Genomic DNA, 64,482 nt, shown 5'->3' with positions numbered 1-64,482 from the left:
ACAGTATGCTAGCAATCTTTCATAATCATGATCTGACTTAGCTGTCTCCACCTTTCAGTTATTCTTTACTCTCCACGGCAAATCTAAGGATTATTAGTGTCACTATTTTTGAAGTGGTCCAGAATTAGCACTTGGATGACTTTTTAGAGGTAGGGTCCATACCAGTTCATACCTGGGCTGAAGGGAACCTACCAAGTCTACCTGAGTTTGGATTGCATCCTTGGTGGTTGCCCATCCACCTCCACATCAAACAAAAACTCCTTACCATCAACTTTAAAGCACTCAATCACCTTGCCTACTCCTACCTCACCTCACTACTCTCTACTACAACCTAGCCCACACACTTCACTCCAATGCTCACTGTACCTCGATCTCAACTATATCACCACTGACCACTCTCCCATTCCTGCCTCTAGCCTGGATCACCCTCCCTCTTCATATCCTACTGACATATACTCTTCCCACTTTCAAAGACTTTTTGAAGGCACATCTCCTCCAAGAGGCCTTCCCTGACTAAGCCTTCTTTTCGTCTTCTCTCACCAGATTCTGCATTCCCCTGACTTACTCCCTTTATTCCCTCTCCCAGGCCTACAGTAGTTACCTACATATCTGTAATTTTATTTATTTGTATTAATGTCTGCTCCCCCACTAGACTGTAAGCTCACTGTGGGCAGGATTGTGTCTGTTGTAGTCTTATATTTTGCTCTCCCAAGTGCTTAGTACAGTGCTCTGCACACAGTAAGCACTCAATAAATATGACTGACAAAAAAACCCCAAAATACTTAGCTCTGCAGATTCCACCTTAAGGCTTTGTTTTTCTGTAAAAATGAAGGTACTAAAAGGTACTAGTAGCAATTTTCATAAGGTTTAGCTAAGAAGTCAGATATTTTGTGACATTAAGATTCTGCATGCACTTTATCTTACAACTATTCAGTGGGGTGTTGAATTCACTCCTGAATAATGAGAACCCAGAACTGACCCATTTCAGCTCTGGGTCAGAGCTTCTGCTTCCTTCAGTAGGAGTCGAAGCAAACAGCTAATATCAAACACTTTCAGTATTGGTTAGTATCCTTATGATGGCAGGTTAAAATGAAGGGCTATGACCCAAAATCCCCAAGTCCCAAAATGGTTTGGCCTTTTTAATTTGAACAATAGGGAAAGGCGCTCAGTGAGGGTGCACTCAGCAGTGCAGTCTCAAGGGGAACCTAGTTGTTCATTTTTCCTATCAATCAATCATGTTGAGAGCTTACTGTATGCAGAGCACTATACTATTCAATCGTATTTATTGAGCACTTACTGTGGGCAGAGCACTGTACTAAGCCCTTGGAAAGTACAGTTTGGCAACAGATAGAGACAATCCCTACCCAACAACGGGCTCGCAGTCTAGAAGACGGAGACAGACAACAAAACAAAACAAGTAGACAGGCCTCACTACCATCAAAAAAGATGAATAGAACCATAGATAAATGTACATCATTAATAAAATAGAGTAATATGTACAAATATATACAAGTGCTGTGGGGAGGGGAAGGGGGTAGAGCAGAGGGAGGGAGTAGGGGCAATGGGGAGGGGAGAAGGAGCAGAGGGAAAGGGAGGGCTCAGTCTGGGAAGGCCTCCTGGAGGAGGGGAGCTCTCAGTAGGGCTTTGAAGAAGGGAAGAGAGTTTGGCGGATGTGAGGAGGGAGGGCATTCCATGTCAGAGGTTAGAGGTGAGCCAGGGGTTTTCAGCAGGACAGGCGGGAACAAGGCACACTGAAGAGGTTAGTGGCAGAGGAGCAGAGTGTGTGGGCTGGGCTGTAGGAGGGGAGAAGGGAGAAGAGGTAGGATGGGGCAAGGTGATGGAAAGCTTTGAAGCTCTAGCACTTGGGACAGTACAATATAACAGAGTTGGTAGACAGGTTCCCTGCCCACAACAAGCTGAGAGTCCAGAGGGGAAGACAGCCATTAATATAATTTACAACTGTAATAAGTTACAGCTATGAAATGGCACTGGGAGGACTGGGATTGTTGTAATAGGTTTCTGAATGGTTTGTTCTCCAAAAAATATGAGATTGACTCATTCTCCATTTCAGCTTCTTTAAGAAAATATTGTGAAAATCTGATGTTCTTTTGCAAAAATGGGAGGTCCCGTTTTTAAGAGGTGAAAAGAAGCAAAATATCTTGTTTGCAGTTTTAATGATCAATTTACTAGTTAATCAATCAATGGTATTTACTGAGCGCTTGCTGAATGCAGAACACTGTCCTAAGCACATGGGAGAGTACAATATTAACAGAGTTGGTAGACCTGTTCCCTGCCCACAATGACAAGCATACAGACAAAAGAGTTAATGGCACTGACATTTAAATGATCCCCTTTGGCTATGAAGTTAATATCCCATGAAGTATTTAAACCTCAAATTTAATATGGCAAAATTTTTATGTGTCCTACAAAAGGCAGTTTGTTCTTCTACCTTTCCTGGGGCTTGCCAGCAACAGCATCCAGTCTTCTTGCTCTTCTGTCAGCAGTAATGGGCAACATTCAAAAGGAGTAAATCAAGATTCTTGTGAATTTCAAGACCATAAAAGTATGAGTATGATAATTTTCCATATAAATATTGAGGGTATTAACTGATTCATAAGGTCTAGCAACTTCAAGTAGATGTGATTTAAAAAGTTGTACATTGAATGTAAAATGTTAGTTCAGCTAAATTAGATGTTCTAAAATAATAGGATGATATCAATTGAATTGAAATTTGAAATTCCACCTCTGTATAACCAGCTGCCTCCATTTTCTCTCCTCTGTCTGCTAAATCAGCTCTGAGTCTGATAAAATGCTGTCACTCCAAACAGTTCTGCACTAACCAATTAAACTACTTATTCCTCTTTTCGAAAACCTATATTTAAGATGCCCAGCAATTGGCATTCTGGGCAGAGATCATGTCATCCAACTCTACTGTAGCCCGTCATTGGGCAGGGATTGTCTCTATCTGTTGCCGAATTGCACATTCCAAGCGCTTAGTACAGTGTTCTGCACATAGTAAGTGCTCAATAAATACTACTGAATGAATACTATATTGTACTTTCTCAAGTGGTTAGTACAGTGCACACAGAAAACACTCAATAAGTATCATTGGCTAGAAGTCTTCAATCTATCTCTGGCTTTATCTTCTAACCTTCCACGTAACTTTCCTACCAACGCCAATATTACTAGTCAACAACCTCTTCTCTTCCTGCCCTTCTGTTTCTTTTCAATTCAACATCCTTTTTCCACGCTTTTCCTAGGATCACCCGGAGCTACCTCAGTTCTACCAAACCACCTCCTTTATTGAAAATGACCTTCAAATCCATTTTCCAACAGGAAAGCAGCCCTGATTAAATGGGTCAGTTCCGGGTTCTCATAAATCAATAGTGAATTCACCACCACTGAATAGTCAAAAGATAGAGTTTATGCCGAATCTTAGTGACTCAAAATACCTGGCTTGTTAACTAAACCTTATGAAAATTGCTACTAGTATCTTTTAGTTGCAATTTAGCACATAAAAGCAAGAAAGCATTAAGGTTGGATCTGCAGAGCAAGAGATTTTTCTTCCGTTTTTTGTGTGCTTGTGGACATCCTCCTGAATGTCTTTTAATTGTTCTAGGACTCTTGACAGTTACTGCCCAAAAGCTGCTTGTGGCCTTCTACTCTCATCCTTACATGCCCCATTGCTTATCTACCTGCCTGAGAGGCTGGATGGGACTGGAGAGTGACACAACCTAAAATGTAACCTGCTAATCAGGCAGATAACCTGCTGGCACAGTTCTCTGACTGAGTTTGGACCTTCAACTAATGAGTGGCCCATGATGCACAACATTATTTACGTTCTGTGTCATCTCAACCAGGATAAACTAGTTTTTTACCAATGTGCCTCAAGTAGTACACTCTGCAAAATCAGATTCAAATAAAATATCTAATCCCATGGAGGCATAGCATCTATCATATTCCTTTCTACAACTTTGAAGTGGAAAAAATAAGCAAGACAAAGTTTTTGCAAATCCATCATGTTAATCTAAAATATGAGTTCTTGGAGGGCAGTGGACTGCATGTTCACTTCAATCCTAGGACATCATAAATGTTCAACCAAATTAAATATTTCATAATCCCATTGTGCTACTGGAACAGTAAATCAGTATCTTAGTCATTGAAAACCTGATATAAATAGGGTTTAACCTGGTTTTTGGAGTTTAAATTCTAGATTTACCAATACAACCTTAATGGAAAAATTAATATCTTGGTCAATTTCATATAATTTGAAGAAAAAAAAATTACCCACATAGTAAAAACAGGAAACCATTTAGGTCAGGGCTTAAAAATAATTTAATCATGCAAGATGATAAGAGATTCTTTAAAACAATGCCAAAATATTGCTTCTAAATCAAATAAATTTATATTACAGGATACATATGCTGGCTATGGTTATTTAAAAATACTTGAAAGAAACTCCAAATATATTATTTTATAAACAATATTTTAAAATACAGCAATAAGCAACAAACTATTGCTTTTATACATTTTGGCATAACACTGCCATACAGTTACAGAATTATAAAATATGCATTTTATAGTACCTTACAGATCCAGAAACTGGTTACAACTTCTACCACATACATATGGTATTGGTACTAACAAACATGCACAGCATTCTGTAATTTTTAAACTGCAAGAGAATACAGAGCACAAAGCAGGCCCATCAAGTGACACATTTGCCACTCTAAAATGAAAGCAAAGATCATAAAAAATATATCGTTACATTTACCACACCTTTTTCCTGAAGTACATAATAACAAAGTACATGAGAGTTTCCACATTTTAAATGGTGGATAAATAACCCCACCATCTCATTGAATTGTAAACTTTAGATGACTGGATGTCTGGAAAGTTTCTTAAAAAAAAACAAACTACTTTGAAGACTATTTGGTCTTGAGAATCTGTGAAGAACACAGAGGCCAGTTTATCACCAAGTCAGTACCAGCATCATTATTATGTTTTTGATTGTTTTATTATTGTTCAGGGTCAAATTTCCCAGTTTGAAAATGATCCATCTCCCTTACGTTGTAGTTCTGTACTTCTTGCTTCCACAATTGGCCATATTATTATTTAAAGCACCTCCACCAGACAGTGTGATAGGTAGGAGAGGAAGGAGGTAAAGTTCAAATGTCATCTCAACTGTATGTTTGCAGTTCTGGTACAGTTTGGTGGAGGAAGAGGTGAAAATAATAGTTATAAGGTTCTAGACTTTTCTAAGTTATAGTAACCAACAACTGACTGAAATCAACGGTTAACAGTGGTAAATTGGAAGCTTTCTGTGATAAGACAATTTTAACCATTTTTCCAGTATCCTGATCTTTTTTTTAATACAAATTGGTATTTACTAGAAGGAATAGGCAATGGATAGTTTCTGAAATTTATACTGTCATGCCGGTGTTTTATTCCAGTTTTTGATTGCATGGCTTTTTCTTTAAAAGTTTTGATCGAAGACATATTTGTTCATTTTTTTAAAGTGCACTAATCTATTTCTTTTATCTTCTTACCTGTGATGTCTTCCCAGAAAGCAACCAGTTAAAGAGATTAAAACCAAGAACTGTTGTTGGTTATTGTGATACCCAAAGAATGATCATGGGATTACATTGCAGTCACAAGAACAGTAGCCAAACTATTCTCAGCCAGTAGTCTAGCATCAACAAAATTGGGGCATGAAATTTTTGAAATTGCTTTCTTTGGATTAAAAGCACACTAGAAAAACAAGTTGGAAATTATCCTTTGAATTTAGTTATCAGATGTCAATGAAAAATTGCACTAGCCATTATGCTTCAACATTTGTTGAGGATCATCAGGTTAGCTCTAGGTAAGGAAGATAGGCAACAAGTCAAAGAGAAAGCTGCGAATAGAATGTTTTTATATGTGGGAACAAATGATGAAATGGCATTTTTCAAGCATTTAGGAAACTAACAAGTTGATTCCAATAAACACTTGTCTATTTAACTAGACTTTTATCTCCTGCAAAAAAAAAAACCCTCAAAAAGTCGAACTTTGGGGGAAATGCAACTATTCCCTTTTCCTTCTTGGCTGATCAATCAAAGGAGTTTGAGAGCTTACTCTGCAGAGCATTATTATCACAATAGAGAGTACATTAGAGCTAGTAGACACCAATACTGTCCTCAAGGAGCTTACACAGCAAGGATCATCCAAAGGATATGACCCATATAAAGGATAACTGCAAAGTAAGAATCTTTAGAAGGAGTATCATTTTTTAAAAGCTCCCATGGTCTCAAAGAAATAGGAATTTGTCAGCCTTTTAATGAAAATCCCTTCCCATAAATTAAGGCACTTCAGAATTCCTCTAGAAAGAGTCACTTGAAACTTTCTTTAGTGGCTTCATTTGTATGTGAATTAGATGAGAACTTAAAAATGTAAGAACACAATATATTAAATGGAGATGTGTATATATGGGCCCAAACCCCAGGAGTTTACTTCTTTATTACTTAAAAACAATAAGCAGTAGGAAAATACTTTAAAAGGGAAAATGTAAACTTGTCCTGCTTTCCAGGCCCAGATTTTTTCATGTTTCCCCAAAATACATTTTTCTCTCTAATTGCATAAACATCTGAAATGATTCAGGTAATGTTTAATCATTAGTCAAACGATTCTAAAATAATTGCAAGCCAATGGAAACTTCCTGGTTTCAAAAGTATGAAGCAGACTTTAAATGCTATTTTAATATTTTGGCAACAAAAGTTATACATACTGATAATCCCCAAAGTGGAAGAATCCTAACTGCATCTGTTTGAATCATGAGTGGGGGACATGTTGTATTTTGATCTTAATGTTTGAAATGTCTTTTTACAAGGTTAAAGCCTGATTATATGCCCTACAAGCATAACTCATGAGCGACACAAAATACACATATTTCTCTTGCTTTCTGAAGGGTGAAGAGAAGAACTAAAATGTTTGAAATCATGGAAGTGGATATAGTTAAAGTCAGAAGCAAAAGGTAAAAGAAAAATCAATAGTAAAAGTCAGTTCTAAAGGGAGGAAAATGGCATGAATTATGTGGTGGAGTAGGGATGTTTGGAAACCATATGTTGGATTTTGGCAGTAAGTGTATTTACACTCACAAACAATGCAGAGTGGTTCCAGACATGCATCATTTTTACTGTGCAATTGCAATGGCTTTCCCCTTCTTCTATAGATCATGTATGTTGGTGATAGAATTTCAAGGATCCAAGCCTTCCAAAGTTCTAAGCATCCATATTCCCAAGACAACTACCTAAACATAGGGTGCTTAATTATTTACAAGGAGAAGCCAACAGAGAATGTTTGGAATGTATTTTGGCAGGTGCATGGGTTAATAACAGCAATACATTTACATCCAAAACATCCTAAGTGCCATGATAATAAAACCAGCATAGTGGCTGACTGTGAAATTAAAGGGTTTCATTTTGCTATTCCCCTAAACTTTTTGCCACATTTAGATACTAAATTTATTATAAAAGCCAACCACCATAAAATTATAGTTTACTATCTGGCAGAGGCATTGAAAGGTTTCATTTTTCTATTTTGCTTTTAAAAAGTGCTGTATTAACTGATTGAATTTATTACAAAAGTTGACTACCGTAACAATGTGGTTTGGAGAAATTGTATTTTAAAACATTTCCTAAACTTTCCTTGTATACAAAGTTAATGATTTTTAGACAATTACAAAAGAGGGAAATACACTCAGGCTGCCAGTATGTAATTTTGGCCCTTGACATTGTTACACTGATTAAAGAAACTCTTACGCAAAATGAATTGTGCTTAATTAGCTTTTCTCCAAAATTAGACTACTTAATGATGGCAAGGAAAAGGTTTAGAAACGAAATATATCAAAATATTTTCTTAACATGAAATGAATCAACACAGATGCCCTTTAGGGTTTTTTAAAAAAAATCTAAAATGTCTCCACCTATGGGTATGTAGCCAATAAACCAATAAATGATTTTACATTCCCCTTACACACAATGTACATGTAAAGGTTGTGCATTGCTACGATAGTGTTTCTAGGCTGAGTGCATGGTGCCATTTGTGTTTCTACCTCATATCACAATCTTTGTGAAACCTGTGCTTGAATTATTCCATTTGTAAGGACTGTCAGGTAATTTTGTCTCCCGCTCTTCTCTCCCACAGTATACAATTATGCTATACGAAGCCCTGCTGTTGGGTCAGCAGGGAGAGAACTGCTCTGGGGAAATTAAGTGGACCGAGTTTTGGTCTTGGTTCTGGCCGACGGGGAGTATGCAATCAGTGGTAAAGGTTTCTGACCCGAGAATTACTTGGGGCTTCCCGTGAAGTGGAAAGGCCCAAGCAAGAATCCTGAAAAATAGCTGGTAAATGAGAATGGCAAAAACCACAGCAGCAAGGAGGGTGCTGCGTTAGAAGGCTAGCACTCCCTTCAGCTGCATATGGGTGCTGCACATAAAAAACCCTGCCTGTTTGTACATTTTGTACTTCATGCCCCAGCAGGTACACAACTGGCATATGGGAGCGGTGCGAGTCAGTAGCACTTAATACTAACAATAATTATGGTATTTGTTTAGCACTTACTATGTCCCAAGTTCTGTTCTAAGCGCTGGGGTGGATACAAAATAATCGGGTTGTCCAACTTGGAGCTCGCCGTCTTAACTCCCATTTTAGAGATAAAGTAATTGAGGCACAGAGAACTTGCCCAAGGCCACACAGCAGACAGGTGGCGGAGCCGGGATTAGAACCCACGTCCTCTGACTCTCAAGCCCATGCTCTTGTCACTAGGCCCATGTTGCTTCTCAATTCACACTTCAATTCCTTCCCAAAGGTTCTCAGTTTTGGAGTTTCAGAGCCGAGGCTCGCCTGTTGTTTCCGGTGGGTGACTCTATCAAGACCCTTCATCATCATGATGCCGCACCAATGATTTGGCATCACTATATCTTTAAAATAGTCCTTCTTCCCTTCCTATTTATGGTTTTACCATTTTAGTTCATGAACTATTGCATGCAATGTTCTCCTCATTTGACCCATGCGGGGATTATGAAATCTGTGACTTTCCATTTTGTTCTGGGTAGCCCTGGATCTCTACAGCCTGATAATCAAACCATTCCTCATGGTTTTAAGTCTTAATAGCTGCCCAGTAGACAATATCTTATACAACCATTCACTTCTTGCACTGGTAGAGTCAAGATAAGACTCTTGCCCTCAGAGGGCTACTTTGAAACTTCCTGTATATATTCTTCAACCATTTATGTGGTTCGATGACATTATTTCACTTTAATCACTACTGAAAACTTAGCAAGTAGTAAGCAATGGCTAATCCAGCTCTCTGAATCACACAGAGTAGCAGCAATAGGAGGAAGCTTCTAATTTATCAGAAACTGATATAATCAACAAAGCACCACAACCTATAACTTGGATACAATGAAGATACATATTTTGAAAATTTTATATTATTGAATGTAAATTTGAATTGAGCCCATTCACTGAATAGGAGGAGACCACCTCTTCAAACGCTTCGATCCCATGTGTTTCGATTTGTTTTCTCCACATTTCAGTATTAGTGTTTAAGTATTAAAATATGCCATGACAATCAGCTTCTCAGATATCAGCAGTGTGGGAACAAATATTTTCAGAACCTTTTGGAGTCGTCCTTTTTTCTCATTAGTTTCAGTCCTGGTTAGGATATTTCACTGTTAATTGTAGTAAAGAGATTCTGCTTGAGAGGGAAGTCATTAGAAGCTAATTATTCTGTAGACTCTAGACTGTAAGCTCATTGTGGGCAGGGAATATGTCTACTATATTGTATTATACTCTTCCAAATACTTAGTACAGTGCTGGGCACATGGAGTTGATTGATTAATGCCTCCAATAAGGTTTGGAAGACTTAAGCAAAGTGATATCCTGAGTGTGAAACCTGTATGTCTTTGCTCAGAGGCAAGTCACCATGGGGTATATTTGGCATCTCTGTCCATGAGTTTCCTTCATCAGGGAGTATTGTTTTCTTCAGTGCTGTAATGTGCTGGGCCAAGTACTATTCCTCTTAATTGGCCTTTATATTCATTCAATAGTATTTATTGAGCGCTTACTATGTGTAGAGCACTGTACTAAGCCCTTGGAATGTAAAGCAGGTAATTTGTTTTGTTTTCAACCACCGGGTTAAGTTCCTCTTGTGAATCTAACTGGGTGAAACAGGCAATCTGGAGAGAGAGCTTTTCTAGCCCCTTTCTCTGGACGTTACCGAATGGTGCTGCAATCTCTTCAACAATATCCTGGACTTCCAACTGGCATATGACTTGGTTTAGATTTTCCTGTAGTCAGCTGTATATGTGTCAATCTAGTAGATGGAGAAGTTGATAATCACATATGTCTACATTCTTGAAGAAATGCATTCTTAGAACTGTGCTTTTGATTGTGTATTTTGGGCCAGTTATCCATTTAAATCTCAATTCTTTTTGAAGTTCTATATGATATTGATGACTAAAATTGATCAACATTTCATAGTTAACAGATTAATGTACGTTACATAAATATGAAACTACAAATCATTAGAAATTTGTGATAGTTTAGTGATGGTTTTAAGACCTAAGTAATCACAAGCAAGCTTCCTAAATTTTTCTTCATCTTCAGGTGAATTTAAAAACCCTTATGTGAAGAGTTATGAGCTGGGCATTGTACAAGCTTTATAAATTTGTCCTGCGCATTTCCTGCATTTAAACAAGAGGAGCACTGAAATATTTTGATTCCACATATTCCATGTCTGCTTACATGAAAAAAATGGTTATTTTCAAGAATGCAGAAAACTTTCATTTCATGTTTATAAGAACTCAGTAGTAAAAAATGGAAATGCTATTATCATTTGTAGACTTTAAAATCATTTACTGTTAGCTTGTTGCTGTAATTTCCAGCAGTGCTGCCCTCCCAGCAAGGGAAAACATCACTAAGCAGCCAAAATTGGTTTGTGGCATGACAACAACCACATTTCTATGCCCCCAGACTGCCTTTAAACTAATGTCTGTTTCCTTCATTAAGTCTGATCCTTGAGTGCAGAGAATGTGTTTTGCTGCTAGTGTTCTGCATTCAGACTCATCATTAATGGTATTTACCTAGCACATACTATCTGCTGAGCACTCTAATACGTGCTTAGGAGAGTACTCTTAATACATCTCAGTGATTGATTTTTTTGGAATCATCTGGGGGAGGACAGATTCCCCCCTCACAGAGCAGCAGCATGGCTAGTGGAAGGAGCATAAACCTGGGAGCCAGAAGACCTGGGTTCTAATCCCAGTTCCACCACTTGTCTGCTGTGTGACTTGGGCAAGTCTCTTAATTTCTCTGTGCTTCAGTTCCCTCTGGGGATTGAATGGGAATTCAATACCTGTTCTCTATCCTACTCAGACTGTGAGCCCCATGTGAAACCTGATGATCTTGTAATGTACCTCAGCGCTCAGTATAGTGCTTGGGACATAGTAAAGTGCTTAACAAATATCACAATTATCATTATTATTATTACAGAGGAGACTGGCCTGGGCCATTTCTCCACCCCTCTGGACTATGGAAGGAATTTTAGAAGGTCCAGATGGAGCCAGGTTTCCACAGAACCCTTCCAAACTCAGCAGAATATCAAGAGGTGTCATAGACTTCTGGGGATTCTCTCATTTCTCCAGGCATGCGTGATGTCCAACAGGCAGGACAGAGGATCCCCAAAAACTGCTCCAGACTAAAGTCAAAGGTAGCAAAATATGGATACCGTATATACTCACATAATTACCTCGCTGCAGGATTGCCCCTCCCCAGTATTTGAAGAGGGAATGAGATTGTTTTTGTATGATATAATTGTAAACAGTGAAAGCTGGATGGGCCTTATGGATAGTTCTGTACTTCTCAAGCACCTATTTCAGCGTACCATACCAAGAGGGGACCCAAAAATTGCTGCTCCTACTACCACTAATAGCTACAATCTACTTCCACTAGATTGTACTGTACTCTCACGATCATGTAATACAGTGGTCTGCACACAGTAAGCCTTCAAATACCATTGATGGATAGATTATTGTTCATTCATTCTTTCAATCGTATTTATTGAGCACTTAATGTGTGCAGAGCACTGTACTAAGCACGTGGAAAGTACAAATCGGCAACAGATAGCCAACAACGGGCTCACAGTGTAGAAGGGGGAGATTAACAGTGTGAATACGACATCACCATGGCGGGGAGAAGGGAGAATTAATTCATTTACTGCCTATTTTAGCAGTACTTGGCAGCATGCAAAAGTATGATTTATTTATTATTTATTCTTCTCCCTTTATTGCTGGCCTGAAGTCTTATATGACCCACGTTATGGTCCCACCCCGGTTTTAATGTTACAAAACCTATGCAAAAGGAGGCACATTTCTGCAAGCACATGTAGTATATTATTAGATTCTAGGGACAAGTTACATTTAACCACAAAATAATTAAAAATAAGATTTCTGAAAGCTAGATTAAAACTTGTCCTGTCTCATATTCCTCACATCATGTTTTTTCACTGTTGGGGTCTCTACTTCACTACTCTTCTTTATGTTCCAGCATTGACTAAATACCATAATTATGTCCAAGGACAGAAAGTGAGCCTGAAGGGGCAGAATGGTAATGTCAAGAACAAAAAGCAATAAACATCAATGTAACATTTTATCTTATAAACATGAAAAGGGAGAGATCATTCAATTACTACATGAAAGATAAAAAATAACAATTTATGAAACTTGCTAAAAGCAAATTGGTATATGTTTTGAAAAACTTGCATCTTCATCTGTTATTTCTACTGAAAACCAAGCATACAAATTAGAAAACAGAATTTCTTTTTAACCAAATAAACCTATGAGAAAGGTTAAACCAAGCACCTTGAATCTCAACATTTCAAATGGTTCACCTAATAGCCTTTTCCTCTCTTTAGTGAGTGCTATTCTGTTTTCTAAATACAACCAGATAGCTTTTAAATATATCAGTTGGATTTTTTTCATTTTTGCAAAGTAATTCTTAATTTTATAAGGCTCCTCATTTAGAAAAAATTCAGATTACACTGATACTAAAATGCCTCCCAATTTAATAGTCCTAATTTGAAAGAACATGAAAAATACAATCTTTAGTTCAGCTAAATATACATTATCTCCAAAGAATACAAGGTCAAGCCTTAGTTCAAATAAAATCACATGAACTGAGTATCATGTTTATTTCCATGAACCTGTTTAATAACAGGTATTTAGATTCAAAAAATATGGTGGTTTTATTTAAATCTAGAGCCCTCCACATAAATGTTTTGGTACACTGTGCTAATTCCAACGTTAGATTTTTAAGCTTGGCACAACTGTTTTAAGACATTGCTCTTAGATGGAAATGGCATTTCATCCTGATGAAGACTGACAGTTTTCAAAGATGATAAAGATGGAGTGATTTTAAAACAATTCAAATAATAAAGTCTTTGACATTTCAATCTGCAAGTTTCCAAACTATTCTTTTCAAATAGATCAGTGATATTCTAAATAAATTCTAGGAAGACCAAATTTTTTCATTTTTATTTTTTAGAAATTTAGTAAAGGACGAGAGACAATTCAATGAATAAACCTTTCTTATTTTTTCCAATAAATAACATATTTTATATTCTGTAAAAATAATTCTACATAAACCACACAAATATTTATCTTAAAATATTCTAAAGCTTTCAGGCATTGTGTTTTAAACCTGAATTTGAAAATTGATCCTCAAGGCATTCATTTATCAGACCCTATTTCAAGCCTTCTTATCTTAAATTTCAACCAGCAAATTAAAAATTCATTCAACATAATCACTCTTATTTTTAGATTTGACCTAATCATTATTTTGAGGGGTATCATCAACAGGAGATTTATCCTGGCCTAAACTAGTTTGTTGATTTTCTGACAAACTAGTGGAAGAGTTCTTGGTATCGTCATCACTGAAATCGGTACCTGTAGCTCCTTCATTTTCACACTCTCGGTCCTGATTTTCACTGTCCTCACCTTTCTCAGAAAGAGAGATATTCTCCTTTTTATCTGAAGAATTACTGATAGTTTTTTCTATTTTAGCATCTGGTCTTTCAGTCTCGCTACCTTTCTCGTTACTTTCCGGATCAGCGACTCCACAAATGGTTTCCACTCTAACCTGATCGTTTTCTTCTCCATTTTCTCTAAGTTCCAGATCCTTTTCTTCAGCTGCCTTGCCACTCTCATTAGCTGTTAGGGGTGTAGTCTTAGGATCCTTGGATTTTTTGTGCGTAGAAATTTGACCATCTTGAGGAGCGGCAGGAGGTACTGGAGTTTTGGTTGCTTTGCTTCCTGTGGATTTCTGTTTTTTAGAAGGTCCCCAGATAAAATGCTCTGAAGGAATATAATGCTTCTGTGCAAACCGGAGAAGTTTTCTTCGTTCTCTTCTGTCTCTAATTGTATAAACAAAATATTCCAAAGCACTTTGCTTAATATTAGGAATAGTGTTTTCTACAAGAGCCTCTTGCAGAATGAATTTTACAAGTGGTGATTTGAAACTTTCATATCCGAGCTCACCAAGGCTTTTCAGAATACGAGTGATTCTTAAATAGTTGTGTTGGGACCTGGAAGAGAGGATTAACTTCAATTAGGTAAAAATGACATTACAAACTTGGAAACTTGAGATAATGTAGTAGTACACTGCCTTAGAATGCCATTTAAAATAAAATTATGGGACATTTATTGGAAGCAAAAATGATGTACAGTATTCATTCATTCATTCAATAGTATTTATTGAGCGCTTACTATGTGCAGAGCACTGTACTAAGCGCTTGGGATGAACAAGTCGGCAACAGATAGAGACAGTCCCTGCCGTTTGACGGGCTTACAGTCTAATCGGGGGAGACGGACAGACAAGAACAATGGCAATAAACAGAGTCAAGGGGAAGAACATCTCGTAAAAACAATGGCAACTAAATAGAATCAAGGCGATGTACAATTCATTAACAAAATAAATAGGGTAATGAAAATATATACAGTTGAGCGGACGAGTACAGTGCTGTGGGGATGGGAAGGGAGAGGTGGAGGAGCAGAGGGAAAAGGGGAAAATGAGGCTTTAGCTGCGGAGAGGTAAAGGGGGATGGCAGAGGGAGTAGAGGGGGAAGAGGAGCTCAGTCTGGGAACGCCTCTTGGAGGAGGTGATTTTTAAGTACAAGACTTTAGGCCAAAATTTCCATTTCTATGACAACCAAACTCTTCAAGAAGTAGTGTAATTGCCTCATCTAACATTTTCCCATTTGGAAAAGTGATTTTTGGACTCTTTTGTTTATGTTTTAAGGTACTCAGTCAATTGCATTTGATGAGTGCTTACTGCGTGCAGAGCACTGTACTTAACTTCTTGGGACAGTACAATATAACAATAGACACATTCCCTGCCCACAACTAGCTTACAGTCTAGAGGGGGAGACAGACATTACTATACATAAATTACAGATCTGTACATAAGTGCTGTGGGTCTGGGAGAGGGAATGAATAAAGACAGCAAGTCAGGGCAACACAGAAGGGAGTTGGAGAAGAAGAAAGGAGATTTTAGTCTGGAAGGTCTCTTGGAGGAGATGAGTCTTCAATGAGGCTTTGAAAGACAGAAGGTAATTGTCTGTTGGATATGAAGAGGGAGGGCATTCCAGGCCACAGGTAAGATGTGGGTGAGAAGTTGGAGGCAAGATAGGCAAGCTGTTAATCATATATTTACTATGTTTCAGTGCTATTTGGATAAACAGAACTAGACTTTTCTCAGTTTTTAGTTAAAGTATCCTATTTGTCATATCTACTTAGTGAAAGGAAATTGTTGCTTCATACACACTGAAGCAATTCTGACAATGTACTCAGTGGGTACTAAGCAACTAGGAGATACAAAGCAAGGAACTGAATCGTTACCTAACCCGAAGGAGGGTACACTCCAAGTGGGAAGACAAACATATAGTATGTGTGTCTATAAGTGGGTGTGTATATATGTGTAAATACCAGTGTGTGTGTGAGAGAGAGACCGAGAGGGATGAGTGGGTATAAACAAACATAATTGCAAAAGATTGCTAATGAATTGTTGGAGAGCCATGAAATCAATGGTGAGTTTTAGCTTGATAATGAGGAATGCGGTAGGCCAGTAGAAAGTCTTGTGAGGTGGAAAGATGTATACAGATTGCTTCAGGAAGATAATCATAATGATAATGGTATTTATTAAGCACTTGCTATCTGCTCGGCACTGTACCAAGCACTGGGGTGGATAGAAGCCAATCAGGTTGGACACACAGTCTCTGTCCCACTAAGGGCTCACAATCTCAAACCCATTTTACAAAGGAGGTGATTTGAGGCCCAGAGAAGAGAAATGACTTGCCCAAAGTCACACTGCAGACAAGTGGCATAGTCAGTATTAGAACCCATAACCTTCTGATTCCCAGGGCCCTGCTCTATCCACTACACCAGGCTGCAGCAGCATGTGGTCTAGATTGGAGAGGCTGGAAAACTAGTGAAGAGGCTGATAACGACAGTATTAAGCCCTTACTATGTGCTAAGTGCTGAGGTGGATAGGAGATACTCTTATCAGACACAATCCCTGTCCCACATGGGGGCTCACCATCTGAGCAGTATAACTAAAGCTTATACCAAGGTGGAACAGCACTGGTGGAAAGAGAGAGGTGGATGTGGAAGATGTTGTTAGGGAAGAACCAAAAAATTTGGCAGTAATGCGAGAGTTGAAGGAAGAGCAAGGGAAGATGTGGGCTTCTAGAACAGGGAGGATGGTGGTATTATTCATTAAGATAGGAAAGTTATGGGGAGGAGCAGATCATCAACAACAATGGAATTTATTGAGCACTTACTGTGTGCAGAGCACTATACTAAGGGTTTGGGAGGGTACAATACAACAAAGCTTAAGATGAGTTAGTTTTAGCCATTTTAGGTTTGAGGTGTTGGTACAGTAACAATTCATTCAAATTCATTCAATTGAATTTGTTGAGCACTCATTGTGTGCAAAACACTGTACTAAGCACTTAGGAGAATGCAATTTAACAACGAACAGACACATTCCCTGCCCACAAAGAGCTTACTGTCTAGAGGGGACCCTGTTGCTTTGTATCTCTTCAGAAACCAGATCATTTCACAGTATATCACAACAGTGTAGACCAATAACAATATGCACCCTCAAATATCCCAGGTACAAATTCCAGGAAGACAAACTTTTCCTAAAACATACTTGTACTCTGAACAAGGAAGAAGTGTCATAAGGTTAGTAGTAGAATCAAGACAGCTAATTTTTAAATATGGGTGTCTAAATCTTTCTCCCATCATTCGTGAATGGCATTAACCAAGTGGAGAACTTCTGGAGGCAATAGGAAATGTGGGATTGCAAGTTAAGAGAGCGGTCAGGGCTAAAGAGGTAGATTTGGAAGTTATGTATATAGCGGTAGTAGTTAAATAAAGCTCAAATCCAGTGCTTGGTACAGTGCTTTGCAAACAGTAAGCACTCAATAAATATGATTGAATGAATGAAATATTTTGTTTCACAATATTTTTATTTCCTTCATGAGGAGAGGTCAGTCTTTGGAATCTAGAAATTCTTCAGCAAGTAGTAGTTACTAGTGGCTATCAGGTTTTACATACAATGTTATCTCTTGGAAATACAGGGACCATGCAAAAACTCATGAAATAAATCTAAACATATTAAGAGCGACGCATTCAATGTACCCAAATGAGGGAAGATGCTTTATAAAAAAACATCCTGCCATCCCTTGAAATATATATACGCTTTCATGACTGATTCTAAGGGAGTTCTGTCTGGACCGGCTGCCTATTATCTGTCACTGAAATGTGCTGGTACTGGCAATGAAACACAATCAGTGACGCCTTATTTTGTCAGCTGAAAAGTCTTTCCACAGAAATGGAACAAAGTATCATTTTTATGCACTCTGCCATCTACCAGTTGAGTGAAGTTTTCAATTTCTTGGGACACTACTAATTTAAAAGCTTATTACTCTCCCTGACTTCCACATGTTCAAAGTCAATGGAGAGGCGTGCAAAGAAGTTCACTATAGAGCTCTGTGGCAAAGCGCTCCTCACATTTACAATGTGAGCTTAAGGGAGACAGTTCACAGATTCAGCTTTTGTGTTCTGAGCAGACAGATACTTGATGCACTAAGCCATGAAACAAATGCCATAACTTTGAGAAGGGAACACCTTGGAATGGTTAGAGTATAATGGTTTACCAATCTCAGCTAATTAATCAATGGTGTTTGCTAAGTGCCTATAGGGTGCACATCACAATCCTGAGTGTTTGAGTGAGTACAACAGTTAGATGGACCCGATCCCTGCTCTCAAGAACTTTACAATCTACTTTATAATCTCTGATGTAAAATATCTCTTTCATTGCATAGATATGGAATGCTCTCCTTCTTTGCAGTCTCTGAGTTTCTCTCTTCAGAGTACTTCTTTAGCCTCCACATCCTTTCACTGGCCTAACCCAGGAAAGGAGATGGAGATGTCTGTTTCTGAGGAAGTGTGTTTTCTCCCTTTTCAAAGTGTTACTGTCTTTCTCCATTCCCTCCTATTGACTGAATGTCTCTGAGCCTGGGCCCCCCGTCTGCTGGCTAGAACTGCCCTGCTAGACTGAGCTCACTGTGGCAGGGAATGTCACTGTTTATTGTTATATTGCTCTCTCCCAAATGCTTAGTAGAGTGCTCTGCAAAACAGTAAGTGCTTAAATATGATTGAAGGAATGAATGAGTAGAACACAACATCATCATCATCATCATCAATGGCTTTTATTGAGCCCTTAATGTGTGCTGCACTAGGTGTTCGGGAGAGCATAATAAAAGATTAGGCAGATGTTCTCGGCTTGCAAATGAGCAGGGAACTTTAATTTACAGTCTCAATCCAATCAGTGCCTTGCAATGCAGTATATCCTCATGAAGGACAAAGTCCATATATCTTGTCTGAGGACCATCAAGGATGGAGGCTTTTCCAGGCCTGCTGCTTAGGTCTGGAGACCTGATTTTTGAGGGGGTCTCTCAGGGGCCTCTAAGTGAGCAGTGTTAAAGATCATTGATGGTTGGGGATAGAATAAAAGTCAGCCACAGCCAGAAAGCCTTAAAAGACAGAATGCTCTGATGAGGACCTAATTTGATTACTTGAAGAAGCCACATGTCTAGACCACATCATTCATTCATCCATTCAACTGTATTTATTGAGTGCTTACTGTGTGCAAAGTACTGTACTAAGCACTTGGGAGAGTATAATATGACAATAAACAAGACACATTCCCTGCCCACAATGAGCTTACAGCCTAGAGGGGGACAGAAACATTAGTATGAATGAAGAAATAAAATAAATTACAAATATGTATATGAAGTATACCCACGGATCTTGCTACAACAGCAAGTCAAAAAAAACCCTTGAATTGGCAAGGGAAAAAGTGTAGAAAATCATTAGTGAACCAAACTCATAGGGAGTAAAATATATTTTCATGAGAATTCCTCTGCTGATGAGATTTCCTTAACTTCTATTTTTAACCACTCAATCTCCAAGGGCTCCTTCCCCTCTGCCTTCAAACATGCCCACGTCTCCCCCATCCTAAAAAAACCCGCTCTTGACCCCACTTCCCCCTCCAGTTATCGTCCTATCTCCCTACTACCCTTCCTTTCCAAAATCCTAGAACGAGTCGTCTACAATCGATGCCTAGAATTCCTTAACTCCCATTCTCTCCTAGACCCCCTCCAATCTGGCTTCCGTCCCCTCCACTCTACCGAGACTGCTCTCTCTAAGGTCACCCATGACCTCCTTCTTGCCAAATCCAATGGCTCCTACTCCATTCTGTTCTTCCTTGACCTCTCTGCTGCCTTTGACACTGTCGACCATGCCCTCCTCCTCCATACCTTATCTCACCTTGGCTTCACGGACTCTGTTCTCTCCTGGTTCTCCTCTTACCTCTCTGGCCGATCATTCTCGGTCTCCTTTGCTGGAGCCTCCTCCCCCTCCCATCCTTTAACTGTTGGAGTTCCTCAAGGGTCAGTTCTTGGCCCTCTTCTGTTCTCCATTTACACTCACTCCCTCGGTGAACTCATCCGCTCTCACGGCTTTGACTACCATCTCTACGCAGATGACACGCAGATCTACATCTCCGCCCCTGTCCTCTCCCCCTCCCTTCAGGCTCGCATCTCCTCCTGCCTCCGGGACGTCTCCACCTGGATGTCGGCCCGCCACCTAAAACTCAACATGAGCAAGACTGAGCTCCTCATCTTCCCTCCCAAACCCGGTCCTCTCCCAGACTTCTCTATCACCGTGGATGGCACGACCATCCTTCCCGTCCCTCAGGCCCGCAATCTCGGTGTCATCCTTGACTCGTCCCTCTCGTTCACCCCACACATCCTATCCGTTACCGAGACCTGCCGGTTTCACCTCTACAATATCGCCAAGATCCGCCCTTTCCTCTCCACCCAAACGGCTACCTTACTATTACGGGCTCTCGTTATATCCCGGCTAGACTACTGTGTCAGCCTTCTCTCTGACCTCCCTTCCTCCTCTCTTGCCCCACTCCGGTCTATTCTTCACTCCGCTGCCCAGCTCATCTTCCTGCAGAAACGATCTGGGCATGTCACTCCCCTTCTTAAACAACTCCAGTGGTTGCCTATCGACCTCCGCTCCAAACAAAAACTCCTCACTCTAGGCTTCAAGGCTCTCCATCACCTTGCCCCTTCCTACCTCTCCTCCCTTCTCTCTTTCTACCGCCCACCCCGCACGCTCCGCTCCTCTGCCGCCCACCTCCTCACCGTCCCTCGGTCTCGCCTATCCCGCCGTCGACCCCCGGGTCACGTCCTCCCGCGGTCCTGGAACGCCCTCCCTCCTCACCTCCGCTAAACTGATTCTCTTTCCCTCTTCAAAACCCTACTTAAAAATCACCTCCTCCAAGAGGCGTTCCCAGACTGAGCTCCTCTTCTCCCTCTACTCCCTCTGCCATCCCCCCTTTACCTCTCCGCAGCTAAAGCCTCATTTTCCCCTTTTCCCTCTGCTCCTCCACCTCTCCCTACCCATCCCCACAGCACTGTACTCGTCCGCTCAACTGTATATATTTTCGTTACCCTATTTTGTTAATGAATTGTACATCACCTTGATTCTATTTAGTTGCCATTGTTTTTACGAGATGTTCTTCCCCTTGACGCTGTTTATTGCCATTGTTCTTGTCTGTCCGTCTCCCCCGATTAGACTGTAAGCCCGTCAAACGGCAGGGACTGTCTCTATCTGTTGCCGACTTGTTCATCCCAAGCGCTTAGTACAGTGCTCTGCACATAGTAAGCGCTCAATAAATACTATTGAATTTAATAGAGGGTCGTATGGGCCAAGCCCTGCCATTAGAGAGACTAGGAGCTGGTCAGCCTGTGAAAAATTGTGCCTCCACAGAGATCCCTGTGCATCCTTGGGGGCTAAAATTCCCTGCAGCCTAAAGGCACATTCATGGAAGTATGTGCACCACCTCTTATATGCATAAACCCTCCCCGCCCACTCCGGCCCAAAGACATGAAGCTGGATTCAAGAGGATCTTGTAAGAGCATGAGTTTACATACACTTGGGCTCACATCAACTTCAGTCACATGAATTTGGACCTCTCCAGGATGGGGTTGGGCCAGTCTTCAAGATTTTGGTCCATACAAATTTCTGAGGGAAAAAAATAATGAACTCTTCCACAGTGCTATATTTCAGGAGGCAGATAGGAAACTATTTCTGTCCTCGCAATGTGGAATAGCACCAACACAGGGCTGCTAGTCCAGGACTAAAAACATGGCTCTGGGAATCAGGAGGTTTGGTTCTAATCCCGATTTTGCAAATTGGGGCCTAGTGGAAAAAGTACGGGCCTGGGAGTCAGGGAACTGGTTCCAATCCCAGCTCTAAGTACCTGCTGGGTGACTTTCGGCAAGTCACGACTTCTCTGTGCCTCAACTCCATCATCTACAAAATAGGGAGTCAATGCTCCTTCTCCCTCCTCTTTAGACTGTGAACCCCTTGTGGGTCCTGAATGTCTTCTATCTACTCCAGTGCTTAGTACAGTGCTTTGCACACAGTAAGCGCTCAATAAATACAGCTGAATGAATGAAAGCTCTGAACAAATACCACAGTTAAGTAGAGGAATACCTGCTGGGGATGCGTCATCATCGAGAACGTTTATGATCAAAGACCCACCTAGGGCATTCCAACTGTGAACAGGCCCAGCAGGAATCCTGAATAATTCTAAAGTGGATGACAAATATCAGAGTTGCTCCCAAGACAAGTCTGCTGCAGTCACTTTGGCTGTCAATTGGTCCCAGACATAATAACCACATTCCTGCTGTCTACTCACTCATATTCCTCCATACCCCAGGGGGAAAGTGACTGGTAAGAGCAATAGAATGCAAGTCGGGCAGCACAAACCACTAGTGCTAGAATCAATTCCTTCACACAGGTTCTCAGCCCCTAAATCCTTGGATTCAAAGGCGACTGTCATTCCTGATGAGGAAACTGCATCATAACAGCACTTCATTTTGGTCAGCCTTCTGTCAGGCTGAGGATCTTAACCAGCTCCTCAAGAGCAGTGCGAGATTATCGACAGCAACATCAAGTCTCAGGACCAATGGGCTGCAACATGGGGCTTGTAAGCTCTTTGGGGGCAGGAAATGTGCCTATCGATTCTACTGTACTGTTTTGTCCCAAGTGCTTAGTATGGACTGATTTGGTGGAGTGCCACTGAGCAGGAAAAAGAGAGTGCCTTTCTTCGTCTAAGGTTACTGTACATGGGAAAGTCTTCAGCACAAGAGTGAGTATAGTGGAATCAACCACTGGACTCAGTTTAGCATATGAAGATGGCTTTGAAGACAGATCCAAGTCTGAAAGAGCACAATCTGGGGTATGTGTAAATATGCTTGAACTACAAATCAGTGAGTTGTCATCCCTCTCCAAGGTCATCAGTGAATTTGCTTTTGTCTAATCTTATAAACTCTACCCCTTTCTAATCCTCCTCAACTTCCTGGCTGGCTTTGACACTGTGGACCACCACCTTAGCCTGGAGGCACTATCTAACTGTGGTTTTTCTGACAATTCTGTCCTGGTTCCCCTCATCTCTCTGGCTGACCCTTTCCAGTCTCTTTCCCCCAGCTCTTCCTCTTCCTCCAACCCTCTAAATATGGGTGTCCTTCAGGGTGGTGTTCAGGCTCTCTTCTCAATAAATCTCAGGTATTTTTCAAGTACTTTATCGCCTTCATTTTCCTAGTGTGGGGCATCATTCAATAACTGGGATTGCCAGCAATCAAATGTGAGTGACACCTCATTAAATATAGGAAAAAGACCCATGTCATCTGTTTGAATTACAGAAATTAGGACATGGTCCTGTTCAGTCATCTGTTTCCTTCATATGACAGCCCTGAAAAAAAACTGACTCAAATTTTTCTAGAAGCTACTGGATCTCTGAAAAAGCAGCAAACTACTCTGTCCTTAGGCCCTAGAAAACTCCATAATTTTCTTTACAAAAAAATTAAAATCAAGCAATACCAATATAGGAATATGTTGCAAATCTAGCAACTTTACATCCCAGACCAAACTGGATCACCTTCAACCTATATTGTTTAATAAACAAATACTTCAAATTCACATTAAGTAATGCAGTAGTGACATGTTTTTAACAAGCATTTCAATGTTTTGGGGTTTTTTTGGAAAAGGTGGGAGGAGAGTGTAAGAGACCAAGGAAGGCTATTAGTCCTGGCAAGTCCTAAAACTTGGTGTGAGCCATTTTGATGACCTTCTGCATATCTTCTCAACTGTCCCTCTGCTAGGTTGCCAGGTGCTTCCACATCTGTGCCACTCATTCATTTCTGGAACATGGCAATTGGAAGGAGGGAGAAAACGAAAGGGAATGATGACACTAAAAACAGGAACCCCAGAGCAATATAAGGAGTACTTTGTCCACTCTCAGGAATGCTTCCTTCACAGTTCTCACTCAAATATTCTCAATGTGCTCATAGCTCTTATTAAAGAATCTGCAAATGTGATATGTCACAAAATACCCATAATGTGTGACTGTAAAGAATTTTAGCTCTATTTCAAAAAAAAATTCTACACCTGAAGATACATGGTCTGGCAATAATACTGAAAAACTAAGGCCAAGGAAAATTTTAGTTCTAAAATCTCTGATTTTCAAATTCACTTCAAAGTGACCATCCTGATTCTTGAGTCTGACACTGGTAAAATGATTTAGAAATATACTGAGAATCCATTCATGTCCTATATTCTGTATGACTCTTCTACATAAAAAGCTATAAGTAGGGCTATCTGGCCTACCTGCTGGTAAATGTAATGCTAAACCTCGGCGGGAGTGTGAACTAAAGTGCTATATAAATCCAACAGCCTGCTTTGTCTAGGGTTTCTTGATTAGGTCACACTGGGAACATCTAATGAGATCCTTACACTTTGCAACAAGCTTGTGAAGCAGTAAAAATTTTAGTAAAGAAGGATTTTAAAGGGAATTAATAATCTCCCCTAGGATTTTCCTGAGGGCTATATCCAGGTGTATGAATAAATAGGAAGGCTCTTGTCCCTCTGCATCTGAACGCTAACTGTGAGATCTATTCTTAAACTACTTTTTAGTTATAGCTTACATTATATTATTGCTATTACTTAGTTTTCTCTGTTCCCTTTCCTGTTCCATGTCCTCATCAACTAAGTTTCACTTGCTTATGCCATATAAATGGAGTTGATTATGTAATTATAGAGAAGGAAAAGGTTTTCTTTAAATTTCACATTTCAAAGCAAGATTAACTTTGTAAAAGATACAAAGACCTTAATTTACTTATTCTCCAAATTTTGGAATGTTTTGATAAAGAAAACTACCAAGGTTGTTTCTAATGGTTATTTTTTATTATTGCCCTAATTCATATAATTAAAATGTGCTCAAATGCTCTATGGTTATTGTTCTGAAATGCATCAGATGTGCACCCTCAGACAATTATAAATAAAAAAATCAGAGGAATTCATATTCTGTAACAAACCACAATCTCTTGTTATTAATGGTTTTACAGTCTACATTTTAAAAATTGTCAACCTGATTCAAATAGATGGAAATCGACTGAATTCTAAAATTTTGCGGTTGGTTTTAAAAAAACAAACCCAAAACCCAAACTTTTGTTATACTGAAGATCAAGTACAACTTTTTTTTTCCTTTTTACATATACATACACATTTGCATTCATAGTCAAGTCATTCTTTCCTGCTGGCTGCCAGATTTATAGAAATACAGGCCACATTTTCAGGATGAGTGGGATTGAAATAAAATTACCACTAAACTATCTCTGATTATTAATTTCTGGATATAGCTTCTGTCTTTATGGCTCTGAAATGTCTGCTCTCCCTCAGAGGGGACACAGCTGGAGCGACATAGCAGCAATTCCCAGGTTTCTAACAGATTCATTTACTTACTCATTCAGATGCTGAAATCTTTCTTGCCAGTTAGCAGCACGTGTCACATTTCCAGTTTTGTCAATCAGTTTTATTCCAAAAAATTCCAACATCATTTTATAAGCCAAGAGGAATCTTCTAATGGCTTCTTTTGTTTTTTTGAATTCCTAGTGGAGGAAAAATTTTCAGCTAAGATGGTTCCGTGGCATGAATTAAAATACCAAAAAAGCCCCCTTTTTCAACCAGCCATTTATATATATTTATGTCCAAATTAAACTGCTATTTATATTACCTCAATTTCATATGTAGTTAGTTCTTTAGCATAAAAGTTCAAACCTTGTTCTCTCAGTGGAAAAAGCCTGTTAAAGAAAATGAAGTTCTATATTAATACCTTCTGGGAAATATGTATTTAAAAGATCAGTGTTTTAATAACTTACCATTGGATGTACGTGTGATTATGCTCTAGCTTTTCATAGTCGCCTTTCCATTTATTTAGGACTTCTTCAATGTAAACACCTAAAGAACAGATATAGTTGTAGTTAACAAACTTGTTCACACCATATCTTTCAAAAATATATCAAGTCAAATTTAAAAGAGCTAAATATAGGGTTAGATACTTAGCATCATGTATTAGAATGGTAAACTTTAAAAATAATTTCTATTTACATAGTAAATATGCAAGCTGATTGAGTCCAATACACTTTTTTTATTTATAGGGTTAATTAGGCACTAGATCAGTATGTATGACTTCCATCATTGCAACATACTATTCAAGTAAAATATCTGCATTCCAAGTATTTTAATACTTTAAAAACCATCTTTCCAATCCAAGTAGCTCATATTTGGAAAATTATTAGATGTTATGGTGGCTAAAACCTCAGATCCCATTGATACGCCAACAAATAAACTAAAGTTTCTATTATCAGGATAACATCTTTAATCCTAAGGTAAAAATTGTCTAATCCCCACTGACTGAAAATATGGATGCCACTATACTCTAACATGAAAAGGAATTTCAGTATTCACTTATAAGAATGAATGTTCACGGCAATCAATATAGCAATTTCCTTTAAGAATACTAAAAATTCAGGCTTGAGCCAGACCGACTTCATTGTTTGAATTTTTTCATGGTTTTATTTCCCATTTTTACAAAAAAGATTAATGAATGTAATTCAGCTACTTCCCTTTAAGGATGCCTGTATGTGCAGAAGAACTGTGAAGGTTGGAAATATCCTTTAGCTATCGCCCCAACTGAACATTAGGGAACGTGACTCAAACTTCATCTTCAGTCACTTCAGCTGAAAACAAAGGCTGTGATTGCCTGCTAACTAAATAGGGCTGGAAGATGATCAATTAATCCACAATCAATGGAATTTGAGTGGTTTGGTGGAAAGAACATGAGCTTGGGAGTCAGAGGTCATGGGTTCTAATCCCAGCTCCGCCACTTGTCAGCTGTGTGACTTTGGGCCAGTCACTTAGCTTCTCTGTGCCTCAGTTACCTCATTTGTAAAATGGGGATTAAGATTGTGAGCCCCACAAGGGACAACAAGCTTACCTTGTATCTACCCCAGCACTTAGAACAGTAGTAACATAGTAAGCGCTTAAATACCATAATTATTATTAAGCACTTAGTACAGTGCTCTTCACACAGTAAGCTCTCAATAAATATGACTGAATGAATGCTTATTGTATGCAGAGCACTGTCCTAAGAGCTTGCGAGAAGAATCCATTTCCAACCCACAAGGAACTTACAGTCTAGAGATGGTCAAGTCATCCAGAGGACACTTCCTGCTGCCCATTTTGTGTGAATGAAGACAGTTTTAGTTGGCTGGCAAAGTCCCAGCATTTGTGGATCGTCCTTCTGGGGATTCAATGTGGTTTCCCCAGACAGGAATAGGAAATACAGCTCAGGCCTATGGGGATGGACTTGCAAATTCTTGTACCTCCCCAACAAGCTGAATATTTGGGGCGGATACTCCATCAGCCCTAATCCACCCGTGATGGAAGGGCACGCAGCCCTCTGAAAGTCTCTGTCTGCATCCTGTTCAGGGGTTCAAAGACAGTATCTATCACTATGATGTCTACTGCATCTTTTCTTCACCAACTCAAAAGTCCCAGAGGCTATCTAATTGCGTCTGGGAGAGAGTGATCACCTCCACAGTCAGCTTCATTCACTCCTGTGCATGAACCACAGAGCACTGCTGGCAGAAATCCAGATATCAGGCTGACCTCGTCCACCTCAAATTCATCTTTGCATACTTTAACACTGCCCAGGAAAATTATTATTCTATCTTTATCGATTCCCATGCTCATTGCCCTCACCAATTATACCCGATGTTTAACTTCCTCCTCGAACTCCCTGTCCCGCTGCCTCCCCACTCTCTTGCCCCTAATGACCTAGCCACATTCTTTATTGAGAAAAGTGAAAACATCAAGTGTAAACTCCCTAGAATTTCCCCTGCTCCTTTCCAGTCCTTCTCTCCTCCTGTCCCCTCTTCAACTCACCCATCTTTCCCAGCAGTACATCAAGAGGAGACCTCCTGCCTTCTCTCAAAATCTATCCCATCTACTTGTGCGTCCGACCCCATTCCTTCATGCCTTATCAAAGCACTTGCCCCCTTCCCTCCCTAACAGCCATCTTCAACTCTTCGCTCTCCAATGGCTTTTCCCCCACTGTTTCAAACTTGATCATGTCTCCCAAACCCTAAAATAAACCCCTCCCTTGTCCCTGTGGTTCTGATCCAGTTATTATCCAGTCAGTCAACTGCATTTATCAAATGCCTATTGTGTGCAGAGCACTGTACTAAGTGCTTGGGAGAGTACAATTTAACAATTCTCGGACAAATTCCCTACTCACAGTGAGCTTACACTCAAGAGGGGGAGACGGACATTAATAAATTACAGATATGTACATAAGTGCTGTGGGGCTAGGAGGGGAGATGAATGAAGGGAGCAAGTCAGGGTGACGTAGAAGGGGGTGGGAGAAGAGAAAAGGAGGGCTTAGTCAGGGAAGGCCTCTTGGAGATGTGCCTTCAATAAGACTTTGAAGTTGGAAAGAGTAATTGTCTGGCTTTTAAGCAGGAAAGAATAGTTGTCCCATCTCCCTCCTACCATTCCTCCCCACATTCCTTAATCAAGTCTCCAGCTTCTCTACTTCAACTTTCTCCTGACCCCCTCCACTTGGGCTTCCGCTCCCTTCACTCCACAGAAACCACCTTCTCAAAGGTCACAAATGATCTCCGTCTTGCCAAACCCAACAGCCTCTATTCCGTCATAATACTCCCTGACCTCAGCTATCTATGACACTGTCGACCACCCCCTTCCCCTGGAAACGTTAGCTAACCTTAGCTATATTGACACACTCCTCTCCTGGTCCTCCTATATCTCTGACCACTCATTCTCAGTCTCTTTCATGGGCTCCTCCCCTGATCCCCAATCCCTAACTCTCGGAATTCCTCAAGGTATAGTTCTGGGTCTGCTTTTATTCTCCATCTATACCCACTCCCTCTGAGAACTGATTCATTCCCATGGCTTCATTTATCATCTTTATGCAGACGATTCTTAAATCTACACCTCTGGCTTTGCTCTCTCCTTCTCTGCAACCCTGCATTTCCTCTTACTTTCAGGTGATCTCTAATTAGATGTCCTACCAACATCTCAAACGTAACACGTCCAAAACAAAACTCCTTATCTTCCTACCCAAACCCTGTCCTTCCCTGATTTTCTCATCACTGTAGACAGCACCAACATCTTTCCTGTCTCACAAGCCCATAACCTTGGCCGTATCCTTGACATCTCTCTTTCAACCCAAACATTCAGTCACTAAATCAATTGCATTTATTGAGCACTAACTGTGTACAGAATACCATAGTAACCGATGCAACCTTTACAAAATCACAGAAATCTGCCCTTCCATTCCACTCAAACTGCTACCATGCTAATCCAAGCACTTATCCTATCCTGCCTTAATTACTGTAACAGCTTCCATGCTGTCCTCCCTACCTCCTGTCTCTCCCCAATCTGTGTCCATACTGCCCAGATGATTTTTCTACAAAAGCATTCAGTCCACATTTCCCCATTCCTCAAAAACCTGCAATGGTTGTCCATCCACTTCCGTATCCCACAAAAACTGACCATTTGCTTTAAAGTGCTGTCAGCTCACTCCTACCTTACCTCACTGCTTTCCTACTACAACCCTGACCACACACTTTGCTCCTCTAATACCAACCTACTCACTATACCTTGATCTCATCCATCTCTCCCTCCACCTTATCGCCCATATCCTGCCTCTAGTCTGGAATGTCCTCCCTCTTTATAACCAACAGATGATCACTCCCTCCACCTTCAAAGCCTTATTGAGACACATCTCCTCCAAGAGACCTTTCCTGATTAAGCCTTCATTTCCTCTTCTCCCACTCCCTTCTGCTGCACTTGGATTTGCACCCTTTAATCACCCCTCCCTAATACCTGTAATTTATTTACATTGATGACTGTCTCCCACTCTAGACCGTAAGCTCATTGTGAGCAGGGAGCATGTCTACCATCTCTCTTACACTGCAGTCTACGAAGCACTTAATTCAATGCTCTGCAGCACTCAATAGATATGATGGATTGGTTAGTGATATAACAATTATAGTATCAGATTGGAAGTTCCTGTTCCACATGGGGCTTAGCTCAAGATTATGGTCTAAGCAGGATATCAATCAAATTTATTGAGCACTTACTGTGTACAGAGCACTGTACTGAGCCCTTTAGAGAGTACAAGGTAACAGAGTCCAGTAGAGACATTATCTTTCCACAATGAGCTTCCAGTCTAGAGGAGATTCATTCATTCATTCAATCGCATTTATTGAGCACTTACTGTGTGCAGAGCACTATACTAAGCATTTGGAAATTACAATTCAGCATTAGAGAGAGAGACAACCCCTGCCCACAATGGGCTTACAGTCTAAAGGGGGGTAGACAGACATCCATACAAGTAAACAGGCATCAATATAAATACAGAGAATTATATATATATATATATATATATATACATATATATATAAGTGCTGTGGGGCAGGGAGGGAAGAGCTAAGGGAGCGAGTCGACGGTGAGGTGAGGTGGGAAGGGGAGCTGAGGGAAATGGGGCTTAGTCTGGGAAGGCCTCTTGGAGGAGGTGAGCTCTCAGTAGGGCCTTGAAGGGGGAAAGAGAGTTAGTTTGGCGGATGTGAGGAGGGAGGGCATTCCAGGACAGAAGTAGAATGTGGGGCAGGGGGTTGGTGGTGAGACAGGCAAGAACGAAGCACAGTGAGAAAGTTAGCACCAGTGGAGTGGAGTGTGCAGGCTGTGATGTAGGAGAGAAGGGAGGTGAGGTAGAAGGGGACAAGGTGATGAGGAGCTTTAAAGCCAAAAGTGAGGAGTTTTTGTATGATACAGAGGCAACCACTAGAGATTTGAGGAGGGGGAATCGAAGTATGACATAAAATAGGATTTATTTATGTTTTAATATTCTGTTGCATTGTACTCTTCCAAGTAGTACAGTGCTCTGTACACAGGAAGCACTTGATAATAATGTTGGTATTTGTTAAGCGCTTACTATGTGCCGAGCACTGTTCTAAGCGCTGGGGTAGACATAGGGGAATCAGGTTGTCCCACGTGAGGCTCACAGTCTTAATCCCCCTTTTACAGATGAGGGAACTGAGGCACAGAGAAGTTAAGTGACTTGCCCACAGTCACACAGCCGACAAGTGGCAGAGCTGGGATTCGAACTCATGAGCCCTGACTCCAAAGCCCGCGCTCTTTCCACTGAGCCACGCTGCTTCTCTAAATATGGCTGATTGATTTAGCATGGTGATTGTGATCCCAAGCCCCTGATTCCCAGCTGTAGGGGGAGGATAAGTATGGAAGCAACCTCAACTGTACTGGCAGCACTTGCTATATCTATTAGGGCTCTTGGGAGTCCTAATTAGGCTAGCATCCATTGATTCATATATTTATACTTATCTAATCAATGTATGTATAAAGTATACTCTCTACACGGGTATATTTCTATGGCTTTTAAAACCTATTTTTTATTATAGCTACTTACCATCTGGTTTAAAAGGAATTTTATTCTTATAAAAACGGAGGTTGCTCAAGTCATTTTGATATCGAAGATCTTTAAAGTTCTGCTAAAAAAACAAAAATAAATAAATCAATGCCTATATATGTGTGTGTATTATACACAGACCCACACACAAATATTCAGCAATTCACCTGTTGCTTAAATTATAACTTTATATTAAACACAAAGGACTCCTTAAAAAAAACTGAATGTCTTACTGGATATTGATGTCGGTATTTGTATAAGTCCCTTGCAGCATAAAAACTTCTCTTTGGTTTGGCTGTGGATTCATTGGCATCATCACTCTGAAACAAGTAAAAGTTTATGTATTAAAGGAATATATTGCTATAAAATACATGAATAACAGCAAGGATAATGAGGCTTGTTTTCCTGAACATTTTCCAGGAGAAGTTTCAAATAATTAACATCATTTTAAAGCATTTAACTCTTCCTAAAATTTTCCTTTATGAGAAATAACATGAGCATTACACATATCAATTGAATAACGTTTATGATGCTCTACTTTCCAGATTTGGGATTCTATATGCCTTTGTAGAATGTACTTTTTGCTAATATAAACTGCATAAAATTCATAAGCAAAATGTAATGGCAGAAAAATTAACAAGTGACAAAAATGCTTAATAGCAGTAGCCATCAATTATACAATATGTCTACGATGTACAGGTTTTCTCTCAAGACTGAATCTTAATTGAAATACCAGATGTAAATTTAAATCAAAATGTAAATTTTAAAATTATTAAATCTGAAATATCTCTATGTTCATGAGTTACATAATATTTATGACCCAAAGTGGGACCTTCCACAGCCATAAATAGCTGTGGGAGCTGTATCTATTCATAAGATTAAGTACATGAAGTCATGAATAATTATCTATTATGTAATATAATACAGAACATAGTACATAAAAATTAATTGGGATAATCAAACCACAGGAAAAGAATTTACAATTAGAGATGTTTCTTGATAGCCTCAGCAAAATGCTATGAGAAGCAGCATGGTGCAGTGGACAGATCACAGGCCTGAAAGTCAAAATGTAATGGGTTCTAACCCCGGCTCCACCACATCCGCTGTGTGATCTTGGACGAGTCACTTATTATTGATAAAATTCCTATTCCTATCACATATTCTAAAATGAACATTTTATTGCACGTCTTAAAACCTATGATCTCAATACACATATTATAACTGTATGCCTTCTTACTGGAATTACACTCTGAAAGACGAAAGACAACTATATTATTAAAGACTACTTTGATGGCATTTTTGCAGAAGTTATCAGTTCTACTTGCTTTGTGATTGTATTCTTTCCCCAAATATCTTCCACTTTCTTGAAGTATTGTGATTCTACCCAGTGCTTAAATTACATAAATATTACTGTGAACACTAAATCTTCCTTAATGTTTTATATGAAACGATTATTCTGCCATTACTGTGTTATATAGGAGAACCAAACTTTAGATTTGGGTTTTTACCAGGGGTGGCAACTCCACAGGGGTGACAGAGGTGACTGCACCTCAGGGACAAAGCCAGAAGAAGCTTTACCCCTACAGCTTTTGGAGAAGGGCAGACTGATGTTGCCCACCCCAACCCTGGAGCCTGAGAGGAGCCAATGGCATCAAGTTTTTAGCCGACCATGGCTACCAGACCTCATCTTGGGAAACAGCATGGCACAGTGGACAGAGTCCAGGACCGGAAGCCAAAGAACCTGGGTTTTAATCCCAGCTCTGCCTGTTGTAGGCTGTGTGAACCTGGATAAGTCACTTCACTTCTCTGGGCCTCAGTTTACTCAGCTGTAAAATGGCAATTCAATACTTGCCCTCTCCCTACAGACGAGGGACAGGGACTGTGTCCGACCTGATTAGTTTGTGTCTACCCCAGCATGAAGAACAGGGCTCAACTCACAGTAAGTGCTTAACAAATACTATTATTATCATCATCCCGACGGTTTCAGACAGAGGTAGTACCTGGGGAGAAGGCATCTGACTTTGGAGAGGGTAGGAGTGAGGGCAGGAACTGCCTCAGAAATGGGAAGAGGCAGGAAGAGAAAGGCAGACGCAAAAGGAGAAGATACCAGGCAAGGTCCGTCAGTCAAACGTATTTATTGAGCATTTACTGTGGGCAGAACACTTGGGAGAATACATTAAAACAGTATAACAGACCTATTCCCTGGGGTTTTGGCTGGTTGTATTATAAAATAATTTGTCTTCTTTTTTGTACCTAACTCTTCCTTGTTTTGGGTTTTTTTAAAAGGCTATTTTTACAGGATCTCAGCAGTAAGCATTTTCTATCTTCTCCCCATCAAAGAATGCCTCAAACCTCTTCTGAAGGTTAATAACTTACAAAGACCCAGGCAGCAGGGGAAAAAAAACCCTTTTCTTTCTGGGTTGTTGTGGGACAGGAAAATCAAGAGCAACATGTGAAGCAGGTGGGGCAGCTACAATCACTTCTGCCTTTCATGCCTCACCCTCTCTCCAACATCCTGCCTTATTGCAGGTTTCTAGAAGGTTGCAAATGATCATTGGGAAAAAAATAATGGCCTAACTCTCTCAAACAACCTGCCAACATATCGCAGTTCCTTAGTACTAGGGCAAACTGGGGAGCGGAGAGTTCTGTCCACTGAGGTGGCCATATTTCTACTAGAACCCATTACAGTCAATCAACAGTATTTACTGAGTGCTTAATCAATTGTATTTACTGAGCGGGCACTGCATGCAGGGCACTGTAGTGAACATTTGGGAGAGTACAATGTAACAGAGTTGGTCGACACTTTCTCTGCCCACAATGAATTTACAGTCTAGAGAGGGAAAGACAATAAAATAAACAAATAAATTATAGATATGGACATAAGTCCTGTGGGACTGAGGGTGAGGTAAATTAAAGGAGCACATCTTAATGCAAAGGTGATGAGGAAGGCAGTGGGAGAGGAGGAAATGGGGGTTTATTCGGGGAAGGCCTCTTGGAGGAGGTGTGCTTTTAATAAGACTTAAGGTGGGGAAAGTGACAGTCCTTCAGATATGAAGGGGGAGGGAGTTCCCGACCAGAGGCAGGCAGAATGTGGGCAAGGGGCAAGATAGACGAGAGTGACATTAGAGGCCAAAGTGTGCGGGCTGGGTTGCAGTAGAAAATCAGAGAAGTAAAGTAGGAGGTGAGCTGGTTAAGTACTTTAAAGCCCATGGTAAGGAGTTTCAGTTTGATACAGGGTTGGATGGGCACCCCTGGAGGTTCTTGAGAAGTGGGAAAATATAGACTGAATCGGAGTGGAGAGGGATAAGAGGCAGGAAGGTCAGCAAGGAGACTGATGCGGTAATCAAGGTGGGATAGGATAAGTGCTTGTATCAGCACAGTAGCAGTTTTCAAGGAGACAGATATTAGCTTGAGGCAAAGGGGCCCTTACAGGGAGAGGGATGGGCATCATCACATAGATGCCAGCACCAACCCTGCTAACCTCTCAGCAGTGAGTGGTGCAGCAGCAGATGGGATGAAACGTTGGCAGTATGGGGAGAGGCTTATTCTGGGACCGCTTTTGTCCACTCTCTCCCCTTTTCCCTAAGGGCTCTCTCTTTTAATTTTCAAGAGTGACAGAACCAGGCCAGGGTACTTTAAAGTCCAGTCATGGCTCTGGTGAAAAGTCTAGGAAATATCAGGAAGAAGTGCTTGTGAAATTATGAAATGGGGCAGAGAAAGAGACAATCAGGCTACCTTAGGGCAAATGGGAGGGCTTCATTACCCTGGGAGCAGACATAGCCAGAGGGAGGGCAAAAGCCAAGAACCTCCTGGTGTTCCTAAGGCCCTCAGCAATGTAGGGAGTTGATCCACCACCCTCAAGTGACCCTAAGGTAATATTATACTACTACTAATCATAATAATAGTGGTAATTGTTAAGTACTTACTCTGTGCCAGGGTAACAAGATAGCAGGATAATTGGGTTGGACACAATCCCTGCCCCAGATGGGGCTCGCTACCTTAAGCCCCATTTCAAAGATGAGGTAACCGAGTCCCAGGGAAGTGAAGTGACTTCCCCAAGGTCACACAGCAGGCAAGTGGCGGAGCCAGAATTGGAACCCAGGTCCTTCTGACTCCCAGGCCTGTGCTCTATCCACTAGGCCAAGCTCTCAGCTTGTGTAAGGGGAAAAGCACCGAATCTAGGTTGATAGACATCGATCAATCGTAGTTATTGAGTGCTTACTATGTGCAGAGCACTGTACTAAAATGCTTGGGAGAGTATACATACAAAAACTTCACCGCCACAGATAGTAAAGCTTTGGCTTGCAGAGGGCCTGTCCCTCCGGCTGCACACCTTGCAGTGTCTCCTATTAACACAGTCAGTGAATTTATTAAGCGCTTACTCTGTGCAGAGTGATTTACTAGGAGCTTGGAAGACTAAATTTAAAACAATAGACAGACACATTCCCTGCCCATAACCTTGTCATTACCTTGCCTCCTATAACAGAGTTAATCAATGGTATTTACTGAGCGCTTACTGTGTGCACAGCGCTGTACTAGGCGCTTAGGAGAGTATGCTATAACACTAAACAGACACATTCAGCTTAATGCCATCATTATTATTATTACAGTCTTGCCACCTGCTTGGAAGGGGAGAAGGGTGGAAGGGGGCGCAGAACACCGACCCACTGACAGTTGCATATAAATTGGAAGACTGGGTGAGATAAGCACCCAACTATGAACATCAGCGCCCTAATTTAGTTAATCCTATTTATTGAGCGCTAAGCACATAGTACTAAGCGCTTGGGAGGGTACAGAATTAGCAGCTTGTCCCTTGTGCCTGACGAGGACATTCATTCAATCGTATTTAATGAGAGCTTAGGGTGTGCAGAGCGCTGTACTAAGCGCTTGGGAGGTACAATTCAGCAACAAATAGAGGCAATCGCTGCCCACACCGGGCTCACATCCCACTCCGTTCCCTCTTCTCTCTAGGCCAATATCACACCCCCAAAGAAGCACAGACACACACAGCCCCTGACCAGCCCGGGCTTATATCCCACTGTTCCCTCTTCCCCTTAGGCCAATATCATACTCCCAGAGATACACAGTCACAGACACACACCCCCTGCCCACCTGGGGCTCATATCCCACTCTGTTCCCTCTTTTCTATAGGCCGATATCACACCCCCAGAGAAGCACAGACACAGACCCCCTGCCCACCTGGGGCTCATATCCCACTGTGTTCCCTCTTCTCTCTAGGCCAATATCATACCCTCAAAGAAGCACAGACATAGACACACACACCCCCCGCCCACCCCGGGCTCATATCCCACTCTGTTCCCTCTTCTCTACAGCCCAATCTTACACCCTCAGAGAAGCACAGACACAAAGAGCCCCTGCCCACTCCGGGCTCATATCCCACTCTGTTCCCTCTTCTCTATAGGGCAATATCATACCCCCAGAGATATACAGACAGACACACACACAGCCCCTGCCCACCCAAGGTCTATATCCCACTCTGTTCCCTCTTCTCTGTAGGCTAATATCACACTCCCAGATATACACAGACACAGACCCCCTGCCCACCTCGGGCTCATATCCCACTGTGTTCCCTCTTCTCTACAGGTCAATATCATATCCCCAGAGAAGCACAGACACACATACACACCCTACCCTCCCCGGGCTCATATCCCACTCTGTTCCCTCTTCTCTACAGGCCAATATCATACCCCCAGAGACAGACACAGACACACACCCCCTGCCCACCCCGGGCTCATATCCCACTCTGTTCCCTCTTCTCTACAGGCCACTATCATACCCCCAGAGACAGACACAGACACACACCCCCTGCCAACCCCGGGCTCATCTCCCACTCTGTTCCCTCTTTTCTGTAGGCCAATATCACACGCCCAGAGATACACAGACACAGACCTCCTGCCCATCCCGGGCTCATATCCCACTCTGTTCCCTCTTCTCTACAGGCCAATATCATACCCCCAGAGATACACAGACACACACACCCGGCCCATCCAGAGCCCATATCCCACTCTGTTCCCTCTTCTCTATAGGCCAATATCACACCCTCAGAGAAGCAAAGACATAGACAAAGACCCCCTGCCCACCCGGGGCTCATATTCCACTGTGTTCCCTCTTCTCGACAGGCCAATATCATACCCCCAGAGAAGCACAGACACAAACACCCCCTTGACCTCCCCGGGCTCATCTCCCACTCTGTTCCCTCTTCTCTACAGGCCAATATCATACCCCCAGAGAAGCACAGACAAACACCCCCTGACCTCCCCGGGCTCATCTCCCACTCTGTTCCCTCTTCTCTATACCCCCAGAGATACAGAGACACAGACACACACACCCTGCCAACCCCAGGTTCATATACCACTCTGTTCCCTCTTCTCTATAGGCCAATATCACAACAGCAGAGAAGACACAGACACACCCCCCCCTGCCCCCCAGCAGCACCCACCCCATCCCCTTAGGCCCCCAGTGCAGCCAGGCTGGGCAGCCGCAGGGAAGGCTCTGGTGCCACGGCCCGGCCGGGCTCCCCCCCCCCCAGCTAGCCAGGGGAGGGGGAAACTGGCCCCGCCATCGGGCCCGAAAGGAAAGCAAGAAAGACCAGATGGGCGGGGGCCACCATGAGGGCGAAAGCCCCCTCCCTGGGCCGGCAGCTGGGCTGGAGGTGGCAGACTGGAGGCTGCAGATTGGAGGCTGCATTCATTCATTCATTAGTATTTATTGAGCGCTTGCCATGTGCAGAGCACTGGACTAAGCGCTGGGAAGGGGCAATTGGGCAACAGAGAGAGACCATCCCTGTCCAGTGACGGGCTCCCAGTCTACACGGGGGAAAGCGAAGCAAAACAGAAGAAAACAAGGCAGCAGGCTGCAAGCTGGAGGCTGCAAGCTGCAAGCAGAGAGCTGGAGGCTGCAAGCTGGAGGCTGCAGGCTGCAAGCTGCAGGCTGCAAGCTGCAAGCAGAGGGCTGGAGGCTGCAAGCTGGAGGCTGCCGGCGGCAAGCAGCGGGCTGGGCTCTCTTCCCCTTCCCCCTCGCTGCGACCGAGCCTCCTCCTCCTCCTCCTCCTTCTCCTCCTCCTCCTCCCCCCGGCCCCCGGCCCACCTGGTCCCGGCCCTCGGCTTCGGCGTCTCCCTGGCGTGGGCCGGCGGGGTCGGCTGGCGGGCCGGCGGGGTCGGGCTGGGGCTCGGCTCCCTGGCCCGGCCCGGGCCCGCCGCTCCCGCCGGGCTCGGGGTCGGGCTCGGGCTCGGAGTCGGTCTGCCAGGTGGAGTCGCAGTCCTCCACGGTGGCGGGCTCCCGGGGGCTGACCCCGCTCAGAAGATTGCCCATGGAGGACGACGACGAGGAGGAGCGGGAGGAGGAGGAGGCGGCGCGCAGACGAAAAGCCAGCAGCCAGCGGAGCACGGAGGGCGGGGCGGGGCGGGGCGGAGCTGCCACAGGCCACGCCCCCTCCACAGGCTCCGCCCCTCCGTCAGCCCCGCCCCCTGGAGGCCCCCGCCCCGCGCGAGCCCGCGACTCCAGGGATGCGCGGCGGACCGGCCCCAGGCCACGCCCCCTCTGTAGGCCACGCCCACCGCGCGGCCGCAGATCCAGGGAGGGGGGCCAGGCCACGCCCCTCCGTGAGCCCCGCCCCCTGGAGGCCCCGCCCCGCGCGCGTGACGCCCGCTGCCCATCGCGCGCCCGCCCCTCCAGGGAGCCGAGGCGGTCGAGGCCACGCCCCCGCAGGCCACGCCCTCCCTGCAGGCCACGCCTCCTCGAGGCCTCGCCCCCCGCGCACCCGCATCTCCAGGGAGGCGCGGCGGAGAGGTCCCGGGCCCCGCCCCTCATCAGGCCCCGCCCTCGAAGCCCCGCCCCTCCATAAACACGCCCCCTCTCTCTCTCTCTCTCTCTCTCTCAGGGCCCCCGCCCCCTGGAGGCCCCGCCCGCACGCGTGACCCCGGCCGCCGCCCCGCGCGAGCCCGCGGCTCCAGGACACGCCCCCTCTGCGGGTCACGCCTCCTTGAGGCCACGCCCCCCCGCGCATCCGCAGCTCCAGGGAGGCGCGGCGGAGAGGTCCCGGGCCACGCCCCTCCACAGGCCACGCCCCCTGGAAGCCCCGCCCCTCCATAAAACACGGGCCCCCTCCCAGGCCTCCCGCCCCCCTCCAGGGAGGCGCGGCGGAGAGGCGCCAGGCCCCGCCCCTTCCCAGGCCACACCCCTTCCCCGGCCACGCCCCTTCCCATGCCACGCCCCTTCCCAGACCACGCCCCTTCGTGGCCCCGCCCCCTGCGCGCTCCCGCAGCCCCAGGGTGGCGTGTCGGAGCTGCTTAGAGAAGCCGCGTGGCTCAGTGGCAAGAGCCCGGGCTGCGGAATCCGAGGTCCTGGGTTCGACACCCGCCTCCGCCCCTTGTCAGCTGTGTGGCCGTGGGCAAGTCACTTCACTTCCTCTGTGCCTCAGTTCCCTCATCCGTAAAATGGGGATGTAGATTGGGAGCCTCGCGTGGGACCGCCTCATTGCCCTGAAGCTGCCCCAGCGCTTAGAACAGTCCTTTGCACAGAGTAAGCGCTTACCAAATGCCATCATTAGTATTATTCATTCATTCTGTAGTATTTATTGAGCGCTTACTCTGTGCAGATCACTGTACTAAGCGCTTGGGATGTACAAATCGGTAACAGATAGAGACAGTCCCTGCCCTTTGACGGGCTTCCACTCTAATCGGGGGAGACAGACAAGAACAATAGCAGTAAATAGAATCAAGATAATTATCTATAATTATATTTATTTATACTTATTGCCTGGTTACTTGATTGCCTTGTATCTACCCCCGCGCTTAGAACAGTGTTTGGCATATAGTAAGCACTTAAATACCATAATATTTATAAATTTGTATTTATGTATAGGTATCGGTTAAAAACAGCATTCTGAGCTTAGCAGCTCTTGATCTAAATGACTCTGCTTTTGTCTCAGGAAGTCCCCCATTTCAGGTGGGATGTAATGTTGGTATTTGTTGGTATTTGTTAAGCGCTTACTATGTGCAGAGCACTGCGCTGAGGTAGAAAAAGGGGAATCAGGTTGTCCCACGTGGGGCTCACAGTCTTCATCCCCATTTTACAGATGAGGGAACTGAGGCGCAGAGAAGTGAAGTGACTTGCCCCCAGTCACACAGCTGACAAGTGGCTTAGCCAGGATTCGAACCCATGACCTCTGACTCCAAAGCCCGGGCTCTTTCCACTGAGCCACGCTGCTTCTCTATATATCACATCCGCAAATTCCAAATTCCAGAAGATTGCTTCTTACCCAAAACAGATAAGGCCTGCTTGAAGAGTCTCTTTTGTCATTGAAGAAAACACACTTGTCCGAGTTCTTTTGTGATTGGCTACTTCTCCTATATTTTGCAAATAAAGGCCCAGCCAAACAGGAGAGGGGGCCGTTGTGTCACTCGTACCTCTCTGGAGGTCAACGGGCACTCGGTCACCTTCCTCCCTTTTCTGATCTATCCAACACTGTCTCTGAGTGTTACTTTCCTTGCTTGCGTCACCACCTTGGGTTCGAATCCTCACTGCCTTTTTAGTTCCATTCTCTTTTCGGGTACAGTATCCATAATTCTATTTATCTGCATTGATGCCCATCTCCTTGTTTTGATGTCTGTCTCCCCCCCTTCTAGACTGTGAGCCCGTGGTGGGCAGGGAGGGTCTCTCTTTGTTGCTGAATTGTTCCTTCCAAGCGCTTAGTACAGTGCTCTGCACACAGTAAGCTCTCAATAAATACTATTATTTATTCACCCCGTGGACGAGAGAGCGGCAGGAATATACACAGCTCCAATCGCTCGTACATCCACAACCCCGTGTGGGACAGAGACTGTGTCCAGCCCAAGTTGCTTGTATCCACCCCAGCGCTTAGTACAGTGCCCGGCACATAGTAAGCGCTTAAAAAATACCACAATCATTACTATCATCAACGTTTGGAACACTGCTCAGCGCTTAGAAAACTGCTTGGCACATAGTAAGCGCTTAACTTGTCAGCTGTGTGACTGGGGGCAAGTCACTTCACTTCTCTGGGCCTCAGTTCCCTCATCTGTAAAATGGGGATGAAGACTGTGAACCTCACGTGGGACAACCTGATTACCCTGTATCTACCCCAGCGCTTAGAACAGTGCTCTGCACACAGTAAGCGCTTAACAAATACCAACATTATTATTAACAAATACCGTAATTATCATCCACAGAAACACAAGCACACACCTGCAGGGAAGAGCCAGTTGCTGCAGGATCTCCAGAGCCATTGCGGCACCTCGCCCATAGCCGCCTTCTCTCCCTCATTAATTCATTCATTTATTCTATATATTTATCGAGCGCTTACTATGTGCCGAGCACTGAACTAAGCGCTTGGAAAAGTACAATACGGCAATAAAGAGAGACAATCCCTGCCCACAAGGAGCTCACAGAGCCGCTGATCCCTTTCTTTTTTTTTACTTCACTTCTCCCAAGTCCTGCCCTTCGCTCCTAATTATAATAATAATGTTGGTCTTTGTTAAGCGCTTACTATGTGCTAAGTGCTGGGGTAGATACAGGGTAATCAGGTTGTCCCACGTGAGGCTCACAGTCTTAACCCCCATTTTCCAGATGCGGGGAATTTAGGCTCAGAGAAGTTAAGTGACTTGCCCACAGTCACACCGCTGACAGGTTGCAGAGCCGGGATTCGAACCCATGACCTCTGACTCCCAAGCCCGGGCTCTTTCCACTGAGCCATGCTGCTTGCTCCTGTTTGTCCTGGCTCCGGCCTTCCATCTTACACTTCTCGGAGCGTCCACCTGACTGTCCTCCATTCCTGCCCTTCCCGAGGAGATCATCCCTGCCCCTCAGAGCTGTCCTAGGCACTCCAAACTTTTTCCCTTGAAGTAATTTCACTGGAATGGCCATCATCATCACACGGACACTTACTGTCGGGTGATGGGACAAGATCCTTTTTAAAAAAAATTGATAGCTGTTCGCACTTACTATGCGCCAAGCACCGTACTAAGCGCTAGGCTGGATACAAGCATATCAGATTGGACACAGTCCCTGTCCCGCATGGGGCTCACAGTCTTAAGCTCCATTTCACAAATGAGGGAAATGAGGTGCAGAGAAGCCAAGTGACTTGCCCAAGGTCACACAGCAGAGAAGTGGCAGAACTGGAATTAGAATCCAGATCTTTCTGACTCTCATCCTGCTCTCTAACCATTAGGACAAACACAGTGATGGTTGGGGCTGCTAGTACCACGGCTGTTAACTATAGTTTTCCTTTGTGTTGGAAGAGAGTGAAATTCACCTTGAGCTGCCTCTGTGACCGAAAAGGGCCAATAATCAACCCATAGCACACACACAAAGATTGGCCCATAAATTGTCACGTTTGTTCATTCAATCAATCGCATTTATTGAGCACTTACGGTGTGCAGAGCACTGTACTAATTTACATCACTTGGCCCTCCAGGAGCAACTCCTTTCCTGACTTTCTTCAAGTCTCTCCTCTCTTCATACAGCTGACTTTTCGAAAAAGTCCTCCGGGAATACATCTCCCCGACTTCTAAAAAGCCTGTACCGATTACCAGTTCCTCTCTGCTTCTACATCAAGTAGAAACTCTGACAATTGGTTTTAAAGCCCTAAAGCAGGTCTCTCAGTCAATCATATTTATTGAGTGCTTACTATGTGCAGAGGACTATACTTAGCACTGGGGAGTACAGTATAACAGAGTTGGTATGTTCTTCAGCCACAAGAAGATCTCTCGTATCTATAAACTGGGGAAGCAGCGTAGCTCAGTGGAAAGAGGCTGGGCTTTGGAGTCAGAGGTCATGGGTTCGACTCCCAGCTCTGTCACTTGTCAGCTGTGTGACTGTGGGCAAGTCACTTAACTTCTCTGTGCCTCAGTTACCTCATCTGTAAAATGGGGATTAACTGTGAGCCTCCCGTGGGACAACCTGATTACCCTCTATCTACCCCAGCGCTTAGAACAGTGCTCTGCTCATAGTAAGCGCTTAACAAATACCAACATTATTATTATTATATTATAAACTCTATTCTCCCAATATACCCCAGTTCGCACTCTTTGTCTCTCTCAAGGTGAACTATTCACTGTGTCTTGTTTTCCGTCTAAACTGTGAGCTCATTATGAGCAGGGAATGTGCCCGCTAATCTCTCAAGTGCTTAATACAGTGTTCTGCTACAGTTAGCACTCAATAAATACAGTTGATGATTAGTTATCCCTCCTACTACCCACCTTTTGTTTGTGCCCTCCCACTGACCGGAAATTCCTCCCCCTTCCAATCTGACAGGCTACACCTCTCTTCATCTTCAAAGCCTTTCTGAAATCTCCAGGAGACCATCCCCAATTAACTTCTAATGTTCCCAGATTATATCCACCCACTACTTCCCTACCTCTGCACCACCTATGCACTTGTGTGCTTACAGCCCTCCATACCACTTATTTGCCTTATTACTTAACCACTAACTCTTATGTGAGTATTTAGGTATGTTTGTGTATATATACACATTTAGGTACCTATCTCTCTATCTACCTATCTACCTATCTATCTATCTATATCTATCTATCATCTATCTAGATAGATATAGAGGAAGGAGGAAAAGATTATATATATATATTTTTACATATGTATACACATATATAATCTTTTCCTCCTTCCTTTTAGCTGTAAACTATTTTAGCATCTGCCTTCCTCTTAGATTGTAAACTTCTATCATGAGGGCCAGGATCATATGCGCTATATACTCTCTCAAGTGCTTAGAGTATCGAGTACAGTAGATGTTCAATATATAGAGCTGATAGATCACAGTGTTCCATGCTTCTTGCCTAAGGATCGGCTTTACTGTATCCTTAAATTATATGCCTTCTTGTTTTCAGTTTCCCAATTTCAGTAAAGCATACCCCAGTTGATATCATCCATCCTCCTCATGTGTCTCACTCAATCGATCATATTTACTGAGTGCTTACTGTGTGCGGGGCACTGTATTATACTGTAATAATAACAAAAATGTTGGGATTTGTTAAGTGCTTACTATGTGCAGAGCACTGTTCTAAGCGCTGGGGTAGATACAGGGTAATCAGGTTGTCCCACGTGAGGCTCACAGTCTTCATCCCCATTTTACAGATGAGGGAACTGAGGCCCAGAGAAATGAAGTGACTTGCCCACAGTGCCACAGCTGACAAGTGGCAGAGCCGGAATTCGAATCCATGACCTCTGACTCCCAAGCCCGTGCTCTATCCACTGAGCCTCGCTGCTTATTGTCTTTTCCCCCCGCCCCCGCCCTCCTCCCCCCCAAACCAATACAGTTATGTTGTGGTGAATGCATTCTTGGACTTCCTTACCTATGATCTTGTCCCAAAGTGATGTCAATGAAAGTGCACAAGGAAGTGGATGTGGCATCTGAGGGGAGTCCAGATCTCTCAGGCACAGAGAAAGATGAACAGCACTACAGCTCTGTAGACCTTTAATTTAGTCTGAAGTCTGTCAGTCTCCTAGAGGATTCATTTTTCTTCCTCCTTTTTCTGTTGGGAAAGGAGAATGGTTAGGACGTTTGGAGGGGAAAGCCAGTACTGTTTAGAATTTGCTGGCAGCTCACTTTTAGCACACTGAGACAGGTTCTCAATCTAACAGGAAGACAGATTCTAGATTATTATTTTTTTTTAGTATTGAGATGATTTGGACTATCAAGCAACAGGAACATTATTGACATTTAGCAAACAGATCATTCAAAACTGATAGGGGTAAGCAACATTTTGGAACAACGTGATGGAATCCCCTGTCGTAAATAGAAAAGCCTTGGCCACGTGAAGAAAACTTCAGGTTTGAGAGCCGGAGAGGAATTGATTATAAAATTCACGGTTTACCCAGTGCCATTCCCTTTCTCTTGTTCTCATCAGTTATGTTTTTACTGGGATAACGGGTGCACCAAGCAAATAGCAGGTATAGAAAACATTGTTTTGTGCACAGCAAGCCTTCAAACATAATATTAATTGATTGAACACTGTCTAGTGCATGCAAAAAATATTTACATTCAAAACCAATTTATTGCTGAAGTGACTGTAGCAGAGTGCCACTTCTTGGCCATAGACCAGGCAGTTTCCTCCCACATTAGCAAGCTATTTTCAGGGTTTCTGTTGAGCCTGTCCCTCGCTTGGATCGCCTCAGGGATTTCTTTGATCAAAAACCCTCACTCGTTGATAGCAGAGCCACATTCCACCCCCTGATTTCAGTTACATATGGATTGCACTTTGGGGGGAATGAGGATTAAGCAAAACCACCCTAATAAATTTAAGGAAATAAATTTGAATTGTTAGCCTGATTATCTTGTAACTACCCTTGCACTTGGTGCCTTCCTTGGCAAATAGTAACTGCTTAACGAATACAATACTAATACAACAAAAATAATAATAATAATATCATTATTGTTATTGAATTTCATCAGGAAGACTTCTCAGGTAAGGATCCAGTGTTCTGCTCAATAAGTATGATTGATTACTTGATTGATTTTTAGAGATCAGGCAAGAGTCCTGAAGGAAGACCATGCCAATAATGGTGAGCAGATACCCCAGCCAGAGTTTGGCCACAACACACCATAGACAGTTGGAACATTTAGAAGGGTATTTGCTTTTTTTCAGAAAATGATCCAAACATTAATCCGAGCTCCAGAGTGCAGCAAAGAGCTTGCATGCATGCAGAAAAGAAAAAGACCAAGAAGCAAATGGAGCTTGAAATATTTCTATTCCAAGTCCCAACAACCTAAATCTATCTGCCACGGACTCGACCCCAGCAACGTATTTGACATCAGGAGCTTTTTGCACACCCTGCTTCAGATGCAAGGATGGCCTAAGGGACATCGCCATTGACAGTGAAGAGGAACAACCAGAAAATGGTGAAAGAAGCCCTGCAAGTCCTTCAGTATTCTCATGAATACAGATGGAAACATTTCATTTTAAAAAAAGGAAAATCTTTCATTATCAACACTTAGTTACTTTGTGGTTTTAGCTTGTAAGTTAACAGTGCTCACTATATTTTATTTATTTTGTCAGCTTTTTAGATATTCATCACTTCTTATGGGAAACTACATTTCTTCAGTTAAAACTTTCTTTTTTCTTGCAACCAAGTAGGAGCGCTAACCTGAAAGGCACTACATCTTAAAGCAGGAAAATATCCCATTTCTACATTTGAAGAAATGTAATTCTATTTTAGACGATAAACTGATTGTGAGTGAAAGTTTTCTCCTTTACTTAAAAGATATTAATGAAGATCTGAGAAAATTGTTGTGAGAAATTTTGACACTCTTTAGCCCTTGGTTAGAATACTGTATTCAGTTTAAGGTGTTTCATTAAAAGGTAGATGGTTAAATTGAAGCACTTAAAATAAAATGCTAGGAAAAGCCATGAGCTGTGAATGTCTGATATTGGAGAAAGCAATGTGAGAAGCAGAAGGACCTAAAAAAAACATTTTTCTTCACCTATGGGGAAAAAAATATACTTGTCCACAGTTTTTTTGTTGATTTTTATCCAAATAGCTAATTTTTTTATTTTATGAATACTTGTTACTACTTATTTTATTACCTGTGTTGACTTAACTGGTGTTGGAAACACTTCTCAAATTTGTGTCCTCCACAATTTCATTAGCATGCTGTTGGCTTTTTCCTGTGGACAGTTATGAAAATCAAACAATCAATGATATTTATTGAGAACGTACTGTGTGCAGAACACTGCACTAAGTTCTTGGGAGAGTACAATATAATAGAGCTGTTAGACATTTTCCCTGTCCAGATGAGGCTTACAGTCCAGAGAGTGAAACAGGCATTTATGTAAATTAATAAATTATGGATATGTACCTAAGTACTGTGGGGCTTAGGGAGTTGTGAATAAAGGGTGTAAATACAAATGGAAGGACAGCATAGAAGGGTGTGGGCTAAGAGGAAATGAAGGCTTAGTCAGGGAAAGCTTCTTGGAGATGTTTCTTCAGTAAGGCTTTGGAGGTGGGGAAAATGATTGTCTGTCATATATGAAGAGGTATAGCGTGCCAGGCCAGAGGCAGGTTGTGGATGAGAGGTCGGTGGTGAGATGGATGAGATAGAGGTACAGTGACTGGGTTCCTATTAGAGGAGCAGGCTGGGTTGCAGTAAGAGATCAGAGAGGTAAGTTAGGAGGGGACAAGGTGATTGAGTGATTTAAAGCATATTCATTCATTCATTCATTCAATAGTAATAGTATTTATTCTTACTATGTGCAGAGCACTGTACTAAGCGCTTGGAATATACAATTCGGCAACAGAGAGAGACAGTCCCTGCCCAATGATGGGCTCACAGTCTAAACGGGGGAGACAGACCGCAAAGCAAAACAGAACAAAACAAAAACAAGACAACATTATCGCGATAAATAGAATCAAGGGGATGTACATCTCATTAACAGAATAAATAGGGTAATAAATAATGGTAAGGAGTTTCTGTTTGATATGGAAATAGATGGGCAGCCACTGGCTGTTCTTGAGGAGTGGGAAAATATGGACTGAATGTTTTTGCAGGAAAATGAGCTGGGCAGCAGAGTCAAATATGGACTGGAGCAGGTAGAGACAGTAGGCAGGGAGGATGAGGTGCTTGGATTAATGTGGTTGAAGTTTGGATGGAGAGGAAAGGCGGATGAAAATGTTAAGTAAAACTACATATCCGTGTATATGTCAGTCCATTTTGGTCAAAGATATTGTTACTGATGGTAACATCCAATACAGGCAGGGAAACGTGGCAGAAGATATCCATTTGTGGTCCTTGCAGTGCCAATGAAAATCAATCAGTGATATTTATTGAGTGTTTACCGTGTTACAAAGTGCTTGGGAGAGTACAACAGAGGTGATAGAATGTTCTCTGCTCACAACGAGCAAACAGTCTAGAAAATTGAGTATAGGTTTTCCCTGGATACATAACTTTGGACATTGTATGCTTTGGCTACAAAACAGAGCTTGAGCCTGGAAACCCGTTCACAATCACCTGCATGTTTTCTCGTGGATGAGCTTCAGGAACACAGTCATCCACATACGGTGGCTTGTCCAGAAGGATTCTGGCCAGCGACTTCTTGTGACTGGAAGGTAGGACTACTCAGATAGCTTATGTGATAATCATAATAATAATTATGTTACTGGTTAAGCACTTATTATGTGCCAAGCACTCTACTAAGTGCTGGGGTAGTTACAAAAACAGGATGGATACAGTCTCTGTTCCATATGGGACTGACAATCTAAGTAGAAAAGAGAAAGATATTTTAAATTATTTATACTAATGTCTCTCCCTCTAGACTGTAAGCTCACAGCGCACAGGAAAATTTCCACCGACTTTGTGGTATTGTACACTCCCAAGTGCTTAGTATAGAGGTCTGCAAATGATAAGCACTCATGTTGATGATGCACACCAAATTAAGTGACTTGCCTGAAGTCACCCAGCAGACAAGTGGCTGAAACAAGATTAGAAACTCAGAACCTCTGATTTGCAAATCCGTGCTTCTTTCACTAGGCCACAGGGCTTCCCATCTCTCTATCCCCTTTCACTTGGAAAAATGTGATTATAGTGAGATCCTTGAAGTCCTTTGGCATTATCTCAGTGTTTCATATGCAGAAGAAAGACTCATGCATCTACTAAGCAATGTCCCATTCTTTCATGCAGATGTTTATGTTCTCAGGAATGTCATCAGATCCATTTTTTATGGTTTTGACTCTGACAGTAGCTTCCCCCAAAATTGATCAAAGACCAATCTTACGCTTTAGGCATTTCTTCATTATCATTTTATCATTAACCTCAAATTGAGGATTTTTCTATTTAGAATTTAAATTCATTCTAAGTAAAATATCCTGAGGTTAAACAAGTGCTTTCCTAAAGCTAAACCAGGCAAGTATCATCAATTCTTCTATGTCCATGTTTTTTGTGAGTTTTTTTCCCCAGAAATGAAACAAATCTTCCTGTTTCCTATTTTGGAGTTTGAACATTCTGTAAAATCCATAATGGTCAAAAAGAACGAATTATAAGTGAAGCTGTTACATCATCATTACTAAAATAAAGGCAAAAAAGTCAGATACTTGATTAATAATAACTTAGGATGAACAAAATCATTCTCTACAAGATGCAAAATAACAATAAAAGAATACTTTTAGCTAAATAATGCCTCAGCTATAAAGGTGAATATAAACTGTATCAGTAGAAATGAAGCAATAGAACAGGAAAAAAAACCCTAGAAATTTAAATTCAACGCATTTGGTCATCAAGTTTGCAGATTATTCTAAATTGGCCTGGGAAGCTAAAAACCTTGAAAGGCAGGAATAAATTAATGTCACTTTGAAAAATTAGAGAATCGTTTCTGGAAAAAAGGATCAAGTCCAATAATGATAAGTGCAAAACAGTGCATGTGGAAACAAAAAAACACAAAGCCAGAATAGAAAAATTGATTTTAGTATTTCTGTGCTTGCTTTATTCAATATGACTCTTTTTTAAATAGGAATGTTAGTGCCAGTACCAAGGAGCAAACCATATTTTTTTCATCTCACAAGCTCCCACTCTTCAGGAATCGGCTTTGTAATTTTGTTTTCTACTTCCTAAATGGGACAGGAAAGAATTATTTCTTTTTTTGTGACTCTAGTGAAATTATCATCAGCTTTGGTATTTAAGGGCCTCCTTGTACCAAGTCCTTTGCTAAGTATGCGGGTAGGTTCAGACATGGTCTCTCCCTCTCCTATGGGCCTTGCAATCCCATTAGAGGTGGACGGGAACAAAGAACGATAATAATGGATTACACCCAACAATGACATCATCAAACCAAATCACTAAATAATAGTTCTTGACGTGGAAATCTTCAGACACCCAACATTCCAAGCAAATGGTCTTTTCTTATAATTATTTAGAATTTAATCTTTAGGGAACTATTTCCAAAGAAGCATTTTCAAAATTGCATCTATTGGCTTAAATTAACAAGCAAACACTGTTAAAAAATGTTGATTGACTGCTTGGCCGTGCTTGCATAAACCAGACATTTTTTGAAGGAAATATTATAATAAAAATAATAATAATAATTGTGGTATTTGTTAAGCTCTTATTGTGTGCCAGGCACTGTACTAGACTCTGGGGTGGATACAAGCAAATCAGGTTGAACACAGTCCCTGCCCTACATGGGGCTCACAGTCTCAATCCCCACTTTACAGATGAGGAAACTGAGGCACAGAGATGTGAAATGACTTTCCCAAGGTCACACAGCAGACAAGTTGTAATTAGAACCCATGACCTACTGACTTCTAGGCCCATGCTCTATCCACTACACCATGGTCATTCAGTCAATTCTGATTTGGTCCAAACTGGCCAGAACAAACTGAACATTACATATAATTTCGACATGATCCAGACAGTGCGTGCAGTTAGTGTCAAGAGGAGCAGCATGGTGTAGCAGATACAGCATGTGTCTTGGAGTCGGAAGGTCATAGGTTCTAATCCCAGTTCTACCACTTGTCTGCTGTGTGACCTTGAGCAAATCACTTCCCTTTTCCTTGCCTCAGTTGCTTCATCTGTAAAATGAGGATTGGGGTTGTGAGCCTCACATGACATAGGGCCTATGTCCAACTACTTGTTTTGTTTTGTTCTTGGTCTCTCCCATTTAGACTGTGAGCCCATTGTTGGGCAGGGACTGTCTCTATCTGTTGCACTTAGTACAGTGCTTTGCACATAGTGCTCAATAAATACAATTGAATGAATGAATGAATGATTTGCTTTGTTGTACTAAGCACTTGGGAAGGTACAGTGCAACAGAATTGGTAGACATAATCCCTGCTCGCAAGGAGTTTACAGTCCATGGGGGAGGGAGACAGACATTAAAATAATTTACATGTAGGGAAAATAGCAGAATGTAAAGACATGTACATGAGAAGCAATGTAGCCTAGTGCAAAGAGCACGGACTTGGGAGTCAAATGATTTGAGTTCTAATCCAGACTCTGCCACTCATCAGCTGTGTGACTGTGGGCAAGTTACTTTTCTATGCCTCAATCACCTCATCTGTAATGGGGATAAATGATAATAATAGTAGTTATGTTTGGTTAAGCGCTTCCTATGTGCCAAGCACTGTTCTAAGCACTGGGGTGGATACAAGGTAATCAGGTTGTCCCATGTGGGGTTCACAGTCTTAGTCCCCATTTTACAGAGGAGGTAACTGAGGTCCAGAGAAAAAAAGTGGCTTGCCCAAGGTCACACAGCAGACAAATGGCAGCGCCAGGATTAGAACCCATGTCCTCTGACTCCCAAGCCTGTGCTCTTTCCACTAAGCCACACCCTTCTAGACTGTGAGCTTCAGGTGGGACAGGGACTGCATGTAACCTGATTATCTTGTATCTACCCAGTGCTTATTACAGTGTTTGGCATGTATAAGGTGTTTAATAAATGCCATTTTAATAAGTGCTTTGTGGCTGAGGATAGGGTAAATATCAAGTGCTTAAGGGGCATAGATAATAATAATAATTGGGTTTTTTTTTTAAGCGCTTACTAGGTGCCAGGCGCTGTGCTAAGTTCTGGGGTGGATACATGAAAATCAGGTTGGACCGAGACCCCGTCCCCCATGGGGATCACAGTCTTTATCCCCATTTTACAGATGAGATAACTGGCACCCAGAGAAGTTAAATGATTTGTCCAAGGTCACATGGCAGACAAGTGGCAGAGGTGGGATTAGAACTCAGGTCCATGATCTACCCACAAGGCCTCACTGTCTCTACAGATCTGAGTACAGAAGCAACACAGCTGGCAGGGTGGATAGGGGAATTGAGAATTTAGTTAGGGAAAGCCCCTTGGAAGAGATGTGATTTTAGGAGGACTTTGAGGATGATAATTTGTCAGATAAAGGAGTTTACAGTCTAGAGGAGGAGTGACCAGTCTAGCTAATACAAATGTTTTAGCAGCTCTGTTCCAAGTCCTCCCCCAGGAACTCCAGTGTCAAATGGCTGGGACAGCATCTCGGCCTTTTTCACATCCTAAAATTTACATCCCACACTGCTGCTCCTCTATCTAGCCTCAGAATGGACCATTTAGGCTAGTGGCAGGGGCCAGGAGTAGCTCCAAACCATTACCAAGCAGCAGCTGTTAGGTGGGCAACTTTCCAGGCTGATTAGGAGACGCTAAGGAGAATGCCATCTCACGTAAGAAAATACCCCATCTGCGTTATCAGGCTGAATTGCAATAAATGTGCAAATAAGTAAAGTATATGGCAAGTAAATTTCTTTTTAGGTAGATCGCTTTCAACAAGGTTGATGTCTCGTTAGGATTATTAGGATGTGGGTAGATTTCAGGGCATCTTGAGGACTTTCAAAAGGTTATCCTGTATAGACCCAAGCAGATCGGCTAACAACTACTTCAGTAGAGTGGATGGTGAAAATCATGCCGATAGCCAATGTCTTAAAGGACACATATATATTCCTTGTTTTTGGTGATGATGATGGTGCCTGTCTCGTAGACTGTAAGCTCAAGGAATGTGTCTGCCAACTCTAATAATTATAATAATGTTGGTATTTGTTAAGCGCTTACTTTGTGCAGAGCACTGTTCTAAGCGCTGGGGTAGATACAGGGTCATCAGCTTGTCCCACGTGAGGCTCGCAGTCTTAATCCTCATTTTACAGATGTGGTAACTGAGGCACAGAGCAGTTAAGTGACTTGCCCACAGTCACACAGTTGACAAGTGGCAGATCTGGTATTCGAACCCATGACCTCTGACTCCCAAGCCCGGGCTCTTTCCACTGAGCCACGCTGCTTCTCTATACAACTCTGATATATTGTGCTCTCCATCCACTAAGTGCTTAATAAATGCCAGTGATTGATTGCTTGAACTAGATTTTTAAATAAATGTATGTTATAAAATAAAGCAAATCCGAGTCCTGTCTATAAAACATACTTGTTTTAAGGGTACTTCTTCTTCAGAGAGAGTAGCAAATATCACAATATGAATTGAGAAGGAGCATGGCTCAGTGGAAAGAGCATGGGCTTGGGAGTCAGAGGTCATGGATTCTAATCCCGGCTCCACCACTTGTCAGCGGTGTGACTTTGGGCAAGTCACTTCTCTGTGCCTCAGTTACCTCATCTGTAAAATGGGGATTAAGATTGTGAGCCCCACATGGGACAATCTGATCACCTTGTATCCCCCCCAGAGCTTAGAACAGTGCTTTGAGCATAGTAAGCACTTAACAAATACCATTTAAAAAAATTGAATATGAATTTAGGGGATGTAAACCTCTTAATAATTTTAGAGTAATTATCAGGATTTCTTAAAAATGTAAAGTAAAAGTGGGTTTAATCCAGATTTTCCAGAAAGTATTCAGGGACTAAAAATTGGAGTAAAATCCCCAAGAGTTTATATACTAATTGTATATATATAGTATATATATAATATACTACATATATAATATACTAATCACTGGTATTTATTAAGCACTTAGTGGGTGGAGAGCACAATACATCAGAATTGTATAGAGAAGCAGCGTGGCTCAGTGGAAAGAGCACAGGCTTGGGAGTCAGAGGTCATGGGTTGGAATCCCAGCTCTGCCACTTGTCAGCTGTGTGACTGTGGCCAAGTCACTTAAATTAAAAATTGGAGTAAAATCCCCAAGAGTTTATACACTAATTATATCACTCAAAAACAGTCGAACATCTGCGCTTGATCATAATGATTAATGAGGATGAAGGTAAAGTATATCAAGATTTTGCTGCCAATAGATAAAAGATGATACTACACCGCATTTTTAAGCAATACTGTTGAATGAATCAGTAGCTCTTTTTTTCTTAAAATACTTCTTTTTTGCCTCTACATTCTGAAGCTCAATTTACATTATATAAATTATTGAGAAAATTCAGGACTGTGAAGACCTTAAAATTGTTTTTCTACTAAAAATTAGGGAAGAATTCAAAGTACTATTTACCCATATAATTGGTCATTCTTATCTAAATTCTTAATCAATCAGAGATTAAGTATTTACTGAGCATGTACTGGGTGCAGAACACTTGTACTCAGCGTTTGGGAGAGTACAGTACAATAGAGTTAGTAGACATGATCCCTGTTCATTCATTCATTCAATAGTATTTATCGAGCTCTTACTGTGTGCAGAGCCCTGTACTAAGCGCTTCGGATAGTAGAATACCACAATAAACAGACATGTTCCATGTCCACTACAAGATTACAGACTAAAGGGGGAGAGAGACTATAAAATAAATTTCAGCCAGAGGATATGAATATAACTGTTGTGGGTGGGGTGATCAAGTACTAAAGAGTTACATATCCAAGTGCAGAAAAAATATAGAGGGGAGGGAGAATGGGGGGGAAAATGAGGGCTTAGACAGGAAAGGTCTCTCGGAGAAGATGTGATTTTAGGAGGGCTTGGAGAGTGGGGGAAACAATGGACGGTCAAATACGAAGGGGGAGGGAATTCCAAGTCTGAGGGAGGATGTGGTCAAGGGGTCAGTGGCAAGACAGATGAGACTGAGATACAGCAAGCATGTTGGTGATAGGAGGGAAGAAGGAAGGATGATTGAGAGCCCAATATGGGATAGGGACTATGTATAACCTGATAACCTTGTGTCTACCCTAGCACTTAGAACAGTGCTTGGCACATAGTAAGTGCTTAACAAATTACTAAGAGAAGGCTGGTCCACCTACTCTCTCCTTAGACATAGCAGTATGAATAGCAGCATTTACTGAATGCCCACTCTATGTGGTGCAGTAGGAACTTGGGAAGTAGAGGATAACAAAGTGACATCTTCCCTGTCCTTGAGGAGCTAGTGACCTGCAGTTTATTCTTGACAATTTTTAATTCATAAAGCCTTTTCTTATCTGAAACAATATGCCTGGATTTGCCAACAAATTCCTCTACATTGTTGCTGGGTAACACTGAGTGAGTTAAGAAACCCAAGGAATTGAAGTGCATGCCTTATTTTTTAGGGCACCCAAATAAAATGAGAAGCAGTCTTGCCTTTGCTATAATGAGATTCTTCATCAAACAATTCATGAGCAAAATCCATGGACTTATTTTTCATATCTCCTTCATTTCCCTACATTTCTTCACATCTCACAGAAAATTGATATTGTTGGCATATTCTTATGTTTATTCAAGTCAGGTGGACATGTCATGAGAGCTGGATTTTGAGTTTAAAATATTCTTGTTGTATAATTTGTGAGACTGAGAGATTGCAATCTCACACTGAGATGCTGCCAATCATTGCAGCCTTCATTATTGAGGCATCCAAATTTGCAGCAGAAGCAGAATGTCATCAGCACTCTTCGAGTATTCCAGCCAACTCCTTCCAGCCCTTTCTCCATTTGGCAATTTTCAAGAGTACAAGTTTTCTGAAAAGCAACAATTGTTATAATTCTTTGGAAACCATTTTCACTGTGTCTCACTGTCGAGGAAATCCAGCCAATTGGCGGGAACATACATTTCTTATTCACTAGACTGGGCATTGGAAAAATGATCTATTTTTGTCCTTTTTCTGTCTTTTCTCCGGTTCCAAGATATCTTTTCTTTAGCTGTGTTTGTCCTTTCTACTAGTGCTAGCCATGGCATGCACTAAGAGATATTTCTTTGAAATTCAACTGGACTCACCTGAATCGTTGATTCTGACCTAAAGCAGACACAAAAATTTTCACAAGCAACTTACCAGGAAAGTACCGAACACAGACTATCTATTAGTGAGGGAAAGATCTTCGTTCAGCCATGGACAACTAACTAAAAGCCTTTGGCAGTTCAAAAAGGCAGGAATGTTGTTCAAAACTATTATTATTATTTAAGAGTTTGACTTGCATCTGAAAGTGGACTAAATCTAAAAGAGTATAAAATTATTGTTATGCTGAAGGCAGCACCAGATCTTGTATAGTTAATTTGAAACATTCAAACTTCTACCAGTTTAGAAAAATAAGGCAATAAGCATGGTCAACATAGTTCGGGATAAGACTGCAACAAAGATGAGCAAGGATAATCCATGCCATGCTGAAGTCCAGGTGAAAACATGATTATGTCAGCAACAAGAGTGAAGAAAATAGGGAAGGATCAGTAGAGTTGGAAGACTTCCTGACACCCTTATTGGATCTGTTTAAGGCATTTAAAGTAAGTGTTAATGTAAGAACGTAAAATATGTGATTACCTTTTTTAAAATTTTTTATGGTATTTGTTACGGAACAAGTACTGTACTAAGCACTGGGGTAGGTACACGGAAATTAGATTAGCCTCAGGCCATGTCCCACACGGGGCTCACGATCTTAATCTCCATTTTACAGATGAGGTAACTGAGCTACAGAGAAGTGACTTGTCCAAGGTCACAGAGCAGACAAGTGGCAGAACTGGAATTAGAGCCCAGATCCTGACTCCCAAGCCTGTGATCTATCCACTAGACCATGCTGCCTCTGTACCAGCTACAATAAAGGGAAAGATACTGTATAAGATATTTCCCTTTAGGGAAAAGTTATAGAAAATACTGCAGCAAGAAAAAAACTCTGGAGTGCCAGAAGCAGAAGAGAGACAGAAGCAGGTTTGTTTTACTGTATCCCTAAAATGTTTCCTCTGTTCTCCTTGATTTTCCAATTTCAGCTCAAAGTAGAACAGCTGTTGTATCCTACTGTCATACATTCCCCTCCCATATCCCCCAACTACCATAGCTGTATTAGTGAACTTAGCTTCAGTGTTCTTCATTGTCTTCTTTATGTCTGTGTTTGCCTTCTTCCATTAGATTCAAAGCTCTTCAAGGGACAGGGACTATGTCTTCCAGAGTTTAGAACAGTGCTTGGCACATAGTAAGTGCTTAACAAAATACCATAATTATTATTCCACTTGTAGAGTGCTCTGCACTAAGTAGGTGGTCATGACAAATTCCATACTTTTCCCCAGAGAGCTGATATGACAGTATGGCAGACCCCAGAGAGCTGATATGACAGTATGGCAGATATATCATATCTGGTCTTCCCCTTATTTGTGTCCCAACGATGTCCTGCAAGACTTGCCAATCTCCAGAGGCAGTTTCCATAGCTCTGGAATTATTTCCCTCATCTACCACATTGGGAATTTATTTGGCCTGTTAGGATGAATTGGTGCATCCTTTCCAAGGTATCCAAATAAATATTAATGATGATGATGAATAAGTACTCAATTAATACCTTTGATAACTAAAGTATTTAAAAACTTTTACTAAAAGTCATGTTTATTGTCATTGTGAGAACATGGGGAGTACATAAAAAGCTTGAATATATTAAAAATAAATATACATTTTATATGTGTAACATATATCTTTTCATCATGGAAATATGGAGGTTTATCAGGAATATAGGCTGAGAATACTGAATGAATAAATGAATGATGGTATTTGTTAAGCGCTTACTATGTGCCAACCACTGTTCTAAGTGCTGAGATCTTAACCCAAGAGATCTTGGCAAATATGATCTGTTGGTCTCATGTCAACAGTTAAAGTAAAAAACCAAATATTAAGAGGAAAACTACATGAACATCTAGAAGACAATGAATCTTGAATAATTCTAATGATTATTTCATGGAGAAAATCTCAGACACTTCATATATTTTTTTTGATGGGTGCAAAAGCAATTCTATGTTGAACTATATTAAAGTTGTCACTTGGATAACTCAAGATTGAACTGAAAAAAAAATCAAAATTATCTTGGATTATCACACAGTCACTGAGGCTGAAAACTGACAGAAAAGTATGAATAATAAGGCCAAAGATGTATCCAGTTAGCATTTCTAGAGAGGAAGCAGTATATATCATATATATGATATATATTGATATATATATATATATCAATCAAGCAATAGTATTTACTGAGTATTTATTGGATGAAGAGCACTGTAATAAATACTTGGGAGAGTTCAGTACAACAGAGTTGTATTAAAGTATTAAAGTTGTCACTTGGATAACTCAAGATTGAACTGAAAAAAAAATCAAAATTATCTTGGATTATCACACAGTCACTGAGGCTGAAAACTGACAGAAAAGTATGAATAATAAGGCCAAAGATGTATCCAGTTAGCATTTCTAGAGAGGAAGCAGTATATATCATATATATGATATATATTGATATATATATATATCAATCAAGCAATAGTATTTACTGAGCATTTATTGGATGAAGAGCACTGTAATAAATACTTGGGAGAGTTCAGTACAACAGAGTTGGTAGACATGTCCCTTGCCCACAATAAATTTACAGTAAAGAAGAGGAGACAGACATTAATATAAATGAATAATTTAGAGATATGTACAAATGTGCTGTGGAGCTGAGGGTGGAGTGAATACCAGATGGCCAAAGAGCACAGATCCAGGTGCATAGACAACACAGAAGGGAGAGTTTATTTATAAAAACTGTTGTTTCAGGAGGTAATCTGATCACTCCCTATTGAAAGGAAAAAATGAGGGCATTGAAGAGGAAATGTGCCACAAACTTAGAACAAGACAGGCCACCCTTTAGTTCTGATTACCTTTGCAAATGCCCGACTATTGAGTCTATGTCATATCTTTTTTTGTGTGTGGTTTCAACATCCTAGAAACTCCATAGAATGATGATCATCTGCAGATTACTCGAGTTTTTGGAGACCTTATAGAATTGTGGCAGTACCCATACAGTTTAGTAATGAGTTAAATGTTTTAAGTAGAATCCCAAAAACTTCAACATTGCTAAAATACCATTTCAGAAATTATTATTAGTATATTTGTTAAGCACTTGCTAAGTGCCGAGCACTGTCCTAAGATCTGGCGTTAGGTAATCAGGTTTTTCCATGTGGAGCTCACGGTTTTAGTCCCCATTTTAGAGATGAGGTAACTGAGGCACAGAGAATTTAAGTGACTTGCCCAAGGTCACACAGCAGAAAAGTGGTGGAGCCAGGATTAGAACCCATGTCCTCTGATTCCCAAGCCCATGTCTTTCCACTAAGCCATACTGCTTCCCCATCAGAGTATATCAAGGAATTCATCAGGTATATCAGCAATCTGTGCAATCAATCACTAAATGGCATTTATTGAGCATTTACTGCAGGCAGAGCACTGAACTAAGCACTTGAGAAAGTACAGCACAGTAGAGTTGATAGACATGATCCCTGCCCACAAGGAATTTACCATCCGTGGTTGGGGACAGACATTAAAATAAATTGCAGATAGGGGGAGTGACAGAATGTACAGATATGTACATAAGTGCTGTGGGGCTGGATTTAAGGGATGCAAAGCCAAGTGCGTAGTCAATGCAGTGAGGACAGCAAATAGGGGAAATGAGGGATTACTCAGGGAAGGCCTCTTGGAGGTGATGTGATTTTTAAGAGGGTTTGGAAGATGGGGAGAGTGGTGGACTGTCGGGTATAAACAGAGGGAGTGTGGAAGGGGGTCAGTGGTGAGACAGATGAGATAGAGGTAGAGAGACTAGGTTGGGTTAGAGTGATGAATTTTGTGCCTGGGTTGTAGTAGGAGGTCAGCAAGGTAAGGTGAGAGAGAGAGAGCTGGTTGAGTATCTTAAAGTCAAGGGTAAGGAGTTTCTTTTTGGTACAAAGTTCTCCATCACCTTGCCCCCTCCTACCTCACCTCCCTTCTCTCCTTATACAACCCTGTCCATAACACTCCGCTCCTCTGCCGTTAACCTCAATGGGCCTCGTTCTTACCTGTCCCGCCATCGGCCCCCAGCCCACATCCTACCACTGACCTGGAATGCCCTCCCTCCTCACAACCAACAAACTAACTCTCTTCCCTTCTTCAAAGCCCTAGTGAGAGCTTACCTCCTCCAGGAGACCTTCCCAGACTGAGTCCTCTCTTTTCCTCTGCCCCTGCTCACCTCCCCAGTGCCCCTACTCCCTCCCTCTGCTCTACCCCCTTCTCCTCCACAGCACTTGTGTATATTTGTATATATTACTTATTATTCTATTTTATTAGTGGTATATATATCTATGATTCTGTTTATCTTGATGGTGTTGATGCCTGTCCACTTGTTTTGTTTTGCTGTCACTCCCTTTTATATTGTGACCCCATTGTTGGGCAGGGATTGTCTCTATCTGTTGCCAAATTGTACATTCCAAGCATTTAGGACAGTGCTCTGCACACAGTAAGCATTCAATAAATACGATTGAACGAATTAATGAGTGAATGAATATGGCTTGGATGTTTTTTTAGAAAAATGATCCAGGCAGCAGAAGTGAAGGACTAGAGAGAGTCAGGGAGGTTAACGAGGAAGCTGATGTAGTAGTCAAGATGAGAAATGATGAGTGATCGTTGAGGCAGCATTTTGGATGGAGAGGAAGGGGTGGATTCTAGAAGTGTTGAGGATGTAGAACTGACAAGATTTTGTGACAGACTGAATGTGTGGAGTGAATGAGAGAGATGAGTTGAAGATGATGTCAAGGGTTTGTGAGACAATTTGGGGACTATCTACAGTGATGGGTAAGGCAAGGGGAGGACAGGGTTTGGGTGGAATGATGAGGCATTCTGTTGTGGACATGTTAAGTTTGAGGTAAAAGTGGAACTTGCAAGTGGAAGGAGGAAATGCAAGATTGGAGAGAAGGAGAGAGGTCAGGACTGTAGAGGTAGATTTGAGAATCCTCTGTGTAAAGATGCTAGTTGAAGTTGTGGGATTGAATGAATATTTCAAGGGATGTGGTTTGTAGATGGAGAATAAGAAGAGACTCAGAACTGAGCTTTGATGAGCTTCTACTGTTAGGGGGTGGGAGACAGAGGAGGAGCTAATGAAAGAGACTGAGGTGAAGTGGTCAGAAAGATAGGAGAGGAGTAGGGAGAGGACAGTGTCAATGAACCTAAGATTAGATAACGTTTTCAGGATAAGGAGATGGTCCACAGTGCCGAAAGCAACAAAGCTTGAGTAGATGCTATGGGATTTGGCAAGGAGATATTACTAGTGACTTTAGAGAGGGCCGTTCCTGTGCAGTGAAAGGGTCTAGATTGAAAGGAGTTGGAGGGAAGAATTGGAGACAAGTAATTGCAGACAATAAGTAGACGACCAGCTCAAGGAGTTCGGAAAAGAATCGTATGTCAGAGATGAGGCTATAACTAGAGGGAGCCAGGAGGTTAAGGGAGGGCATTTTAGGGTATGGCATAGGTGGGCAGGTTTGAAAGCAGTGTAGAAGGAGCCCATATGACTGTGTTTACTGAATAGTGTAATATAATTATTTCAGAAACCGGCTTCACCTCAGGGTGTCTATGCCCTTTGCCACGGAAAGTGTGCATTAAGTGCTACATGTTGTTTTCCCCAGTGATCTATTTCAAGAGACAATTGTGAAGAAAATTTAAAAATGCCTTTCATAAATATTTTTGACACCATCCCTAGTAGTTCCAGGCAGAAGTTGGAACTTTGCCATGTAGCTAGACAGTGATTAACTTTGGGCCAAGATAATCACACCTGGTTTTCTACCAAATGTTGTAGATATGTCATCGGTGGAAAAGGCAACTCAGCTCGGGAAGGAATTTATCCCTGAAACTATTCTTGTTGAAATAAGTTAGCTGAGATTCTGCAAGGTCATTAGTTGGCGCATGTGTTTAGAAAAAGAAGAATAATGGTGGTACTGTTCATTCATTCATTCATTCCATAGTATTTATTCATTCATTCGTTCAATAGTATTTATTGAGCGCTTACTATGTGCAGAGCACTGTACTAAGCGCTTGGGATGAACAAGTCGGCAACAGATAGAGACAGTCCCTGCCGTTTACACTTACTGTGTGTAGATCATCATAGTGCTTGGAAAATACAATTCAGCAATAAAGAGAGACAATCCCTTCCCACAACAGGTTTATAGTCTAGAAGGGGGGAGACAGACATCAAAACAAGTAGACAGGCAGCAATAGCATCAATGTAAATAAATAGAATTATAGATATATATACATCAAAACAAGTAAATGGACATTAATATAAATTAATTGAATTATAGATATGTACATATATACACAAGTGCTGTGGGGTGGGGGGCGTTAGAGCAAAGGGAGCAAATCGGGGCGATGGGGAGGGGGAGCTGAGAAAAAGGGGGTCTTAGTCTGGAAAGGCTAACAGAAGGTGAGCCTTCAGTAGGGCTTTGAAGGGGGGAAGTGTGATTGTTTGGCAGATGTGAAGAGGGAGGGCATTCCAGGCCAGAGATAGGCCGTGGGTCAGGGGTCGTTGGTGGGACAGGCGAGAATGAAGCACAGTGAGGTTAGCACCAGAGGAGCGGAGTGTGTGGGCTGGGATGTAGAAGAAGAGAAGGGAGGTGAGGTAGGAGCAGGAAAGGTAATGGAGTGTTTTGAAGCCAGCAGTGAGGAGTTCTTGCTTGATACGGAGGTTGATAGGCAACCACTGGAGATTTTTGAGAAGGGAGGTGACATGCCCAGAACATTTCCATAGAAAGATAATCTGGGCAGCAGAGTGAAGTATAGACTGCAGTGAGGAAAGACAGGAGGTCGGGATGTCAGAAAGAATGCTGATGCAGTAATTCAGTCGGGATAGGATGAGTGAATGTACTAACATGAAGGCGGTTTGGATGGAGAGGAAAGGACGGTTCTTGGCAATGTTGTGAAGATGAGACTGGCAGGCTTTGGTGACGGATTGGATATATGGGGTAAATGAGAGAACAGAGTCAAGGATGACACTAGAGTTGCGGGCTTGTGAGATGGGAAGGATGGTTGTGCCGTCCACAGTGATGGGAAAGTCAGGGAGAGGACAGGGTTTGGGAGGGAAGATAGGGAGCTCTGTCTTAGACATGTTGAGTTTGAGGTGGCAGGGAGAACATCCAAACAGAGATGTCCTGAAGGCAGAGGGAGATGTGAGCCTGCAGGGAGGGAGAGAGAACAGGGGAGGAGATACAGATTTGGGTATCATCTGCGAAGAGATGATAGTAGAAGCTATGGGAGCAAATGAGTTCACCAAGGGAGTGAGTTTAGACGGAGAATAGAAGGTGACCAAGAACTGACCTTGAGGAACCCCTACATTAAGGGATGGGAGGGCGTGGAGGAGCCTGCAAAGGAGACTGAGAATGAACGGCCAGAGAGATGAGGGCTGAGTTCGTGTCCAGCACTAATCTAAACACTGGGGTAGATACAATCAATCACAATGGACACAGTCACAGTCTAAGTGATTTTAATAAATGGATTTTTCTATTTTCTAAAAGTAATGTAAATTAGTATTAGCTGTTACTTGAATTGTGGTGAAGCTATCAAAGATGATTCAGTGACATAGGAGTAGTTTATACTTCTGTCAATGGTATTTATTAATAATTCTGGTATTTACTAAACACTCTGTGCCAGGCACTGTACTTAGCACTGGGGTGGATACAAGCAAATCACATTGAACACAGTCCCTGTGCCACGTGGTGCTCACAGTCTCAATCCCCATTTTACAGATGAGGGAACTGAAGCCCAGAGAAGTGAAGTGATTTGCCCAAGGTCACACAGAAGACGAGTGAAGGCAGATCGTGGATTAGAACCCACAACGTTCTGACTCCCAGGCCTGTGCTCTTTCCCCTATGCCATGCTTGCTGCTTGTAAGGATTTACTGAGTACTTACTATATGCAGAGCATTTAATTAAATGCTTGGGAGAGTACAACACTATGGAGTTTTCAGTATAGAGAGTGAGACAGATGCTATATAAATTAATTATGGATATGTACGTAAATGCTGTGTGGATGAGTATGGGATTAATTCCAAGTGTCCAAGTACAGAGATGATGCAGAAGAGAGAGGGAGTCAGGGGAAAGATGATTTAATTGGTGGGGCAGGGGAGTGGGGGGAGGTTTTGGAGGAGATGTGACCTTAATAAGTCTATGAAGGTGGAGAGAGTGGTGGTCTGGAATATATATAAAGGAGGAGGGTGTTCCAAGCCAGAAGGGGATTTGGGAAAGGGTTGGGCAACAAGATAGATTAGTGAGCAAGCTGGCGTTAGAGGAGCGAGCTGGGCTGTGCTAGGAAATCAGTGAGAAAAAGTAGAAGG

The 64,482-nt window shown here is 42.1% G+C and overlaps 1 protein-coding gene across 2 annotated transcripts; it reads right to left on the bottom strand.

The window, feature by feature from the left end:
* Positions 1 to 12,408: 12,408 nt before the first annotated feature.
* On the bottom strand, positions 12,409 to 38,926 carry OGFRL1 (opioid growth factor receptor like 1). Of its 2 annotated transcripts, none has more exons than XM_029074558.2 (7): positions 38,638 to 38,926; positions 31,764 to 31,850; positions 31,531 to 31,609; positions 25,898 to 25,976; positions 25,753 to 25,819; positions 25,482 to 25,627; positions 12,409 to 14,620 (listed from the first exon to the last, which is right to left on the bottom strand). In XM_029074558.2, exons 1-7 carry the CDS (start codon positions 38,860 to 38,862, stop codon positions 13,864 to 13,866), a joined length of 1,440 nt encoding a protein of 479 aa, XP_028930391.1. In that variant the 5' UTR covers positions 38,863 to 38,926; the 3' UTR covers positions 12,409 to 13,863. The 2 variants fall into 2 exon arrangements, with proteins under 2 accessions (XP_028930391.1, XP_028930384.1); XM_029074551.2 differs by having other exon boundaries at positions 31,531 to 31,612; positions 38,638 to 38,925.
* Positions 38,927 to 64,482: the final 25,556 nt, after the last annotated feature.

The sequence above is a fragment of the Ornithorhynchus anatinus genome, chromosome 1 (assembly GCF_004115215.2).
Source record: "Ornithorhynchus anatinus isolate Pmale09 chromosome 1, mOrnAna1.pri.v4, whole genome shotgun sequence".
Lineage (NCBI taxonomy): Eukaryota > Metazoa > Chordata > Mammalia > Monotremata > Ornithorhynchidae > Ornithorhynchus > Ornithorhynchus anatinus.
Note: the sequence above shows the minus strand (reverse complement) of the source record. Positions and strands in the feature narration are given on the sequence as shown.

What these genes read in the sequence shown, in the direction of transcription:
- OGFRL1 (XM_029074551.2), bottom strand. Translation starts at nt 38,862, where the DNA reads ATGGGCAATCTTCTGAGCGGGGTCAGCCCCCGGGAGCCCGCCACCGTG. An exon ending in AAGCCGAGGGCCGGGACCAG is followed by an intron (nt 31,851 to 38,637) that starts GTGGGCCGGGGG and finishes TACTTGTTTCAG; the next exon opens with AGTGATGATGCCAATGAATC. An exon ending in AATACCGACATCAATATCCA is followed by an intron (nt 31,613 to 31,763) that starts GTAAGACATTCA and finishes TTGTTTTTTTAG; the next exon opens with CAGAACTTTAAAGATCTTCG.